This window comes from Carex rostrata, chromosome 4, assembly GCF_964058835.1.
Source record: "Carex rostrata chromosome 4, lpCarRost1.2, whole genome shotgun sequence".
NCBI lineage: Eukaryota > Viridiplantae > Streptophyta > Magnoliopsida > Poales > Cyperaceae > Carex > Carex rostrata.
In genome coordinates, this window is record NC_135921.1 from 4,978,456 (window position 1) to 5,034,785 (window position 56,330).

The 56,330-nt window shown below is 35.0% G+C and overlaps 3 protein-coding genes across 3 annotated transcripts; 1 reads left to right on the plus strand and 2 right to left on the minus strand.

Moving 5' to 3' along the window:
• Nucleotides 1–15,202: 15,202 nt before the first annotated feature.
• LOC144552809 (Cyclophilin-like peptidyl-prolyl cis-trans isomerase family protein) lies at nucleotides 15,203–19,541 on the minus strand. The gene is made up of 12 exons (XM_078300801.1): nucleotides 19,319–19,541; nucleotides 18,983–19,237; nucleotides 17,952–18,041; nucleotides 17,773–17,868; nucleotides 17,046–17,153; nucleotides 16,913–16,962; nucleotides 16,707–16,809; nucleotides 16,223–16,276; nucleotides 15,952–16,107; nucleotides 15,721–15,843; nucleotides 15,562–15,611; nucleotides 15,203–15,465 (listed from the first exon to the last, which is right to left on the minus strand). The coding sequence occupies exons 1-12, from the start codon at nucleotides 19,460–19,462 to the stop codon at nucleotides 15,354–15,356; spliced, it is 1,341 nt and encodes a 446-aa protein (XP_078156927.1). The 5' UTR covers nucleotides 19,463–19,541; the 3' UTR covers nucleotides 15,203–15,353.
• A 17,366-nt stretch (nucleotides 19,542–36,907) lies between these two features.
• Nucleotides 36,908–37,576, minus strand: LOC144552544 (uncharacterized). The gene has a single exon (XM_078300509.1). The coding sequence runs from the start codon at nucleotides 37,574–37,576 to the stop codon at nucleotides 36,908–36,910; it is 669 nt and encodes a 222-aa protein (XP_078156635.1).
• An 11,323-nt stretch (nucleotides 37,577–48,899) lies between these two features.
• On the plus strand, nucleotides 48,900–51,394 carry LOC144553307 (CTTNBP 2 amino-terminal-like protein). Its single transcript, XM_078301407.1, has 2 exons — nucleotides 48,900–49,539; nucleotides 50,928–51,394. Exons 1-2 carry the CDS (start codon nucleotides 49,183–49,185, stop codon nucleotides 51,117–51,119), a joined length of 549 nt encoding a protein of 182 aa, XP_078157533.1. The 5' UTR covers nucleotides 48,900–49,182; the 3' UTR covers nucleotides 51,120–51,394.
• Nucleotides 51,395–56,330: the final 4,936 nt, after the last annotated feature.

Genomic DNA, 56,330 nt, shown 5'->3' on the forward strand with positions numbered 1-56,330 from the left:
TGGAGACACTACTAGAGTGCTCCAAACACCTTCAGTTGGAGTGTTATACTAGGGTTGTAAATGCCTTATTATCTTGCCATATAGAGACACTACTAGAGTCCTCTAAACACCTTCAATTGGAGTGTTGTATTAGGGTTCTAAATTTCCAATTATCTTGCCATCTGGAGACACTACTAGAGTGCTCCAAACACCTTCAATTGCAGTGTTGTACTAGGGTTGTAAATGTCTTATTATCTTTCCATATAAAGACACTACAAGAGTGCTCCACACACCTTCAATTGGAGTGTTTTTATTAGGATTGTAAATGCCCTATTATCTTGCCATCTCGAGACACTATTAGAGTTCTCCATACACCTTCAAATGGAGTGTTGTACTAGGGTTGTAAATGCCTAATTATCTTTCCATATAGAGACACTACAAGAGTGCTCCAAACACCTTAAATTGGAGTGTTGTATTAGGGTTGTAAATGCCCTATTATATTGCCATCTGGAGACACTACTAGAGTGCTCCAACCACCTTCAATTGGAGTGTTGTTCTAGGGTCGTAAATGCCCAATTATCTTGTCATATAGAGACATTACAAGAGTCCTCCAAACACCTTCAATTAGAGTGTTGTATTAGGGTTGTAAATGCCCTATTATCATGCCATCTGGAGACACTACTAGAGTGCTCCATACACATTCTGTTTGAGTGTTATATTAGGGTTGTAAATGCCCTATTATCATGCCATATAGAGACACTACTAGAGTGCTCTAAACACCTTCAATTGGAGTGTTGTATTAGTCTTGTAAATGCACAATTATCTTGCCATCTGGAGACACTACTAGAGTGCTCCAAACACCTTCAATTATAGTGTTGTACTAGGGTTGTAAATGCCTGATTATCTTGCCATATAGAGACACTACAAGAGTGCTCCAAACACATTCAATTGGAGTATAGTATTAGGGTTGTAAATGCTCTATTATCTTGCCAAATGGACACACTACTAGAGTGCTCCAAACACATTTTGTTTGAGTGTTGTATTAGAGTTGTAAATGTCCTATTATCTTGCCATCTGGAGACACTACTAGAGTGCTCCATACACATTCTGTTTGAGTGTTGTATTAGAGTTGTAAATGTCCTATTATCTTGCCATCTGGAGACACTATTAGAGTTCTCCATACACCTTCAAATGGAGAATTGTACTAGGGTTGTAAATGCCCTGTTATCTTGCCATCTCGAGACACTATTAGAGTTCTCCATACACCTTCAAATGGAGTGTTGTACTAGGGTTGTAAATGCCTTATTATCTTTCCATGTAGAGACACTACAAGAGTGCTCCAAACACCTTAAATTGGAGTGTTGTATTAGGGTTGTAAATGCCCTATTATATTGCCATGTGGAGACACTACTAGAGTGCTCCAACCACCTTCAATTGGAGTGTTGTTCTAGGGTCGTAAATGCCCAATTATCTTGTCATATAGAGACATTACAAGAGTCCTCCAAACACATTCAATTGGAGTGTTGTATTACGGTTGTAACTGCCCTATTATCTTGCCATCAGGAGACACTACTAGAGTGCTCCATACACATTCTGTTTGAGTGTTGTATTAGGGTTGTAAATGCCCTATTATCATGCCATATAGAGACACTACTAGAGTGCTCTAAACACCTTCAATTGGAGTGTTGTATTAGGGTTGTAAATGCTCAATTATCTTGCCATCTGGAGACACTACTAGAGTGCTCCAAACACCTTCAATTATAGTGTTGTACTAGGTTTGTAAATGCCTGATTATCTTGCCATATAGAGACACTACAAGAGTGCTCCAAACACATTCAATTGGAGTGTAGTATTAGGGTTGTAAATGCTCTATTATCTTGCCGACTGGAGACACTACTATTAGAGTTGTAAATGCCCTATTATCTTGCCATCTGGAGACACTACTAGAGTGCTCCATACACATTCTGTTTGAGTGTTATATTAGGGTTGTAAATGCCCTATTATCATGCCATATAGAGACACTACTAGAGTGCTCTAAACACCTTCAATTGAAGTGTTCTATTAGTGTTGTAAATACCCAATTATCTTGCCATCTGGAGAAACTACTAGAGTGCTCCAAACACCTTCAATTATAGTGTTGTACTAGGGTTGTAAATGTCTGATTATCTAGCCATATAGAGACACTACAAGAGTGCTCCAAACACATTCAATTGGAGTGCAGTATTAGGGTTGTAAATACCCAACTATCTTGTCATCTGAAGATACTACTAGAGGGCTCCAAACACCTTCAATTGGAGTGTTTTTATTAGGGTTGTACATGTCCTATAATCTCGCAATCTGTAGACACTACTAGAATGCTCCAAACACCTTCAATTGGAGTGTTATACCAGAGTTGTAAACGCCCAATTATCTTGTCATATAGAGACATTACAAGAGTCCTCCAAACACCTTCAATTGGAGTGTTGTATTAGGGTTGTAAATGCCCTATTATCTTGCCATCTGGAGACACTACTAGAGTTCTCCATACACCTTCAAATGGAGTGTTGTACTAGGGTTCTAAATGCCTTATTATCTTCCCATATAGAGACACTACAAGAGTGCTCCAAACACATTCAATTGGAGTGTTGTATTAGGGTTTTAAATGCCCTATTATAGTGCCATCTGGAGACACTACTAGAGTGCCCCAACCACCTTCAATTGGAGTGTTGTTCTAGGGTCGTAAATGCCCAATTATCTTGTCATATAGAGACATTACAAGAGTCCTCCAAACACATTCAATTGGAGTGTTGTATTACGGTTGTAAATGCCCTATTATCTTGCCATCTGGAGACACTACTAGAGTGCTCCATACACATTCTGTTTGAGTGTTGTATTAGGGTTGTAAATGCCCTATTATGATGCCATATAGAGACACTCCTAGAGTGCTCTAAACACCTTCAATTGGAGTCTTGTATTAGGGTTGTAAATGCCCAATTATCTTGCCATCTGGAGACACTACTAGAGTGCTCCAAACACCTTCAATTATAGTGTTGTACTAGGGTTGTAAATGCCTGATTATCTTGCCATATAGAGACACTACAAGAGTGCTCCAAACACATTCAATTGGAGTGTAGTATTAGGGTTGTAAATGCTCTATTATCTTGCCAAATGGACACACTACTAGAGTGCTCCAAACACCTTCAATTCGAGTGTTGTATTAGAGTTGTAAATGCCCTATGATCTTGCAATTTGCAGACACTACTAGAGTGCTCCAAACACCTTCAATTGGAGCGTTTTTATTAGGGTTGTAAATCTCCTATAATCTGGCAATCTGTAGACACTAGTAGAGTGCTCCAAACACCTTCAATTGGAGTGTTATACCAGAGTTGTAAATGCCCAATTATCTTGCCACATAGAGACATTACAAGAGTCCTCCAAACACCTTCAATTGGAGTGTTGTATTAGGGTTGTAAATGCCCTATTATCTTGCCATCTGGAGACACTACTAGAGTTCTCCATACACCTTCAAATGGAGGGTTGTACTAGGGTTGTAAATGCCCTATTATCTTGCCATCTTGAGACACTATTAGAGTTCTCCATACACCTTCAAATGGAGTGTTGTACTAGGGTTGTAAATGCCTTATTATCTTTCCATATAGAGACACTACAAGAGTGCTCCAAACACCTTAAATTGGAGTGTTGTATTAGGGTTGTAAATGCCCTATTATATTGCCATCTGGAGACACTACTAGAGTGCTCCAACCACCTTCAATTGGAGTGTTGTTCTAGGGTCGTAAATGCCCAATTATCTTGTCATATAGAGACATTACAAGAGTCCTCCAAACACATTCAACTGGAGTGTTGTATTACGGTTGTAAATGCCATATTATGTTGCCTTCTAGAGACACTACTAGAGTCCTCCATACACATTCTGTTTGAGTGTTGTCTTAGGGTTGTAAATGCCCTATTATCATGCCATATATAGACACTACTAGAGTGCTCTAAACACCTTCAATTGGAGTCTTGTATTAGGGTTGTAAATGCTCAATTATCTTGCCATCTGGAGACACTACTAGAGTGCTCCAAACACCTTCAATTATAGTGTTTTACTAGGGTTGTAAATGCCTGATTACCTTGCCATATAGAGACACTACAAGAGTGCTCCAAACACATTCAATTGGAGTGTAGTATTAGGGTTGTAAATGCTCTATTATCTTGCCAAATGGAGACACTACTAGAGTGCTCCAAACACCTTCAATTAGAGTGTTGTATTAGAGTTGTAAATGCCCTATGATCTTGCAATTTGGAGACACTACTAGAGTGCTGCAAACACCTTAAATTGGAGTGCAGTATTAGGGTTGTAAATCTCCAGTTATCTTGCCATCTGAAGATACTACTAGAGTTCTCCAAACACCTTCAATTGGAGCGTTTTTATTGGGGTTGTAAATGCCCTATATTCTGGCAATCTGTAGACACTAGTAGAGTGCTCCAAACACCTTCAATTGAAGTGTTATACCAGAGTAGTAAATGCCCAATTATTTTGCCATATAGAGACATTACAAGAGTCCTCCAAACACCTTCAATTGGAGTGTTGTATTAGGGTTGTAAATGTCCTATTATCTTGCCATCTGGAGACACTACTAGAGTTCTCCATACACCTTCAAATGGAGGGTTGTACTAGGGTTGTAAATGCCTTATTATCTTGCCATAGAGAGACACTACAAGAGTGCTCCAAACACATTCAATTGGAGTGTAGTATTAGGGTTGTAAATGCCCTATTATCTTGCCAACTGGAGACACTACTAGAGTGCTCCAAACACCTTCAATTCGAGTGTTGTATTAGAGTTATAAATGCCCGATTATCTTGCAATTTGGAGACACTACTAGAGTGCTGCAAACACCTTAAATTGAAGTGCAGTACTAGGGTTGTAAAACCCAATTTTCTTACCATCTGAAGATACTACTAGAGTGCTCCAAACACCTTCAATTCGAGTGTTTTTTTAGGGTTGTAAATGCTCTATAATCTTGCAATCTGTAGACACTACTAGAGTGCTCCAAACACCTTCAATAGGAGTGTTATACTAGAGTTGTAAATGCCTAATTATCTTGCCATATAGAGATATTACAAGAGTCCTCCAAACATCTTCAATTGAAGTGTTGTATTAGAGTTGTAAATGCCCTGTTATCTTGCAATATGTAGACACTACTAGAGTGATCCAAGCACCTTCAATAGGAGTGTTATACTAGAGTTGTAAATGCCCAATTATATTGCCATATAGAGACATTACAAGAGTCCTCCAAACACCTTCAATTGATGTATTGTGTTAGGGTTGTAAATGCCCTATTATCTTGCCATCTGGAGACACTACTAGAGTTCTCCATACACCTTCAAAAGTAGTGTTGTACTAGGGTTGTAAATACCTTATTATCTTGCCATATAGAGACACTACAAGAATGCTCCAAACACATTCAATTGGGGTGTTGTATTAGGGTTATAAATGCCCTATTATATTGCCATCTGGAGACACTATTAGAGTGCTCCAAACACCTCGATTATCTTGCCATATAGAGACACTACAAGAGTGCTCCAAACACATTCAATTGGAGTGTAGTATTAGGGTTGTAAATGCCCTATTATCTTGCCAACTGGAGACACTACTAGAGTGCTCCAAACACCTTCAATTAGAGTGTTGTATTAGAGTTGTAAATGCCCTAATATCTTGCAATTTGGAGACACTACTAGAGTGCTGCAAACACCTTAAATTGGAGCGCAGTATTAGGGTTGTAAATACCCAATTATCTTACCATCTGGAGATACTACTAGAGTGCTCCAAACACCTTCAATTAGAGTGTTTTTATTGGGGTTGTAAATGCCCTATAATGTTGCAATCTGTAGACACTAGTAGAGTGCTCCAAACACTTTCAATTGGAGTGTTATACCAGAGTTGTAATTGCCAAATTATCTTGCCATATAGAGACATTACAAGAGTCCTCCAAACACCTTCAATTGGAGTGCTGTATTAGGGTTGTAAATGCCCTATTATCTTGCCATCTAGAGACTCTACTAGAGTTCTCCATACACCTTCAAATGGAGTGTTGTACTAGGGTTGTAAATGCCTTATTATCTTGCCATATTGACACTACAAGAGTGCTTCAAACACATTCAATTTGAGTGTAGTATTAGGGTTATAAATGCCCTATTATCTTGCCAACTGGAGACACTACTAGAGTGCTCCAAACACCTTCAATTCGAGTGTTGTATTAGAGTTGTAAATGCCCTATTATCTTGCCATCTAGAGACACTACTAGAGTGCTCCATACACATTCTGTTTGAGTGTTGTACTAGGGTTGTAAATGCCTGATTATCTTGCCATATAGAGACACTACAAGATTGCTCCAAACAGCTTCAATTGGAGTGTTGTATTAGGGTTGTAAATGCCCAATTATCTTGTCATCTGGAGACACTACTAGAGTGCTCCAAACACCTTCAATTCGAGTGTTGTATTAGAGTTATAAATGCCCTATTATCTTGCAATTTGGAGACACTATTAGAGTGCTGCAAACACCATAAATTGAAGTGCAGTATTAGGGTTGTAAATACCCAATTATCTTGCCATCTGAAGATACTACTATAGTGCTCCAAACACCTTCAATTCGAGTGTTTTTATTAGGGTTGTAAATGCTCTATAATCTTGCAATCTGTAGACACTACTAGAGTGCTCCATACACCTTCAAATGGAGTATTGTACTAGGGTTGTAAATGCTTTGTTATCTTGCCATATAGAAACACTACAAGAGTGCTCCAAACACATTCAATTGGAGTGTGGTATTAGGGTTGTAAATGCCCTATTATCTTGCCAACTGGAGACACTACTAGAGTGCGCCAAACACCTTCAATTCGAGTGTTGTATTAGAGTTATAAATGCCCTATTATCTTGCAATTTGGTGAAACTACTAGAGTGCTGCAAACACCTTAAATTGAAGTGCAGTATTAGGGTTGTAAATACCCAATTATCTTGCCATCTGAAGATACTACTATAGTGCTCCAAACACCTTCAATTCGAGTGTTTTTATTAGGGTTGTAAATGCTCTATAATCTTGCAATCTGTAGACACTACTAGAGTGCTCCATACACCTTCAAATGGAGTATTGTACTAGGGTTGTAAATGCCTTGTTATCTTGCCATATAGAAACACTACAAGAGTGCTCCAAACACATTAAATTGGAGTGTAGTATTAGGGTTGTAAATGCCCTATTATCTTGCCAACTGGAGACACTACTATAGTGCGCCAAACACCTTCAATTCGAGTGTTGTATTAGAGTTATAAATGCCCTATTATCTTGCAATTTGGTGACACTACTCGAGTGCTGCAAACACCTTAAATTGAAGTGCAGTATTAGGGTTGTAAATACCCAATTATCTTGCCATCTGAAGATACTACTAGAGTGCTCCAAACACCTTCAATTCGAGTGTTTTTATTAGGGTTCTAAATGCTCTATAATCTTGCAATCTGTAGACACTACTAGAGTGCTCCAAACACCTTCAATACGAGTGTTATACTAGAGTTGTAAATGCCCAATTATCTTGCCATATGTAGACACTACTAGAGTGATCCAAACACCTTCAATAGGAGTGTTATACTAGAGTGGTAAATGCCCAATTATATTGCCATATAGAGACATTACAAGAGTCCTCCAAACACCTTCAATTGATGTGTTCTCTTAGGGTTGTAAATGCCCTATTATCTTGCCATCTGGAGACACTACTAGAGTTCTCCATACACCTTCAAATTGAGTAAATACCTTATTATACAAGAGTGCTCCAAACACATTCAATTGGGGTGTTGTATTAGGGTTGTAAATGCCCTATTATATTGCCATCTGGAGACACTATTAGAGTGCTCCAAACACCTTCAATTATAGTGATGTACTAGGGTTGGAAATGCCCGATTATCTTGCCATATAGAGACACTACAAGGGTGCTCCAAACACATTCAATTGGAGTGTAGTATTAGGGTTGTAAATGCCCTATTATCTTGCCAACTGGAGACACTACTAGAGTGCTCCAAACAACTTCAATTAGAGTTGTAAATGCCCTATTATCTTGCAATTTGGAGACCCTACTAGAGTGCTGCAAACACCTTAAATTGGAGCGCAGTATTAGGGTTGTAAATACCCAATTATCTTGCCATCTGAAGATACTACTAGAGTGCTCCAAACACCTTCAATTGGAGTCTTTTTATTGGGGTTGTAAATGCCCTATAATGTTGCAATCTGTAGACACTAGTAGAGTGCTCCAAACACTTTCAATTGGAGTGTTATACCAGAGTTGTAATTGCCCAATTATCTTGCCATATAGAGACATTACAAGAGTCCTCCAAACACCTTCAATTGGAGTGTTGTATTAGGGTTGTAAATGCCCAATTATCTTGTCGTCTGGAGACACCACTAGAGTGCTCCAAACACCTTCAATTATAGTGTTGTACTAGGGTTGTAAATGCCTGATTTTCTTGCCAACAGGACACACTACTAGAGTGCTCCAAACAGCTCTAATTGGTGTGTTATACTAGAGTTGTAAATGCCCAATTATCTTGCCATATAGAGACATTACTAGAGTGCTCCAAACACCTTCAATTGGAGTGTTGTATTAGGGTTGTAAATGCCTTATTATCTTGCCATCTGGAGACACTACTAGAGTTCTCCGTACACATTCAAGTGGAGTGTTGTATTAGGGTTTTAAATGCCCTATTATATTGCAACCACTAGAGTGCTCCAAACACCTTTAATTATAGTGTTGTACTAGGGTTGTAAATGCCTGATTTTCTTGCCAACAGGACACACTACTAGAGTGCTCCAAACAGCTCTAATTGGTGTGTTATACTAGAGTTGTAAATGCCCAATTATCTTGCCATATAGAGACATTACTAGAGTGCTCGAAACACCTTCAATTGGAGTGTTGTATTAGGGTTGTAAATGCCTTATTATCTTGCCATATGGAGACACTACTAGAGTTCTCCGTACACATTCAAGTGGAGTGTTGTATTAGGGTTTTAAATGCCCTATTATATTGCAATCTGTAAACACTACTAGAGTGCTCCAAACACCTTAAATTGGAGTGCAGTATTAGGGTTGTACATACCCAATTATCTTGCCATCTGAAGATACTACTAGAGTGCTGCAAACACCTTCAATTGGAGTGTTTTTATTAGGGTTTTAAATGCCCTATAATCTTGCAATCTGTAGACTCTGCTAGAGTGCTCCAAACACCTTCAATTGGAGTGTTATACTAGAGTTGTAAATGCCCAATTATCTTGCCATATAGAGACATTACAAGAGTCCTCCAAACACCTTCAATTGGAGTGTTGTATTAGGGTTGTAAATGCCCTACTATCTTGCCATCTGGGGACACTACTAGAGTTCTCCATACACCTTCAAATGGAATGTTGTACTAGTGTTGTAAATTCCTTATTATCTTGCCATATAGAGACACTACAAGAGTGCTCCAAACACCTTCAATTGGAGTGTTGTATTAGGGTTTTAAATGCCCTATTATATTGCAATCTGTAGACACTACTAGAGTGCTCCAACCACCTTCAATTGGAGTGTTGTTCTAGGGTCGTAAATGCCCAATTATCTTGTCATATAGAGACATTATAAGAGTCCTCCAAATACCTTCGATTGGAGTGTTGTATTAGGGGTCTAAATGCCCTATTAATTTGCCCTCTGGAGACACTACTAGAGTGCTCCATACACATTCTTTTTGAGTGTTGTGTTAGGGTTGTAAATGCCCTATTATCATGCCATATAGAGACACTACTAGAGTGCTCTAAACACCTTCAATTGGAGTGTTGTATTAGGGTTGTATATGCCCAATTATCTTGCCATCTGGAGACACTACTAGAGTGCTCCAAACACCTTGAATTATAGTGTTGTACTGGGGTTGTAAATGCCAGATTATCTTGCCATATAGAGACACTACTAGAGTGCTCCGAACACCTTAATTGGAGTGCAGTATTAGGGTTGTAAATACCCAATTATCTTGCCATATGGAAACATTATTAGAGTACTTCAATCAACTTCAATTGGAGTGTTGTATTAAGGTTGTAAATACCCTATTATTTTGCCATGTCGAGACACTACTAGAGTGCTACAAACACCTTCAATTGGAGGGTTGTATTGGGGTTGTAAATGCCCTATTATATTCCCATATAGAGACACTACAAGAGTGCTCCAAACACTTTCAATTGTAGTGTTGTATTGGGGTTATAAATATAGACACTACTAGAGTACTCCAAACACCTTCAATTGGAGTGTTGTATTAGCATTGTAAATGCCCTGTTATCTTGCCATCTGGGGACACTTTTTCACTGCTCCAAACACCACCAACTGGAGTGTTGTATTAAGGTTGTAAATGCCCTATTATCATGTCATATATATACTTTACTAGGGTTCCCCATACACCTTCAATTGGAGTGTTGTATTAGGGTTGTAAATGCCCTATTATCTTGCTATAGAGGCAGTACAGGAGTTCTCCAAAAACCTTCAATTTGAGTGTTGTATTAGGGTTCTAAAATGCCCTATTATCTTGCCAGATAGAGACACTACTAGACTGCTCCAAACAACATCAATCGAAGTGTTGTATTCGGGTTGTAAATTGCCTATTATTTTGCCATCTGGAGACACTACTATAGTGCTCCAAACACCTTTAATTGGAGGGTTGTAAATGCCCTATTATCTTGCCGTATAGAGACACTACTAGAGTTCTCCAAACACCTTTAATTGGAGGGTTGTATTGGGTTTGTAAATGCCCTATTATATTCCCATATAGAGACACTACAAGAGTGCTCCAAACACTTTCAATTAAAGTGTTGTCTTGGGGTTGTAAATATCTAATTATTTTTGCCATCTTAAGACACTACTAGAGTACTCCAAACACCTTCAATTGGAGTGTTGTATTAGGATTGTAAATGCCTTATTATCTTGTCATATAGAGACACTACCAGGGTGCTCCAAACACCTTCAATTGGAGTGTTGTATGAGGGTTTTAAATGACCTATTATCTTGCAATCTAGAGAGACTGCTAGAGTTGTTACGTCAAGGAAGTTTTCAACAATAAAAATTAGAATGTTTAAAACATGATCGAAAACTTTAATGACGAACTAAGAGTATAAAATTAAAACAACTATAACATTAGTCTGAAATTTCAAAACAGCCAAACTTAATCGAATCTTGAAATTTATATCCTATATAAATTGGGAACAAAATACAATCTCATATGCATAATTATAGGTATAACTTCTTCCTTTATTAATTTCAAACAAGTGGAGGGTCTATTTAGCAAATTTTCAAAACTACACAAGCTCTCTCTCTCTCTCTCTTTCTGTGTTTCCTCCCCTGTGCTCCGATCCCCTCTCTGTGTGTGTCCGCCAAAACAAAGAGAAAGAGGGATCTCTCTTCTCCCTCAAAAAAAATCCACCAAAAGATTTGAGAAACTTAAGAAAGAAGTGGGAAATTTGATTATATCTCTCTCTAGTGACCATCTAGCTCTCCAATTGGTAATTTTCCTTCTCTCCTCATCCCTCAAAATCTGGAATTTTTCTCCATTATTTAGGGTTTTGCCCAAATCTGAAATTTTTGTTTAAGTTTTGAGTAATCCATCTCCATAAAACTTCTATGTTATTAATTTGGTAATTTCTTTCTCAATTTCATCTTAAACTTGATTTTCTATCTAGGGTTTGGTTCAAATCCGAAAATTAGAGAAGAGTTGTGATTAATCTAGTCTAATCCAACAAATAGAGGTGTTAATCGGTAAGTTTCTCTCTCTTTTAAAATCTGGAATTTATTTTGGTTTTGACTAATTTAGGGTTTGTGTAGTTGGAGAAATTGATTAGTTACTTCTTAAATGGTTTACATGTTCAACCATCCAAATTGGTATGAGAATCAATTGATAACCATCAAATAATAAAGGTGAATAAAGTGTTGATGAATAAACTTGATTTGCCATTAAATTCGTGACTGCACAGTGGACAGATTTTGAGGCCGGTTAATGATCGAATTTGAAAGGGCAATTCTAGATCATTCTTGACAAATGATGAGTCTATTTGATGTGTCTTGGAGTCTAGTTTCTGGTGATTCTAGTTTTAAGTTGTTTGGAGTTCCCTATAAAAAGTTATTGCAGTTTTAGTAACCAAGGGTCAGAATTAAGGGCTGTTGTTTAGAATTCTGTTTTTTTTTTGTGTACGAATTTTTAAGAGTTTACTTTAAGGAAAGTATAAAGAAACTAATATAACTCAAGTAAGCATATTGATCATCGAACAAAGATTAAATCAATTATATATGTTGATATAGGTGTAGGCTTGGTTGAGCAAGATTTTGCGGGACCTTTCGAGACGTTTGAACCATAAGTGCGAGATACGCTCTTCGTAATCAGGTACGGGATTCTTGGACTTGTTTGATGTTTTATTTTCATAAATTAAATTATTTTTCAATTGTCATGTTGTATGTTTGATTGCTGCATAATTGGAATTGTGTGAATTATGTGCATAACCCAAACTATTTAAAATTGAATTGTTATGATATGGTTGATTTGCATATTTGTATGGTTGTCATTTTGATTGTTCTCTTATGATTTGATTATGGATGGATAAAATTCACCATAAATTGATGATTATGGAATTATATGTGAATGAATTTGCAAAGTCTGGCTAGCTGACTTTGATCCCAAGAACCTATTGGCGCATTAGGTGAATGGCCCTCATGGTTTCCCAGTACCGGTTGGGACGAGGGGTGGGTGACTATATATATGTTGATTGTGATTGTGGATGACTAATATGTAACGTCTGTGGCTCGAGGACATTATCCTACGCGATAATGTATTTGAATGGTCAATTGTATTTTATGACATTCTGAATTATTTCAAGTGAATTTTTCATTATATGACTTTGAATCAGACTTTAGTAAATGGTTAAGCCAAAGCACTACAGATGGGTGTCAGATAAAGGGTCAATCTCGGTGGAACATCTGTAGGTGTTAGTAACCCTACAGATGAGGGTCAGATAAAGGGTCCAACTCGGTTGAACATCTGTAGGTGCTACCAGCCATAATAAGACGAGTTAAGCCTAATATGTGCTTGTTCGAACTTCATCTTGGAAATTCCGTAAGTTGTGTTTCATTTGATTCTTGTTGTCAAGCATATGCATTCATTTATGTGATAGAACTGTTAATGTAATGTTGTATGAATTTCATTTTTGCACATGGAATCTGAGTGCAAGTCCAATAACCTAATTGTGGCAAATTCGCACTGAGAAATTATTTTTCAACCCACCCTTTGGTAACTAAGTGCGGCTGATTCTGGAAAGGCACGCGAGTAGTAGGCCTTCGGTATATGTCACCATATTACCTTAGTAGTTGTTTTGTTATTTGACTAGAGAAGTATATATATTGTTTTGTTGTATAGTTCTCTATGTCATACCTTATGGTTGGTATCCATACGAGATACATTTTTGTATGTTCTACTTTTACCAGATATTTTGTACCTGGACTGTTATATATATACTTGTTTTATGTCTTTTATTGTGATGTTGTGAGTTATATTTTAATTGCCTTGTAAGCATACATGAAGTTGTATGTTTACGGCGGGGCTCTGTCACTACTCATGGCTGCGGGGTGTGACAAGAGTGCTCCAAACACTATCAATTAGAGTGTTGTATTAAGGTTGTAAATACCTTATTATCTTGCCATCTGGGGACACTTCTAGACTGCTCCAAACACCTTCAATTGGAGTATTGTATTAGGGTTTTAAATGCTCTATTATCATGCCATATAGAGACTCTACTAGAGTGCTCCAAACACCTTCAATTGGAGTGTTGTATTAGGGTTGTAAATGTCCTATTATCTTGCCATCTGGAGACACTGTTAGAGGGCTCCAAATACCTTCAATTGGAGGGTTGTATTAGGGTTGTAAATGCTTTATTATCTTGTCATCTGGAGACACTACTAGAGTGCTCCAAACAACTTCAATTGGAGTGTTGTATTAGGGTTGTAAATGCCCTCTTATCTTGTCATCTGGAGACACTACAAGAGTTCTCCAAACACCTTCAATTGGAATGTTGTATTAGGGTTGTAAATGCCCTATTATCTTGTCATCTTGAGACACTACTAGAGTGCCCCAAACACATTCAATTGAAGTGTTGTATTAGGGTTGTAAATACCCTATTATCTTGCCATATAGAGACACTACTAGAGTACCCCAAACACATTCAATTGGAGTGTTGTATTAGGGTTGTAAATGCCTTATTATCTTGTCATATAGAGACACTACTAGAGTGCTCCAAACACCTTCAATTGGAATGTTGTATTATGGTTGAAAATGCCCTATTATCTTGCCATCTGGGGACACTACTAGAGTGCTCTAAACACCTTCAATTAGAATGTTGTATTAGGGTTGAAAATGCCCTATTATATTGTCATTTAGAGACTATACTAGAGTACTCCAAACATTTTCAATTGGAGTATTGTATTTGGGTTGTAAACGACTTATTAGTATGCTAACCCAGAACAGCACTAGCCTTATTACCTATTACATATATTTTTAAAAGAAAATTATAATAAAACAAGAAAAAACGATAGAATGAAATCGTCTTCTGCGATATTTCCTGGTCCCTAAACACCTTGCTTCTTGTTTCTTCATTCATTCCGGTCCTCCTCTCATCCAATCTTTTGCTCTGTGTTGCTTGAGCTCTCCACTGAAGCTTCAATAGTTAGAGGATTCATTCATTCCGGTCCTTCTCGCCTTTCGGCCCATTTGTCCCTTCCTCTTTCTTTGCTACCTCTCTCTTTGCTCCTAGCCCAAAAGGCCCAGCGGCCTGAGAAAACTCTTCTTTTTTTCCCTTCCACTTGCTTATCTGCATCATACCTCTCATCAACGGCTATCCCCAAATTGAGAACTGTCGTTGCTGAAACTCACCCAATTAACAAGTTCTCATGATTTTTTTCATCTTGGAGGCAAAAGGAAACGAAATGTGGTTGATCTATAGAGCACTATACTCGCCTATGTAACTCACCCAATAAAGCTTGATGTCCTTGTCTAATATTTATTACTATAAATTTAGCAGTAAGTTATGCTAGAAAAGTAACAGAGGCAAGATCATTTAATATGCAAAAATTCATTTCACAACAACATCAGGCTATTTTCAATGCAGCATCAGAGAACTAACAACACGGAATGACCAAATTACAACAAACAGAGAATGTAAATTGTACATTGAGACACAGCATGAGACTCTATGATAGCTTGTTTTATATTTACAAGACTCTTAATTTGAATTGTGATATGTTTCGTTTACAAAAGGCTTTTGATTAAAAAAAATGAAATCAAGGATAACCAAAATCCTGAATCAACTCTCCTGTGGAAGGACAAGGCGGTCTAGTCCTTGAACTATCTTTGCAGATTTAATAACATCTCCTGTTTTGATCTGTGAAAGCACTTCTCTTCCACCGGTAGTATACCTGTTTTAGCAGTAATTTGTTCACTGATAGGTTGTACTTCTCAACTTCGATTATTAATAAATAAGACAAATTTGTTCAAGAGTGTTTGTAGTGTACCCAAAGACTGAAAATTGGCCTTCATCAAATGATAGACCTCCTAAACCAGCCTGTACAACATTTTAAGAAAACACAATAATAACAGTATATAAAACAGAAGGCAAATAAAAGTAATAGTTCAGATAAAATATTAAGATCCAAAGTAACAAGTTTACTAACATTTCTCTTGTCATAGAGATAGAAAAAGAATTGGGAATTAGAGGAGTATTCATCAGAGTCGAGGCTATGCGCCATAGCAACCGCTCCATACACCGACAAGGGTAAGACTGGCAATTCTCCGTCCTAGCAAGAGATAACAAGATGAAAATAAAACAAAAAAATTAACAAGCACATGAGATTGCTATTGAACTCAACATCTAAACCTCTTTTGGTAAAAATTATAATAACTACCTGAACACTAAGCGTTGTTTTATACAGCGGTTCAAACTGCCCCGAAGGCATTAGCTCCAAAGGTAAACTATTCCCGTATTTATCTATTTCATTATCTGCTAACACTGCTTGGCTTGTGCATTTCAGTCTCACCCCATCATATGCTCCGTCCATCACCTTAAAATGACAACTCTCTAACTCAGCAATCCATGTTATTTGAACAATACAAAAAAATATAATAAGAGAAGTAATGGAATAACTAGGAGTAGTCTGATTCCGATAGGTACCTTACCAATTTGGCAACGTTGCCGGCAGTCAGTGGTGCTGAGTACCCATCAATTACAACCTACATTGATTACAAAAAAAGTTTACACTACAAAATTAAGGGGGAATTTCATGTAGACTCTTCCGAAACTTCGAAATAATATCATATATACCCTTCTAAGTTTCAAAAACTCACAAATTTACCCATTTTATTGCCTTTATATTAAAACTCATTTCAAACTTAAAAAGCACTATTTCACCCTTTATTTAAAAAAATATGTAGCCTGTTTAAGAAAAATTCAATCTTCTAATTGGTCGGTTATCAAGGACAAATGAGTCATTGTTCTACTTCTGATGCTAGAGAAATGAACCATCTGCCCTCGGAAACCGACTAATTGGAAGACTAACTTTTTTTTCTTAAACATGCAACGTATATTTATTTTTAATAAAGAGTAAAATGGGTACTCTAAAATTCTAAAAGAAATAAGAAACCAAACAAATATATAATATACCTGAATTTTAGCAACAGATTGGGGCTCACCGCCGGCAGTAGGGAAAAATGTGGAGCCGTCACCTCTCTCTATTGTGAATTCAACAGTTGCTCTCCCAGTCAACCTATATTCATTATAACCATGTAAAAATATAACACAAGCACATGCACCAAGTATTATTCATCCATACAAAAATTTGGGTTGGCCCGGTCTCAGCATACAATCACCTTGGGTAATTCAAGTACTGCTGGGGTAAGAGGAAAGACAAGCCCGGAGCCTGTTAACAAATTTAATTTTTAAATATCAGAATATAACAAGATTTGTATAGTTATGTATTCAGATGCAATAGATCAATCTTACCTGAAGCAACTCCAATTCAGCAACTGTGTCTAGGGAGGAGGCTAGACTGACAGACACCTTATCAGGGTCTTGTTCTTTTATGTTCTTTATAAGATCTTGCAACCCACCCTTTAAAAATATTTTTAAATAAAAGATAATATTAAAATTGCATGAATAAACAAAGTGTGCAAAAAGAGCCTCTGTATTGTCCAATGGTTCTAAGGCCTCTTGAATTTTTAGTATTTACAAAAAAGCGCCCTCAATGTGCATTGTAAAATAAATTCAAAAGGTGGTATTGATACCTAATATTAGTTTGCCTTTTATAATTGCTTATATGATATGCTGATTAGGTATGCAACCAAAAAAACAGCAATAAGTTTTGACAATATTGCAAGCCAGTGAAACTCCAACTACCTTCACAACACTTAGTTATGTGACTGTGTCATTTATAATTCTCACATCATTCGAATAAAACAGTGGCAATTTATTAAAATATTTGGTACTTCTTCCTATAGTTTAATTTCTTATTAAAAATGTGTGCAAGTGTTTGTTAATTTAAGTATGTTAAAGATGGTCATATACCTTTCCATCAATTAGAGAAGCATATATTTTTATAATTCTCACATCATTCGAATAAAATAGTGGCAATTTATTAAAATATTTGGTACTTCTTCCTATGATTTAATTTCTTAGTAAAAATGTGTGCAAGTGTTTGTAAATTTAAGTATGTTAAAGGATGGTCATATACCTTTCCATCAATTAGAGAAGCATAAAGCAAAGAACCCTTTTCTCTTACTTCTTCAGGCATGCTTGCCAATATTGCATCTTTTCCCTCTGTTGCAATCTAAGAAAAATGACGATTAAATATACATATATTGAGATAAATGCATTCAGTTGAAAAAAGGTATAATGATAGTGTACTTATACCTTGAGAGCCTTGTTCACATCAGATTGCATAGAATTAAAAGGCTTTCTCTGAGGAATTCTCAATAAGTACGAGATATCCTCTAATGTTTCCTACAATGAAATGTTAATCAGCAGGTGCAACTTTCACTTGCATTAAGAAATTGCAAAATTCCTGGTGTATCCAGCATTTGAGGAAAAAAGAAAGGAGACAAAAAAGTAATAATATTAATAGTAAAGGACATCATAATGAGAGATCTCAATGTCAATCAAACAAGAGTGAGGCTATGGTACTTTGCAAAGTGCGGATCGGTCCATGCTATGAATCTGTATCTTTGTTTTCAAAGTCCAAACAGTCGATCCGAGCTGCTCAACATGATCTCTAATTCCCCATATGAAAATGTACTTGGAGACCAAAATTTATATTTTTCAAAAAAAATTACTACCTTTTTATACAAGTAGAAAATCACCTGTCTAAAAATTCTAGGCCATCATACAGTATTTTCTACCTACCTAAAAAAATAGTACAAAATTCTAAAATAATATAAAATTTGGTCTACTAGTACATTTCATAAGAAGTTAATGTTGAACGGTTCACATCGACTATTTGGATTTTAAAAATGATGATATGGATCCATAGCACAAACCAATCCACACTTTGCGAAGTATTGTAGCCTCACTTATCTAACAATATGATTAACTTCACTCTTAACAAAATATGATAAGGTCAGTCATGAAGTCATTGCAAGTACTTACTTGAAACCTCATCAATGTAATACTTCTAATTTATGGAAGATGATGAATTAAATCTAACACAAACAATATACCATTGTAGCTATGTCCGTGGAAATATGTTAAATTTTTGCCATATGTTATTATTAATCCCTTTCTTAAAAACTGCATGAAGCATTCTCTGAATTTAAGCAACAATGCACTGATGCTCATAATTAATATAAAAAATGGGCCTTTTATGCAATTCACAGAATCTATGGGCTTTTCACAAAATCTCCCATTGAATAATCAATCAGAATTTTCCAGTAATTGAAATCACTAACCTGAATAGCTTTCATGTTTGGATTTGCTGGAATAGCCTTCCTCAGTGCATACTCTCCGGTCCTTGGTATTTTGGTATTAGGCGAGTATAGAACCGCTTTCGCTGGACCTACAACTGGAATTGGGGATGGAATTGGAATAGGCAGTGCTATCTGAGAAACAATCAGCATTGCAGCAATTGTACTCTGAAGCCTATTCATTAATTCATCACGCAAAAACTTCTCTGATAAGAACCAGTGCTTCCCACCAATAACATCCTATTAATACAAAAACAAAATTTAAAATTCGTAAATGAAATGTAAAGAGGTAACAGTAGAGCCGCATTGCGTAATGCGTACCTCATTCGGAGGAGAAGGAGAGGCAGTAGCTCTAACGAGAGGAAAACGAGAATTGCGCATCAATGGCCATGATCGCCTTCTTGCTCGGGAAGGAAGAGCAGGAACGAAAGGGAGAGATAGAATTGCTCCTAATTGGAACGCCATTGATTCCAGTTTTTTTTTCCTCGTCACAAAACCTCTCTGACGTGCGCTTTGTAAAATCGAGCTCCTTTGTCTATCCACATGCTCCACTTGTAAGTGTACGGAAAATCATCGGATTATACAGCTAAACAAATCCGTTGATTTTAGATCGAACGGTTCAAAACGACTGTGATGAAATACGTCGTATTCTGCCCGATTTCATAGCGGGGAAGCAGAATATCAGATACGCGTAGAATTCGGCTGATCTAAAATGAATGGATGAGATCTGTGAAGGACTATCTGTTAACTTTTCTTACAACTGGAGAGGAACCTGAGTCTTTGGTTCTGGGCCTGGCTTATTGAATTGAAATCCGGCCCATATTGAGGCCCAGAGACTGCACATTTTTAATTGAGGTTCAAGAGGTATATTCTTTCATAGTCCCATTCCCATATCCTCTGGTCCTGATTAACCGATTATTTTATAACAGCATTAAAAAATATAGTTAAATAGTAAATACATTATAGGAAATTTTTTATTTATAGAAATTATAAAATTCGAACATACAGAAATAAAAGGAGTGTTTTGTTTCTATCAAATATAGTAAGATTGAATTCATTAAGTCCGATTATTGATTTTTTTTTCTTGAACTGCGGTAGAGGAAAAAAGAAAAATTTATGGATCATGATTCATGAACATCAATTCCGATCCATAAAAAGGTTGATTTTCTGCGACACAAAACCCTCTGTAACCATTGATTTTCTACGAATACAGAAGGTTTTGTGCCACAGAAAATTAATCCCTTCATGGATCGGAAACTGTTCACGATCCATTCACTAACTAGTTGATTTTCTGCGGCACCAAACTCTCTGTATATGTAGATACAGAGGGTTTGTGCCACAAAAAATCAACTGCTTTATGGATCGGACTCCATAATTTATTTATTTTTTTGGCAAATTTTCTGTGCAGTTTTTTTTTTAAAAATCAATAGATCGAACTCAATGAATCTGCTTAATATATTTGATAGAAACAAGACATTATTAATTTTGTACTCTCAAACTTATAACTTCTATGGATAAAAAATTTCATACATTATACATATCATGGACATCGATTTAGTAAAATAGCACAGAGGGAATGGTTCATCGGGTAAGATATTAATTTAAAAAATATATTGACGTTCTGATATAATTGATGTCATATATCCTTTTTGCACATTTAAAGAAATTGATGTCATATATTTCTTTTTCTTTTTTTTTAATAAAGATCGGAAGACAAACCGTCCAACAATCTAATTTTCATTTTAATGCTATTTTTAAAAAAAGATCGACCTTATTAGTTCTAAAATGAACTGGATGGATCCATTATCTGGTATACAAACGTTTGATGACATATACATATTTCATTAGAGCAACCTCACGTTCGTCTGTGCTTGTACCGAAATTTTTATTTCTAACATTTGTTCAAAAAAATAAATTAAAAAGCTCTCTTTTCTGAACAATTTCATTTCTACGCCTATTCAATTTTTTTTTTTTAAGCTATTAAAATCAAACAAAATCAGAAATAATTTAATGTGGCCACAATTTCCAAAGCACAATTTCAAAGTTTTAAAATATCCAAATCAGAAAAAAAAAAAATTGCGGTGCACAATTTCCAAAGCAAAATTTTTTTAAGTTTTAAAAGGCTTGAAAAAAAAATTGAACAAGGCTACACAATGCGACGGCCATTTTTATTAATATCCCTAAAAAAAATCAAAATTTTAAAAATGCTCCTGTTCTCCAATTTTTTTTTAAAATGCCCTGACCGCCTGGGTCCAGGGCGGCCCATAGCACAAGTCAGACGCCAGCCCCCAGGGCGCCTCATGTGTTTTTTTTTTTTTTTTTTTAGAGAAATCTTAGCATTTTGATTTGAATAATTTTGTGAAAAAAGTTTAGGGTTTATGTATATGTGTATGTGTATGTCAAAAAATAAAATATTATGTGTATGGCTACCGGAAGCATTTCGGCCGAGGTGCTTCCGGGGTTATATTTTAGTGTGTATCAAACAACAAATCTAAATCGTTAGATGTTCAATCTATTATAAAATATGTTTGGAGACCAAATTTTACATTTTTTGGAATTTTTTTACTATTTATTAAGATGGTTTGAAAATCGCTATTTTTATTAAAATTCTGCACCATTAAAAAATTCAACATAATGCGCGCCAATGTAATACAGCAGTCCCATAGTAAAAATGCTACAGTCAGAAATATATTACAATAAACAAAAAAGTTCACACAAGCAAAATAGCAAGTTTATCTGCCCCTACCACGACGTCTCAATAAACCTAACAAACGACTAGTTGTACTGGTATGAGCTGCAGGTGCGGCATTACTTGTAGAGGCTTGGCAACTAGATGATTGGCTCGGAGAAGGAGGGGGGTTGTGTTCTACCAGTTGCTTCAGCAACAACTCTAGCATTTTCTCTTTCGTTGTGCGCGTTTATGGCATCTGAAAATAAGAATACAATTCAGTTAGTAATATAATAAAATCATAAATGAATTTCGTACAATGCTACATACCTGCCGTGCGCCTGTCAGAAACAGAACGGCGAGCCCGATTTCCCGACGGTCGCCTACCACCCATCTCGTCCATGGTCATTACAATACGCTTGTGTCTCCTCCTCCCCTTTCTTATCCATCCTTCTGAAGGGAGTATTATATCACCGACATATGCAGGCCACTCGTGCTGATCGGGATAAGAATGGAAAGATCCACCCCAAGTGGAAGCAAGGTAATCGGTACGGTACATGTCAGCAACATAGTGATCCTCGCAGTAGTTCCTCACTCGGCATACCGCCATCACGTGACTGCAGGGTATGTGACTTAGTTGGGGTCCCTGGCATGTACAGGTTATCGCCCTGGCATCTCCGAATTTAACCACGTACTTGCAAGCCCTCTTGACAAACGCCATAGTCCCATCTGGTTTACGGCTAGTAAGAACGTACTCATTTGGATTTTTCACTTCGAATTCTGTTCCATCATTACCCATCGGGATAACGGTCATAGTTGCACCTTTGTCCCTGTGTCGTCTTAGTTTCTCCTCCACCCTTGTTGAAAATGACTGGTTCATCCTTATTAATTATGCGGCCTTAGCACGCCGTTCCTGAAACCAGGCATTTAACTTGTAGAATGTGTCCTCTACAATTGCAGCCACAGGCAACATCCGGCTCTGCTTGAATACTGCATTCAGCGACTCGGACCCGTTGGTTGTCATAATTCCCCAACGCCAACCTCCATCACGGGATTGATATATTTTCTCGTATGCTGGATCTTCGTTGACATCTCTTGTTGAACTGTTTAAGAATTTAGTTGTTGGGTTTATGATTTAAAAATATGCATATTTATTTTTTGAAAATTATTTTTGTGATAGTTCATAAAAAACATGTATATATGAATATAAAAGATTTGAAGTAAAACTAATTATTTTGAAGTATATCAATATTTGTTTAAAAATGATATATATATTTTTTTTATTGTAAGTAAATTGCATGTATATCTCATTTTTTTTAATTTTAAAATTTAGGTCTACAAATATTTTAAAATTAATTTTGTTTTTTGTAAAGTTCATTTGTTTACAAAAAAAAATGCATGTACATGCAAAATTAATTTTGTAAACAAATTGCATATACACCCAAAAAATAAACCCAGAATTGTAAATGCTTTTTTTTTTAAGTTTATTTATTTTCAACAAAATTAATTTTTGTAAAAAAACAAATGCATATGGCGACCCCATAGGTGACATCTCAGACCATCCAGAGCTGCAGAGGATGATACCGGAGTTGTTAGGGTGTGATCCGAAGACTCTACAGAAGAAATATAAGAAGAAGAAGGGGGAGGAGGAGGAGTTTTGTTATTCCGGGTACTGCATTTCTCTAAAGGCACTCCGGTCTCACTTCTTCCAGAATCAGATAAATGTTGATACTGATGACATTGAGGCGGTCAGGAGGTACTATTACACTCTTTAAATTAACTTAGTAGTTGCTCAACAGTCTCAATTATTTACATCGATTATTTTATATTGCAAGTATATGATAAGCTGAAATTGTATCTATTGAAACCTAGGGTTTGTTATGTAAATTAAGCCAGGTTTTGATTAGATTAGGTTTAATTAGGTTAGAAATGTCCAAAAGTTCAAGTTACTCCCCTAGTCATGTTTGTTCTATAGGTAATCAAGTGTTTGGAGCTTAACGAAGCAAAACGGGTGAGTTAGCACGAACATTGGAGCTTCTGCCAACAGTTATTGCGGCCCGCAATAAAGTTATTGCGGCCCGCAACCAAACAAGTCAGAGCCCCTTTTATTACAGCATAGTTATTGCGACCCCCAACCAAACAAGTCAGAGCCCCTTTTATTCCAGCATAGTTATTGTGGCCCGCAATAACCTCTACAGTGTTTCTGCGCGAAGTTATCAACTGCCTCCACTCATTGCGGTCCGCAATAAATGTATTGCGGCCCGCAATAAGGCAGTTCAGAGCCCGAATTTGCTATTTTTGGAGATCTATTTTTAGGTTTTAGAGGGGGCTATAAAAAGGGAACTTGTAGAACAGATTAGGGACGTTTTTTAGGCAGAATTTCTAGGGTTCCAACAAGGAAGAGCAAGGAAAAGCTAGAAGAGAGAAGAAGGAAGAAGAGATCACCATTGATCAACCGGTTTTATTATTTTCTTTCCTTTGGAACTCTTTTATTCTTTTGATTTGTGCTTTAGCCATGACTGGCTAAAGGCTTTTCTAGGGTCGATTAGGGTTGTACTTGAAACTTTTGTTATGATTTAGTTGGTTTTATTTTATATATTCTTGTTCTTTGTTATGATCTATTCTTTATTTTAATTGATTGTGAGGACTTAATCGAAATCACATGAAACCCTAGGATTTGGTATTTGCAATTGAGAAATTGAATATTAGGTCCAGACCATAAGGAATAGGGTATTTGATAGGCTAAGTACCGAGAGGTGACGCTTGTCTTATACGGGCTTCACCTAATAGTTTAGAAAATTGTGCCAAGTACCGAGAAGTGAAAGATAGTTTTCTAGATCAATTGGGACAACAAGAACTTAATGACTTTAGATTAGAGTAGCCAAGTACCGAGAGGTGACGTTTATTCTAATTGAAAGATGGTATTAATATAGAGATATCACTTTGTACCTACAACACCCAACTGTGCCTTCATAAACATAAGAACATAAATTTATAAACCAATTAGTCATAACACTAGTGGATAGGAACCCTAAGAAACCCTAATTTCTCATTCTTGTTAAAAACCTAATTTTGCTTTAAAGACTTTAGTTTAATCACAATCAAACCAACCCTTTAAACAAACAAAAACCTTCTTATTTTCTTTTTACTAAATTAAATTGTTATGTTAGGTTTAATATTCCAACTTGTCCCTGTGGAGACGATCCCTAAGTACTACTCGACAAGGTTGTACACTTGCAACCAAATTGAGCGTAAATTAGGATTTATTACTTGTATTGTAATAATTCACATCAGTATACTAGAGCATATGTGCTGGATTTGTGCGGTGCTGTCATGTTCGAGGATTCCAGCGGTGACGCGGTTCCGATGATGTATCTCTCCCTGCTGAGGGACCTAGAGAAAGAATTGAGATGGAACTGGGGTGGAGCTGTCCTCGCCCACTTATACAGAGGCCTCTGTCATCCTTGTCTGGTAAGTATGTATTAATATACGTTGTTATTGAAGGTTGGATAAGAAGCACCCAGTTTTAATTTTAAGTTAAATTTTCAGGTCAAGAATAAACAGCTTTTTGGACCACTTCTTCTGCTTCAGCATTGGTCGTGGTCACATCTGCCCATAAACCGGCCAGTCATACCATTGCCGCATCCCGATTGGGGAGGCCCTGAGCCAGCCAGATGCCCCGCATACGCTGCCATATGGGGCAGTCATCACGATCATGAAGAGAGGGGCAGGGGGATTTCTTATGTCCGGGGTGATAAGCTGAAATTGTATCTATTGAAACCTAGGGTTTGTTATGTAAATTAAGCCAAGTTTTGTTGGAATTAAATTTAATTAGGTTAGAAATGTTTAAAATTTCAAGTTACTGCTCTAGTTGTGTTTATTTTGTAGGTAATCAAGTGCTTGGAGCTTAACGGAGCAAGACGAGTGATCTGGAGCAAGGCAGCACGAAGATGGAGTAGATTTCACATTTATTGCGGACCGCAATAACCTTATTGTGGCCCGCAATAACTTCTCCAGATTTTTCTGCACAGTCTGTTAACTGCCTCCACTCATTGCGGCCCGCAATAAGTCAGTTCAGAGCCCGAATTTGCTATTTTTAGGGAGTTATTCTTAGTTTTTATGAGGGGTATAAAAGGGGGACTTGTAGAATAGATAAGGGGACGTTTTTAGACAGAATTTCTGGGTTTCCAACAAGGAAAAGCAAGGAAGAGAGAAGAAGGGAGGAGAGAGCAAAAATCGATCAACCGATTTTATTATTTTCTTTCCTTTGGAATTCTTTTATTCTTTTGATTTGTGCTTTAGCCATGATTGGCTAAAGGCTTTTCTAGGGTCGATTAGGGTTGTACTTGAAACTTTTGTTATGATTTAGTTGGTTTTATTTTATATATTCTTGTTCTTTGTTATGATCTATTCTTTATTTTAATTGATTGTGAGGACTTAATCGAAATCACATGAAACCCTAGGATTTGGTATTTGCAATTGAGAAATTGAATATTAGGTCCAGACCATAAGGAATAGGGTATTTGATAGGCTAAGTACCGAGAGGTGACGCTTGTCTTATACGGGCTTTACCTAATAGTTTAGATAATTGTGCCAAGTACCGAGAGGTGAAAGATAGTTTTCTAGATTTATTGGGACAGTAAGAACTTAATGACTTTGGATTAGAGTAGCCAAGTACCGAGAGGTGACGTTTATTCTAATTTAAAGATGGTATTAATATAGAGATATCCCTTTGTACCTACAACATCCAACTGTGCCTTCATAATTAAAAGAACAAATTTAATAAATCAATTAGTCATAACACTAGTGGATAGGAACCCTAAGAAACCCTAATTTCTCATTCTTGTTAAAAGCCTAATTTTGCTTTAAAGACTTTAGTTTAATCACAATCAAACCAACCCTTTAAACAAACAAAAACCTTCTTATTTTCTTTTTACTAAATTAAATTGTTAGGTTAGGTTTAATATTCCAACTTGTCCCTGTGGAGACGATCCCTAAGTACTACTCGACAAGGTTGTACACTTGCAACCGAATTGAGTGTAAATTAGGATTTATTACTTGTGTAGTAAAAATCACATCACGGGGTCAGCTCCAAATGCTCCGAGAGGGGAATATCGATTGGTTTCCGTATCGTGCATGGTATCAGCGTAGATGGCTGAGCCCGCTGACATTAGAGCAGACACATCTATGGTATTATCGGGGACCGGTCGTCTGTTTCTGGATAGTGGAGTACCACTACCCCGACCGGGTATCCCGACAGTTTGGCTTGGATGTTTTCATCCCGGAGCACCCGTTGATGGGCAAGGATGCTACCGACAAGTTCCACAAGTAAGTACCATCTACTTAATTTCATTATCACTTTAATATATCCACTGTTTCTCTACTTTCTAATTAATTGCACTTGCAGAACGGCGCACACTAAGTCTAAAGTCGACTGGAGCCAGCATTTCGTCATGGAGTACAACTGGGCTCGACATCCGGAGCAGCACTGCACCAATCGTGGAGACAGGTGGTTTTGAAGGCCGCCTCGTTGGCATGCTGCGCGATGCTGGGGAGAACATCAATTGGCGGGAGATAAAGTCTGCACCGTGAAATCCAGATTATCAACGAGTCCCTGTCTACGGCGATGAGATGCCGCAAGCTCCTGCAGGTAATTACAAGTTAATATTAAAAGTACGACACACACAATATTCTTATTTTCGTTGAATTGTTCGTTCTAACTCAGTTAACTTCCAATTATGCAGGTGATGACTCAGGTTGGGCGTTCCACGACTGGGTGTTGAATACCCAAGGATGGGATGCTTTTAAAAATAAATACGGAGTTGCAGTAGGGCTTGGCACGGTCAGTCGCCAATTATACCATTATTTGTTGCAGAGTTCTTTGTATGTAGCAAAACTAACATTATTTTAATCTAGGATGGAGCACCTCGTTGGAATGCCGATCCCATATTTAGCATAAATGAGCTGGACCCGGCAGATACAGATGCAGAGGCGTATGGCTCCCACAGACCACGATATGGAGTGGAGATGGAGCATGACTTTGAGGCTGGTGGGAGTTCATCTCAGACTGCAGATGACTTTGTCTCTGCATTATTTGGCGCACCGCCTCCTTCCACGTATCCTGCAAGCTGGGAGCAAGATCCATGGGAGCTGCGTACACAGCCCGCCAATGTAGAGTCAGCTGCTGGATTTAATCCATGGGCAGCCAGGACAGGTACGCAGCACATGTATACGGGGGACGAGGATGAGGATATGGGAGACGATGAGGAGGATTTAGGAGAGGATGCATTACGAGATGTGAGTCCGCAGAGGCGCGTGCAGCCGCACAGGCATGGCAAGGGCGTAGCGGCTCCTAGGTTGTCTCTATCCGGAAGGAGACGAAGATGATGATTGTAGAGTTTTTGTTTATTGTGATATATTTCTGACTGTACTATTTTGACTATGGGACTGCTGTATTATGTTGACATTACGTTTTTTTATTTTATGTTCATGTTGGTATTATGTTGTTTGCACTTTACATTTCTTTATTATAACACAGTTTAACAATACCATTAAAGTTCAACAATATAATTAAAAGCTTAACAGTATACTTCAAGTAATTACATTCAAACTAAGAAATTATATTCAAGTAATTACAATTCCTTCACTATTTGCGACCCACACTCCCAACAGACCGCCTGTGACAGGGGCGGTTTGCTAGGGTCCTGACCGCCTGGGCCACGGGCGGTCCACTAAGGATGCTTATTTATTCGTTTTTTCTCTCTCTCTTCTCACTCCAACATCAGTCTACCTCCCACCTCAAAGGCAGAAAGAAGGGAGAAAGCGCTCAAGGCGATTTCGGGCGATTTTCTGGGCGGCTACAGCTACAGGTAATTTAAATATTTTTTTAATTATTTTGTAAATATTTTTTGTAATTATTTTTTAAATATTTCTTTTAATTATTTTTAAAATATTTATGTCAATTATTTTTTAAATATTTTCTAATTATTTTCTAATTAGTGGTTGATTACTGTACAGTTAGTATTTAATTACGCACATAATTAGCCTTCCTAATCAATTGTTGTCACTTGAAACCCTAGTTATAATGGCACCCAAAGTTGGAAAAAATAGAGGAAGAACTGAAACCGAACGCGAAGCAAAAAAGCACTCATTAATAATTTTTGGACGGCTGAAGCCTACGCGATGAGGAATTTGGAAAGATTGTTTTCACCCAAAAATAATGAAGAATTTCTGAGCACTCTTGATCCATCAATTAGAAAAATGCTGATGGAAGGCTGGGTGGACAGGGTCCCTCCACCTGGATGGGGACAGTGCTGCTTATGTGAGCTGAAGGGAGATATGGTGGATATGTTCTTCTGTTATAAATGTGGCAAAGCTGTTCATCCCAATTGCATGGACCCGCATGCAGATCCGCTGAATGACGCTCGTCTCACTACGTGGGAGTGTCCTGCGTGCGTCCGTCGGGCTGAGGAAAAAAAGGGAGCAAGCTCCTCATCTCGTAAGGCTTAGACCCCAATTGTATGTTGTTGTAGTATTTGAACTGGTTGTTGCTGTATGAATTTTATGTTACCTTATTCTATGGACTCGACGGTACTGTATTATTTAGTAATGTATTTGTATTTTATGAATTTTAAATTCCTGGTATTTAGGTTGAACATGGGCTGCATTATTTTCAGAGAAGTCAATTGCATGAAAATCCTTTAACCGACGGTCCAGATTAGTCAAATTACCCATTAAGATGTGCGGTCCAGATTAATCCGTTTTTTTTCACAAAATTCTTCAAATCAAAATACTAAGATCTATATAAAAAAAAAAAAAAAAAACACCATGGGGCGCCCTGGGGGCTGGCGCCTCACTTGCCTTATGGGGCGCCCCAGGGCCTGGCGCCTCACTGGGTATTTTGGGCCGCCCTGGGCCCAGGCGGTCAGGGCATTTTTTTTTTAAAATTGTGAGCAGGGTTATTTTTAAAATTTTGATTTGTTTTAGGGATATTAATAAAAATGGCCGCAATGCCAGTGCGGACTTCAATCTAAGACTGCATCAACATAGTACGAACTCCAGTACTTGAGGCCGTGGTAGAAGTCGAATTCTTTGAAAAAGAGATTTTTTTTATTTTTTTTTAAATACTAGAAATAAAAATTTCGGGTGCTTGTATGGTAGTTCTCAAGGAAGTAATATTTTTTTCTTGACATTATTTATTTGAAGTTTGAAATAATTTCTTGAACTAGTCAAAAAGAAGCTCCAAAAAAAAAAATTTACAGCATGTCATGGGATAGGATATGTTGGTGTGCATCTTAAATATTATCAAATTTCAAATATTTTAATATATATTTTTTGAATTTTATTACAACTCATGCAAGTACGAACATGCACCCAACAAATCATCTGATCAAAAACTTTGGAATGTAACATATATTACATGTCATTCAAATTTTATAAACATCATACAAATGTGATATAAATTTCAAGGTGTTCAAATTTATTTGAACTTATTTATAACTAAGGTTACTTCTCAGAAATTATTTAGAAAGGAGATATATCTATTTAAAAGCATTATATATGTAAAACTGAGATATTTTTTTTGAAATAAGTCTTGTACTCCATCAAATTCTGAAAACAAATGACTATATTTTCAAAATCCTAATGACATGATATGACAAGTCATTGAAAAAATTTCACATAAAAAAAAATAGTTTTTTTCTACCTTAAGAGCGTCAAATACATATTTTAAATAAAGAGAAAATAGTAAAAATACATATTTTAAGCCATTCTAGTAGGGTTGAAAACGAAGCGGATAGTGATAAAACTATATATCCACATCTTTTTCTTTTTACTTTTTAGATACGGATACGAAGCAGATATCAGACATATTAGACGGGCACGGATACGGATCCAGATCAAATCGGATATTTATTAAAATAATATAAAAAGTATTAAAGTTCATAATATTTATCTAATTATAATGGTGAATAACATAAATTTTTCATAATATGTATTAAAATATATTATATATATCTACTAGTCGGATACGGATCATTGAAACATAAAACCATATCAGTATCTTTATCCACACTGATATTCAGATATCGGATATCCACATCTAAATTTTCAAATACGGATTGGATATTATCCATACCGTTTTCACCCCTACATTCTGGTCATGATAAATAAAAAGAACTGAAAGACGAGGGTTCAAATGCATCATAATTTTTGTGCTCCAATATACTTCACATCTTTTATCTCTGTTTTCAAAGTCTGAATAGTCAATCCGAACCGCTCAACATAATCTTCATAATAAAATATTCTTTGAGACCAAATTTTACATTTTTTTTTGAATTTTTTACTATATTTTTAAATAGATACAAAATCACTGTTTTAAGGAGATTTTGGACCATACGATAAAGTGTTATTGTACTCACGTAAAAAGACAATAAAAAAATTATAAAATATATAAAATTTGATCTTTAATAATATTTTATTATGAACATTACGTTGAGCGGTTCGAGTTAACTGCTCAGACTTTAAAAAACGAATATAAAAAATATGGAGAGCACAAAGTTACGGTCCATTTGAACCCTGCTCAAACTGAAATTGCACAAGTGGAAGTGCTTGTGCTTTGCAATGTATCGGCACGTGAATAACACGTGTCGTCAGACTTGATACAGCAAAGATAGCTGGCGAGTCAACGAGTCAAAACGGTCCGATTAATTAATTCTCATTTTCTCAGGCGATCAGAAATTCAGAACAGGAAGGATCCTTTACTATAATAAATTAATACTAATAAATAGACATATCCAACTGACACGTGTCAGTGGGCTTAATTCTTGTTCTTTGCGCTGGATTAATCACTGACGGGCACGTGGTGGTTGCCGGTTGGTAATGGAGGGTCCTTTTGACACGGTGGCACGGTTTTCTGTCTCTTTATTATTAGCCTCTTAATTCTTATCTTTGAGTATGAAATTCGGATTTATTTGAAAATTTACGAAGCAATTCAGGTCAATTTAGAATGGACAATTTGAATTCAAAAATTTACGAAGCAGCTTCGAGATTCATGCCAATTCAAAGAATCAGCCTTTTTATTTAATAATAAAATATAATATTCAAGATCGTGAATTCGAAATTCAGTTAATTTTTTATGAACTTTAATATTTAAAAAGATTAAAAAAAAAAACAAAGAAAATTATGCAATTAATAACATTAAAGTATTTTGGAAATGTAGGTTATTGTTTAGTTTGCTTTAAAGTATTATAATATTTAGGTGTTATAACCTTTATTCACGGAAATAAATTAAAAATAATTTCCAAACCCTCCCCGTACTGACGGTATCGTCCAATCCGACTCCAATTTTATCGAAGTTTTGCGCTATCAATTACCGTATGGAATTTATATTTTGACTTACTTATTTTTTTCTATTTTGAGCAAAGTTGAGGGTCCATCCAATTGTTTTAATATTCACTAAAGATTTTTCATTTGAATTTCAAACCTGCAACTTTTCACTTGGAGTGCATTGTATTTGTCACTAGATCAAAGACTAGTTCTTAATTTTTGATTTACCAATTAAAATTTGTTGGATAACTAACTTATAATTATATAAAAAGAATAAAGCATTTTTATTAGATTGTTTCAGTATGCCTTTGCTTATATGGTGTCAATAAAAAGAATTTTTTCATAATGTGAGTATGATCCTATAAATCTTAACATATTATGCACTTAATACATGCATGATAGCGTGCAAGGCATTGGTTAATGAGTCTATATCATAATTCATAAGTCATAACAGAATTTAAATTAATTTGGTCCGAAATAAAATGCAAGAGGTCTCTTTAATACGCGTGTAGATTCTGATCGGATTGTCTGAATCTAAACAGAAATATTATGTTACCTTAGTTGATATGAATTCTTGGTTAATTACGGAGAAACTTTTTTGTATATATTGATCTATTGTTCTTATATAAATGTTGTTTCATTTATTATTTTTAATATAATTAAATATCTCTGATGGCCAAATTACCCGCCCTAACGTTGATATTTGAACGCAAATAGACAACAAAATGTAAATAAATAAATATCAAATATATTTTTAATATTAGGACAACAGGTAACCATATCCAGGATAACCACTGTCAAGTGTCAACATCGCTTTTTATATCTGGCTATAACAAAAAAATACAGGGGGGATATCATGTATACCCCTCAAAAATTTTGAAATTAAGTATTACTAGTTTCAAATTAATAATATGATATTGACTCTTCTAATTTCAAAAACTCACAAATTTATTCAATTATAGTATTTTTATTAATTTTAAATTTATAAACTTCTCACTTTATCCTTTACAAAAATTAAAATATTAAATAGATAATTTATAAATTCAATTCTTTTTTAATAAAAATGGTATATACCATCGATTTCATAGTGAAATCACAACAGCTTCTGACTTAGTACTAAAAAAGAATATCAAAATCAAACACCAAGTATTACATCTGTTCTTAGTTCTTACAACCATAACAACAAAATATTAACAAAACATAAAATGACTACCACTGACAAGTATATGACAGAATTTTGGATATAAGACCCTACAAAAGCCCTAATTAACGTCGTGATATTATGAGTTATACATGGATATATACGTTATTTTTATATATTTGAGGGGCATATGTGAAATTCCCCCAAACTTTATGGTAGCAGAAAAATATAAGGTCATGTCATTCTCTTGAAGATATGATAGACAAAACACAAGACAATTTGTCTACTCCAAATTAAGGGGAGTTGTTAAGAAGACTCCACCAAATTACTACAAATACTAAGATGTGGATATGGACGGTTGGATGTGATATATGCAATGTCAAGCTCAATAGCCGATTATATTATAGATTTTATAATTTTACAGAAGAACAAAAGGCATTACTTGTTATTTATTGCTTATTTTATATTTTCCTCTCTTTTTTTGGTCAAAGTACAGATAAAATTGTGAACGTGTTTTTCATTATTTTAAATGGCATGGGTATTACATTCGGACATTTTTTTTAGTCGTCCGTCGAATAACAAGAAATGAAAACAATTAAGGTTTGATTATTAATCAAATTTTCAACTGTTTCAAAATGGATATACATTATATTTAAATAAAAATGAACACATTTATAGTTTTTAGTTTTTTAGTTTAAATAATAATTTAATATATTTTCTAAATATAATGAGTGTGGCTACGCTACTTATATAACTATATCGGATTTGGCTACGATGCTATGGCTCAATATTTGAATTTTCAAAATTCTAACGGTTGATCCGAATCGTTCATCTTGTTCTCCATATTCATATGTGTTTGGAGACCAAATTTTACATTTTTTGGAAATTTTTTACTATTTTTTTAGATTTATTGAAAATCGTTATTTTTCAGACAAATCTGGACCATAAAAAACAGCGATATTCAATAAATCTAAAAAAAATAGTAAAATTTTTTCAAAAAATGTAAAATTTGGTCTCCAAACACATATTAATATTAAGAACAAAATGAACGGTTCGGATCGACCGTTAGAATTTTAAAAACTCGAATATTGAACCGTAGCACCGTAGCCCTCTATGCAACCCATAGCACCGTAGTCAAATCCAACTATATCATGTCATATGCTTACATGTCATGAGTCTGTGTCCCCCGGTATCTGAAGTACAATCTAACCAAACAGATGGCCTAGATTAATCTAAGTTGATTCAAATTATACCCGGTGCCTATTGAAGGAATAGGGGCCCTGCTTTAAGATTCGTGCCAGGTAAAAAGAACTGTCCAGATTTGACACTTGCACCTCAGGTACCTGGGGTGATACAGATTCACATGTCATATATATGTTTTCAAAGTCCAAATGACAAATCCAAACTATTCAACATAATATATGTATTAAAATGTACTTGAAGACCAAATTTTACATTTTGAGGAGATATTTTTACTATTTTTTTAGAAGTTTTTTTAAGAAAATAATGCATTAAGATACACACAAAAACCTTTATTTTTTGACCAATTGATTACTTGATTTGATACAGAATAAAATTTTAAATTTTAAAATTTCATATGTATAGAAAGTTCCAAAAAAAATAAGTTTGAGTGGTTTAAATTTATCGTTCGGATTTTGAAAACAAATAGATGATTTATAAACATATATCATAATATGCTTGTATAAGTAACGTAGTCGAACTCAAATATATGATAGAAAAAATGAACGGCGTGATAATCAGCGTTGCATCTCAGATGAAAAATATCTTGCCGACTCGTTTAACGGACAACATTTGTTTTCTATCTCTATTTAGTAAAAGCTAACTAAATCTAAAAATACTAGTATTGTGTCTATGCGTTGCAACGGAAACATATTATAAGATTGAATAAAATATAAAAAGATATTTTTGTTTGACATTCACACAAAATTAAGAAAAAATATATTTAAATAAAAATAAAATATATTGAGAAAAAAAAAATATTCAAATAATAAATAACAATAAAAGAAACAATAAAAAATGACAAAAATCAAATATAATATAACAAATTCTTGAAGCATCATTGCAATTTAATATCTAATAAGACATGTTATTAAACGATTTAGAGGAGAAATAACATGTAAATAAACAAAATTGGAAAATATATGATTAAATGATTCAAGTAAGGATTTTCTCTGCATATATATTCATATCGAAAGATATGATTATTTTCATCAGCACAAGATCTATTATTCATCTATTTACAAAGATACAGTAACCCTGGACAAAATTCAAAAAGATATGATAGTTTTCATTTTCATTGTCGAAATTATGAAGGAAGAGGAGAAATGAAATGGAGGAAAAAGAGAAATAAAGAAATAATTTAATTGCAGGAATTGGATAATAGTTTTAAGGAGAAATAAGGAAACGGATTGCTAGGGATTCATTCAGCTTTAAGACAAACTATATATCAATTCTTGGGGCGAGTTTGTTTTAACTAAATTTATACTTCTACACATAAAATAAATGTATTTAATCAAAATAAGACATATTATGTGATTGAAGAGTTGATATTCAATTTGAAATTTCATCTTTCAATTTCAATCGTTGACGGATTAGAAGAACTACATACATAACATAAAAATATAGATAAAGATACATGTACTCCAAACTAATAAACAACTTAACTAAGACAGATGTGACTTGACTTGTTGACAACGACATCATGCCGTGATGCTTAACATAATAAATTGATAATTACAATTTTTATAAAAGAGTCAATATCACATGTTGTATAAAAAACTATAATTTGAAATTAATTGCTATTTTCAAATTGATAATATGATATGGACTCTTCTATAGTTTTTTTAATTATATTATTATATAATATATTAGATGATAATTAAAAAAAAATAGAACTAGGGTGTTCTTAAGCTGAACTTACCATGCTTTTGGTGAGCTTAACTCCAAAACATATCAAATTAATGACAAATTAAAATGTCTAATACTGATCTACTTCACTATTATTACATGTACATGTAAAATTTATAAATTTTCAAATTGATTTAGTATAAAATCTAACAACCAAGAAAAATAAGATTTCTAAATTAATTTTAATTTATTCACTTTTTATTATGTTTTGACTACTTTATTTCATAATAAACTAAATTCAAAAGTTTATAAATTCCATATATAAACGCTTTATTCGTAAAGTATATCGATATAATAATGTAAGAGTATGTTTGGTTGGATTGAGAATAGGCTATTCTTAATAACAAGCTATTCGGTATTTGGTTGCGCTAGAATAGCAGGAATAAGAAATCAAACTTATTTGTCTTATTATAACATGTTGGTATAAATTTACATAATATTTAGATATTTATAAATTAATTAAAATAAATCAAATTGAAATAGATTTACCCAGATCGTGTACGAAACACTTTCCTTAAGCGTATTCCGTCTCATCATGTAAGATGGAACCGCAACCAAGATAATCCGGGGTTGTTTTTTTTTAAGGTCGGGAATCAGTGTTCCCGACTATTCATTGATATAAGAAAATTATTTACAAAAGTTCAGAAGTTCAAAAAATCAAAAAAGAAATAAAATATTTACATTGTGTTGAATTACACCCCCAAATCCCAGTGTCCCCCCCCCCCCCCCCCCCCGTCATTTATTTTCATAAGTTTGTATGCCATTTTGTAATCTCTATCGCCGTTATACCGATTAAGTCCGGTATGGACTTGCTTTTCCCCGTGAACAGCCTCCTGTTGCGTTCTCGTCATAAGGCCCAGCATCCTGACACCCAAACGGTGTCCCAGATCCTAATAGCCGGCTTGTCAAGGCCTTTCCTTATCATGTACCAGAGGTCTTGGACCCTGGTAGGATTAGTTGGCGGAAATGTAATGTTGAATCTGAATAGCAGCATTCGCCAGAACCCCATTGCGTAAGGACATTGAAAAAACAGATGCTTCGAACTCTCCAAATCCGCATTCATGCAAAGGTGACATCCCGATGGCACCTGACAGCCCCGTGACCACAATCTTCGCTGTGTCAGAAGTCTACCTCGCAGCAATAGCCAAATAAAAATTCTTACCTTGTGCGACACTTTGAGTTTCCAGATGATAGTGCTCAGAGGGCAGCGTATTCCTCTATCATGCAGCACAGCATACGCGGATGATGTCGTGAAGTTCCCATGTGTTGTGAATTTCCAATGTATGATTGGAAAAAACTCATCTGGTATAGTGGCTACTCTATAGAAAGGTAGTAAATGACAGATTGATCGAGCAAACTCCGAGTAGTTGATATTAGGAAGTAGCTGTTGCGTATTCGTGATGCCATATAGAATTGACATTGTCTGTGCCCATAACCCATTAGAATCTCTATCCAGTTTCCATAGCCACTTGGTCAGCAGTGCCTCATTTTGTGTCTCGAGCGATAGTATTCCCATTCCCCCATTCTTTTTGAGGGCACATATCGTATCCCAACCGACCAAGCAATTGATCCCATGACATGTATTATTACCCCTCTATAAGAAATTCCTTCTCGCCTTGTCAATATGTTTTAGCACCCCTTTTGGAATTTTTATTGCCTGCATGTAATGGAGCGGTAAAGCAGTCAAAATCGATTTAACGAGCGTTACCCTACCACCATATGAGAGCATAGCCGAACTCCAACTTTCCATTCTATTTCTGATCGAGTTCACCAGCGGTTGGAAATCCATCTTCGTTAGCCTTTTTACCGAAAGGGGTAATCCCAAGTACGTGATCGGGAGTTGCGCGCGCGTGCAGCGAATAATAGACTCGACGGTATCAATCAGATGGTTTGGGATCGCTATGGGCACAAAGCTGCTCTTGTGTCCATTTATCTTGAGTCCCGTCAATTTTCCATACATGTAAAGCACCCGAACTAGTATCCTCAGCGTGGTGGGATGGGCCTCGGCGAAGATGATAGTGTCATCGGCATATTGTATTGGCCTCGGCGGTATCATCATCGACACATGCATAAGTGGTATTGATTTTTTAATAAACCAATTTAGTGAATCTGTTACTAAAATGAATAGCATTGGTGACAACGGGTCACCCTGCCGTAGCCCCCGCCTATGTTTGAAGAAAGCCGTGATTGAGCCATTTACCTTTAATGCGGAAGAAGAAGAGCTGAGCACATTGATGACCGCTGAGAGCCATCTCGGTGGGAAACCCCGTTCAATTAACAAGTTGATTAAAAAGCACCAATCAATTGTATCGAATGCCTTTGCGAAATCTACCTTGTATAAAATTGAAGGAATTTTTATCTTGTGGCAGTAATTGAGGTATTCTCTGGCTACGAGGAAAGATTCCATGATTGAGCGTCCCCGTATGAATGTCGTTTGTGTGTTGCTGATCAGGCTCGGGAGGTGTGGCTGCAATCTATTGGCGAGTATCTTGGTTATGACTTTAGCCGTCGTGTTGATTACACTGATAGACCTGAAATCGACTACATCTAGCGCCCCTTCTTTTTTCGGAATTAAAGTTATTACCGCTCTATTTATGGCTCCTATTTTCTTACCACTGTAGAATGCCTTGATCATTTGAATCACATCTGAACCCACCACCTCCCAATAATTCTGGAAAAATTCTATCGGTAACCCATCCGGGCCGCTCGCCTTTCCTTTGGGTAATCCAAACACCGCATCTTTGATCTCCTCATCTGAGATGTTATTATCCATAATAGATAGAGTATCTGTTAACTTGGGACCTATCCTGTCCGTCAGGTCGAAAGGCATATTTGGACGGTCAAGGGTACCAAGAAGATCCCTATAGTGTATATATAGCACCTGTCTGAGTTGTTGTTGATCCCTAACAGTGTTGTTTCCACACCGTATTGCCGAGATTGTATTTTGGTTTTTCCTACCATTTGCCACTGCATGGAAGTACTTGGTATTGTTATCCCCCAATTTAAGCCACGTGTTTCCAGAGCGTTGTTTCCATTTTTCTTCTTTATCTTTTGATAGTTTAAAAATCTTTTCTCTCAATCTGATTCTCAACATAAATTCCAAAGAATTTAGATGCCTTGATTCTTCAGCCCTATCCAATTGTTGGATAACCCACATTGATCTTTTCAAGTATACATCTTTATTTGCATAAATACGTTGAGACCAGCAAGTCAAATCCCTCTTGGTTCGGCTAATTTTTGTTATTATATTTTTAACCGGATCCGACCTTGTTTGTGATTCCCCCCATGCATTTTTAATAACCTCAAGTGCCTCCGGGTGTTTGAACCAATAAGTTTCGAATTTAAAAATTCTTTTTGAGGTATTAAGATGGGGTCTTACATCGAGAAGCAGGGGTATGTGATCCGATGCCGTAGCCGGGGCGTCGTTCAGATTGATGGTAGCGCCGAAAGAGTTCCATTGTGGGGAAATAAATGGAAGCAACTGACGATAACTTCGCAATATCCAGCATGTATTAGAATTTAATTAATTGGAATAAGATACAAATGGAGAATTAATCAAAGGACATTCTGTGGAAGTAAATCAAAGAAAAGGTTTTTCTCCTCTTCATTTATTTCTCAGATACAAACGAACAGAGGAGAGAGATATATTAAGGATTATATCAAAATGAGAAAGGGTTAAGAGTATTTATTTTTATTTCTCTTTCGCCCATATCAAACAGAGGGAAACATATGTAATTATATAGATCCAGTCAAGAAATTTAATGTTGATTAATGATAATTACAAAATGAAAATAAACGCATCATAAAGATGCTATGAAGAGATGTAACAGTAAAAACCATTAACACAATAATGGTGATAATTAGCAAAATAACTCACCATTAAAGAAATACTTATTCAATTTAACCCTTTAATTTTCATATATCACAAATGAATATTTTAATCAAATATAAAATATTGAGTTGGAATTTTGAGTTTTCAAATAAAGTTCCAACAGAACAAACTATTATCACAAAATGTTGGAACAAGTTATTATAATAAGACAAATGTCAATTTCACTGTTCTTATTATTCTAAGATTGCAATCAAATATACCCTAAATTCGTTGTTTGAAATCAATATATTAATTTTTTTAGGTTTAAGCTCATCACTCTTGGTGAGACTAAGAACACCCCTAGTTCTAGTCATTAACAATTTTAACTTGACTATAAAAAATTGTCATTTTCTAAAAATAATATTTTTTTAACAATTAGGCCCTGTTCGGTGGACTCAAAGGAATAGAAATAGAAATAGGCTGTGAAAATTTTGAACTGAATTTTACTATTTATGTAAAAAAATAAAAATTCAATTAGACTAAATTTTTATGAGTGATGCTTCTATGGACATAAGGACCTATTTGTAAAATAAACATATTTTTATTTTCAAAGTTCAAACAGTCGATCCGAACCGTTCATCTTGTTCTCCATATTAATATGTGCAGACTAAATTTTACATTTTTTCTGAATTTTTTTACTATTTATTAAGATGGGTACAAAAAATATCAAATTCAGACCATTGAATTTTGTACCCATCTTAATAAATAGTAAAAAAAATTCAGAAAAATGTAAAATTTGGTTTCCAAGCACATATTAATACGGAGAACAAGATGAACGGTTCAGATCAACTGTTTGAATTTTGAAAATAAAAATATGTTCATTTTATAAATAGGTCCTTATGTCCATAGAAGCTTTTGCCAATTTTTATTTCCCACGTAAAATATAAAAGTTGGAGCTGCTCTCAACAGAGCCTTAATATCTGACTTTTCTGCAAATATGTCTTACTAACGTTTTATGTATTTTTTTATTAAACTGGGCTCCCTACGATCTGATTGACTGATACTGCGGCAATTTCGCTTCAGTCTGTCGTTGAAAATCCACCTGAAAAATAAAAAAAAATACTAGCGTAACTTTGCACTTGCTCGAAAAACCCACTTCAAATTACCCTCCTGTCTCCCAAAAATTTACAGAACTACCACGGAATGCATTAAATGTCGGTACGCTTAACTGGTACTACCTGTACCACAGTCCACAGAAGCAGGATGAGGTCAATTTCCAAGTAAGACACGCTTGGGACTTCTCTCGCGTCTTGTCTCCGTAAAATTAGTTAACTTGCGTAACATTTGCGGGTACAATGTACTGTTTGTTGGATGTTGATTGGCGAGCGTGTATTAGGTGTACCGGGTTTTATGGGAATTTGTTCTGGGTTTGGCACGAGGGATGCCTCATCTACCTTTTATTGTATTATTAAATTTCAAATAAATGAATACATAAATAAATCTAAGTTTAACATTTTTTAGTGGGAATTAAATCCTTTAAGACTCAGATTCCCTTACATGACGTCATCCCTTTACAGAAAATATTGGCTCACCAGAAATATTTACTGGGTTTTACTCAAAGCTGATGTGGCTGGATTTCATTGGCAGAGTTTTTGTTGTCCTACCTCTTTCTAGCAAACATTATTTTCACATAAATTATTCGATTAAGATGTAATATTAGAATTCTAGTGTAGTGTGCATAGAGAACGCATCTTTTTATTTACATAAATAGAGATGGATAGCTATATGTATGTGGTAAGATGTACTTTTCAGTATATTTGCTTTAATCATTTCAGTATTATTTAGCTTTCATGTTTCTATAAATATCCATGTTATTTTATAATTGAGCTAACATAAATTTTTTATGATACATTGAGGAGTGTAGGACACACTATTGGTTAGACTCTATACTTGTTTCGATAGATAAGTTTTGTTTTATTATCACATCTTAAACAATTTTGGCAAATAAAGTGGTTAAGTGGATTAATCTCAATTAAATAAACACATATATATTTTTTTAAACATTTATATTTTACAGAAAATTGAGAATTTTGGCAAATAAAATTGAGATCCATCCTTCCAAATTAATCATCAATACAATAATTTTATTAGAATTTCCACGCCAGTGATTTGGTTTTTTAAATCCTCTACATATCAATCAATCATCTTAGGTAGAAAGTCGTAGATAGGATAAGTGAGAGAAGACCTTTGCTTGCCAGGAAGCTCAAGCTTAATTAAAAATATATTAAAACAATATAAATCCTATCATTTCCAAGAACGACAAAAGCATTTGGAGAATAGAGACAAAGACAATTGTTATATCAAATTTGATAATGTCAAATCTTGATAATCACAACATTTGAAAACGATTATCATGTTGTCATTATCTGCTTCTCTGGAATATTCATTTTATGATGATACATCAAATCGGAACCAGCATGGCGATTAATAAACCAATCAATAAAAATAGATTAAGTTGAGCTCGATTTCCATTGAAAATTTCCAAACCAACAAGAGAAACTTTTGTTTTTCTATTGCTGATTTTTAAAATCTACAGTAAAATAAATTATACTTTTTTCATCTCTGAAGATATTTATGGCGAGCCTATGATCAAGTGGCAAGAGCAATACTCTCTGTGTAGGAGGATATATATTTGAAACCCAAATGTATTAATCCCCTGTAGATATTAAATAGTTGTGTGACTTGATCTCCAATAATTATTTAAAAGAAAACTCACCAGTATAATTTCAAAATATGATTTTGTACAGATATATTATTTGATTTGTGAAATATTCTAAGAGAATGTCATATTTTTTAAATTATTTTCCAACACAAATTTGACGAATAATATTCATAAATATATAAAGTTTTCGACAGACAAGGATACTTTACAGCATTGTTGAAAATATGTTATCATCCTAAAAAGTACTAAGTTCAATTTCACGACTTCATCTTGATCCATGAAGCAATAAACTAATCGGTTAATAATTGATAACCTGTATTTGAATAAGAAATTGCTGCTCTTCAAGGGCCAAATTAAAGGGGGGATTTTTCATCTTGTTTATTGGTGGTTCTTGTATTAACGTAGAAACACATCTTATTCAAACTGAAATAGAGATGTTTGTGGGAGAGGAGGCAGGGAAGATAATAGAAAATTTAGTTAGGAGAAATGAAATTTAAAATGCATAATTATTAATTTATAATTAAAGAGATTTAAATCTAACATCTCTTAAGCACAAAATACAATATTAACTATTGGACTACGAACATATATCTAAATATTCTATGAGGGAGCTGAACTATATAAAAACTTAAAAAAAATGAAAACTCAATAAAATTTTAACCAACGTGATTAAAACTTTCAAAGTCATGGGGATGGTTTAGCAACCCCTGGACTAAATATATATGCACTCCTGAGAGGAGGGGTTCCGATATGTATCGGACCGAAATGTCCAATGTTCGATCTATATTGTTCATTATGTTGAGGGTTGCACAGACAATTTAATTTTATGGAACAACCAAAATTAGTGAAAATTTAAATCTTTTCGTACTAATTTCTACACAAATATGACGATTAAATTAGTTATCGAACAAATTTCGTCCTGATGTCCATTTTAAAATCTCCAAATCTAGTAAAGGTAGGATCAAATATGAATGGGTCAAAATCTCCTAAAGTAACTCAAAACTTGAGTTTAAATATAAATCTACTGATTAGAATATAGACCAATCCGATCTGAAGTAGAATTTACGAGATCCCTTTAATATTTGTGCAGATTTTAATCGACGGATTGAATCAAAACTCAAACTTGAGGGCGTGTTCGGATTTTACTGTTCACGTGGGAAAAAAAATATTCACTCAGACTGAATTTTTTTTTCCACGTGAACAGTAAAATTTAGTTCAAAAATTTTGCAATCTCATTCCTATTCCTATTTCCGTCCGTTTGCCGAACACGTTCTGAGACTCCCAACTCAAATTTGAGTTAGTTGGGATTCGAATTCGATACGATACGATGTGGGTTTTCTTTTAAACTGTACACAGTACACCTAAATCTGTTTAGCAATAAGTCGGATAGAACAAAAAGAAAACATAGATGTGATTATGGTGCATTATGGGAGGGGAATATAAAACCATCCATGTGTTTGCTTATAAAATGGGTTGTTAAATTTTATCTTATTAACAAGAGAAGATGACAAAATGAGGCTGGAGGTGGTTTAGTGAAATGGGCTGTGCCCCTCCAACTCATCCACTCATGACCAAAACAGTAACCACGGTCTACTTTCTCAATGGTAGCACGGTAATTACAGCCCGATATCATGGCGTATTTTTAAACTTTTTCGTAAAATTCTTTTTCCTATCCATAGCGCTGTCCCTACTCTGCACCTATTGACTTGGGAACTGTGCCCCAATACCGTCTCATCGTAAGAAAAAAGTAGAGCATTACATTGGGGTGGACGCGGTGTATACTTCAACAATTGGACCTTGTTTAGTTCAGACAGCTTTTGTATGGTTATATTGTATGAATAGGTGTATTGGTATCGTGTCGGATATAATACGGAATATGATACGGTAATTTTCAACATGATACAGGTGAGAGATGAATTGTCATATTTTTTAATATATAATAAATAGTTGATCTCGATCATTATGGAAAATTATCAACTGCTATCAGTCATTAGCGTAGTTAAAATTTAAATCAGAAATGAACAAGAACATTAACAATTTAAATTTTGTTAAAATATTTAAATATAAATTTGAAAACTACAAATTCATCTAAAACAATACAAGTCCTAATATATAATAATTTTGTCACATAAAAATAATAAACAAAATAATACTAAATTTTGATCTCGATCATTTTTTTTACATTATCTGATATTAAGATAGATGTATTTTGGTGGTGTTTCATTTTCATGTGTAGTTTGTTAATGGAGTTGAATGTGTTATATATTTATTAGAATGGTTGGATACTAACTTTAAAAAAGAACCATGCTAAATGAGGTTCTTCAAGTAGAAATAAACCTTAAAAAGAATCCAAAATTTTGTATTTATCATAGCAAGAGATTGTAAGTAGTTGTTTTGAAATTTTGTAGGTGCTACGTACATTAATTAGTTAAGCACTGATGCAATGAGTTCACATTATCTGCATTAGTTTGAAAGAGCATCTTTTGAATTATAATTCAAGAGCCCTTTAATATTAGTGTAGATCTAGTCTGCACGGATTTTAAAGCGGATCGAACAATCCAAATGCATTGACTCAAAAGATTCTTTTTTTAGTTAATGCAGAGGATATGAATTTGTGACGCAATCCAACTTTTTTTAATGGATAAAACCGAAGAGCTTTTTAATTTATTAAAATCCGCAACAACACGAAATGGAAAATACTTTCTCTCCCTCTCTTGAAAAGTTTGATAGGAGGTTTTTCTAAGAAATTAAATTAAAAATACACACACAACGTAATCTAAAACTGTAGCACCCTATATATACGGCCTATTCACTATCAAGTATCAACACAAATACCCTATGTGCAAATAATATCCCAAGTACGTAACCTACCTCATTGCTCATATCAACAGGGCCGGTCCTGAAGATTTTGAGATCCGGAGCGGAAGAAAATTTGGAACTCTTTATATATACAAAATTTTTATGAGATCAGCCAATACACTTCAATAAGTACTTCAACACTATATGCTTTAAGTCATTTTTGTATTTTTAAAATCCAAATAGTCGATCCGAACCATTCAATATGATATCCATATTAAAACGTGCTTGGAGACCAAATTTTACATTTTTTTTGGATCTTTTTTACTTTTTTTAAGATAGGTAGAAAATTCATTAATTTAGAAGATTCTGAACCATAAAAAAATTCTACTTACCTTAAAAAATAATAAAAAATTAAAAAAAATGTAAAATTAGGTCTCCAAGCACGTTTTAATATGGATATTAGGTTGAATGGTTTGAATCGACTATTTGGACTTTTAAAATGCAAAAACTACTTATAAACATATGTTGCTGAGTACTTATGGAAGCAATTAGGGGTGTTCATCGGTTCGGTTCGGTTTCAATTGAACCGAACTAGGCAAACCAAAGTTATAATTTGGTTTTAAAAATAGAACCGAACTGAATCGAACTGAACTAAAATTTTATTTCGGTTTCTTCAGTTTCTTGTGGTCAAATCGAAAGATATTAATTTTTTTTTATTTAAAACAATTGATTTATAATAAACCGAAGTATATTAAGAAATAAACCAGGGTATTAAGAAATAAACCAAAGTATTTAAAGCAATTGATTAAGAAATAAATGAGGTATTAAGAAATAAACTGGGGGTAGTCTGGACCAAATTCATAATATATAAAAATTTGACCAGTTCGATTTTTTCAATTTTGAAAATTTTCAAACCAAACCAAACCGAAGTTATAATTCGGTTTTAAAAAACAAACTGAACCAAACCATTCAACCGAATAAATCAAACTGTTTAGTCCAAACTAATTTGATTTGGTTCAAAACCGACTAAACCGGCCCCAATAAACACCCCTAGAAGCAATTAGCCGGTCATATTTTTTTATTGATATGCCAATAAATCATATTTATTTATAGAAAAATTTGAATCATTTATATATACAAAATTTGAGCTCTAATAATAGTTTATTTATTTTTAATATATACAATTTTTTTTTATATATATACAAACTAATTTTTTTTTTTTGAGGCTCCTAGAATTTTGGGGCCCGGGGCGGTCGCCCTGGCTGCACAGCCCCAGGGCCGGGCCTACATATCAATTACTGTTGCACATGCCTACGGGCTTTTCCCTCGGAAAAAATTTTTTACTGTTACATACTCTTTTCTATTAAAAAAAATCAACACATCTATTTAATATATTTAAACCACAAATAATTTTCCACTATAATCTCTCTCGCCAACACGAATTCGTATCCTCTCAGATATTGCAGAGGATTACCCTCGTTTTACGGTTTGAGATTAAATCTCAACGTGGGTGTTCGGCAATCCCTCCTTAAGCCTCCTTAGACTTCTTTTAGACTCCTTAGAAACTTAATTTGTCTGAACAATCTTTCCTTAGTGAGAATCAACTTTTGCTCCTTTTTATCCAAATTCCTAAGCTTAAGCCCCTCTTGTTCCAATTCTTAAGGCACTATTTTTCTTAGATTAAGCTTCCTTAGTATTTTTTTGTCTACTTATCACTTTTTTCTTAATCCGATTCTACTAAACAAGTGCTCCTTATCTCCACTTAAAATTTAATCCCTCATGTCGTGCCGAACACCCTGGTTTGGGATTCAGATCATCATAGGGAGCAATATTTTTGAGCTTTGAGATTTGTGCCAAGTTAAAACCAACGGTCCAGATCTACTAATTGTAAAAGATTCCCTTATCAGGTATTGGAGAGGATGTGAATTCAGCCAACACCACTCCTCTCTCTCTCTCTCTTGAAATCTTGGCAGAGACTCTCGAGTTGATTTATTGAAGTAAAAAACACAACATCTTACAACCTTAGGCACTCTCACATCTCTCTTTCTTTTGAAATCTTAATAGAAGCTATCAAGTTGATTTATTGAACAATAAATTACAGTACTCTACAATCTTATGTAAGAGACTAGAGAGTGTCTTTTGTATTATAATTAGGGGTGTTCAATGGTTCGGTTTATTTAGTTTTCAACCGAACCGGAGAATTTCGGTTTAAATGGTTCGGTTGTTCGGTTTAAATGGTCCGGTTTGGTTGATTTTATGAAGTAATTCGATTTAAATGATTCGGTTCTGTTTAGATTTCTCAAAACCGAATAAATCGAATCGACCGGTTATATAATAATTCAAGAATGATTTTGGTTCTTTTATTTATTTTGGACTTAAAAATTAAGAATAAATATTGATCCAAAACTTTGGATATTTTAGAACATCAATATATTTGTATAAAATTGAACTATGTGTGTAATGGTATCTTAATTTTCATTTCTATGAAATTATGAATGTATTGGCTTATGTATTGAGTTTTGATTTTTTGAGATTGAATTCCTCTATTCAGTTCAACCTAACAAACCAAAGTTTAGTTTGGTTTAATCGGTTTGGTTTTAGTTCGGTTAGACATTTTAATCGGTTCAATTTTAGTTCAGTTTGGCAAATTTAGTTCGATTTAGACCGAACCGACCTGTTGAACACCCCTAATTATAATACTAAATTGTTGTAGTTCACTGTTCACAGATTATCAGATATAAAAAAAATGATTTATATTCACTTTGATTTCTTATAAAAAGTTTGTAGTTTAGTATAAGAAACTATCATTTAATTTGTCATTACTTCAAATTTTGAAGTTGATCTGAACCGTCTGATGAGAATTCATGCGAATATTGAAAAGATCTTTGAGTTTTAATCTTGACCAGATTTGATCCGAATTTTGATTGGACGGTTTGGATCCATAATTAAAATTTGAGTTACCTTGTAGGATCCGGACCCGAATTATCTTGGAATTTTTTTTAGAAATCATAATTAAAGAAAAATATTATTATGAAATCAACATGATTGTTTTTTTTTTAAATTATAAAAACTGAAATGTTATTTTGGTCTGAATTTTTTTTTTGGATGGTCTGAGGTATTTTTACAATTTTTTAACCTATTTTTTTTTAAATCTGTAAAAACAGCTCGGATCGAAATACCAATTCGATCCGAAAAAAAAAAATTGAACCGAAATAGTATCTGGGTTCTTATAAGTTTTGTAAAAACCAAAGCAATCAAGTTGGATTGATAAAATCTATTTTTTATTTATGGTTTCTAAAAAATTCACCTCGTTGAATGAATTTTGTAAATCGACTTTGTGATTGGAAATTTAGAACAGGCGAGAGGCGTATTTCCTGCAACGTAGAACAAACCTATCCACAAATTTTGTATTCTCTGTCAGTGGGGTCTACTCAACACTCCCTTCAAAGTTTGAAAGCAAGTATGCAAAATAGTAGAAAACAGTAGTCCGGTCAGAGGGTAAGTCCAGTCACTCTCTCTCTTTCTCTCTTTAAAAGGCAAAAGAAAAAAATTTCTTCGCCTCACTCCATATTCTTTTGTCGCCCCTTCCTCTCCACGCCATTTTTTTTTCCAGTAGAGAGAAATCGAACGAAACCATCTCCAGCGAATCCAAAGAACCCATTGAAGGAGGAGAGAGAGATACAATATTACAATGCTATCCTCTCTTTAGAAGTACTGGTGCCAGGGATACTCACTACACAGTACACATTTATCTGATAAGCGATTATAAATTGGCTGAGGTGTTGCTGAAATGAGAGAGGCGAGGGTTCTGATCAGTCCAGCCATGGCGCCTCTCAAGGGAGGAGGTGGCAGCGGTGGGGGAGGATCTTCTGTGGGCAAGGAGAGTGGATCCATGGCTGGAGAGGATAGGTGGCGCGATCCTGACAGTAGCTCCTCTGTCAGTGCTGTATCGTTTGGGTTTGTTGCCACCGCCATTTTAGTCTCCATGTTCCTCTTCATGGCGCTTTTCGAACACTTTCTCAGGCCGCGTTCTGTTGGCGGTGACTCTACCGGGGGGGACCGGACTGGGAGGAGGAGGATGAGGCTGTGGGGGAGGAGCGAAAGCGCAGATCTCGAGGCGAACAAGCTCTGTTTCTCGTCACCCGAGGTGAGATGATACCTTTTCTTCTTCTTTTGGTTTTTACCTTTGGGATGGGATAAAGCTGTCTTACCTTTTACTCCTTTTGTCTGGGCTTTTGACTTGTCAACTTTGCGGTCTAGACCCTGTTCTTTTACTGCTAATTACAGTTCTGCTTTTCTTCCTTGATGGGGAAATCAAATTTTCGTAGGGTTTATATAGTCAACTTCTTACAGATTAATGTTTGCTAAATAGAAAAGGTTGAGAAAAATAAAAGAAAGGGAAAACATGAATTTGATAGATTAAAGGATGAAATTGGTGAATTGCTTGTTGTGATGTCCAATAAAATTTGGCAAGGTAAATTTGGAAAATCTTTATTTTGATATTATTTGAAATTATGAAATGTAGCCCTTGCTTGACAAAAGTGATAACTGCAAAATGATAATTTCAGAGACGTCATAAATAGATGTTGTATGTCTATTTGTCTTATGATGGAAACATAATTTGATTATTCCTGGGCATAACCTTGGAAACATCAATTTTTGACGTCGAAATATAGAATAAAGGATCAACCTGTAGCTCTTTTGTATGAGACATTATGTTAAAAATGTTCACTTCATTAATACTTCAAATTTCAAATCTTGAAATTAGAAATACAAGCATGAACCATTGAACTTGTTTTATGTCGAATAGAGTATTTATTTGTCAGAAATTAACTCTGATGATCTGTTGATTTTTCAACTTGTTGACCTTGTACTAAAGGGACTCTGATGATCCAGTATTTTTATTTGACATTGTAAAAATATTAATATAATATAATGTGTTGCTATCATTATCACTATCTAAGGCACAGTTATCTTTGTGTTGTAGCTCATAGTGATAAGACAGAAAATGTGCACATGAAGAATCACTGTATTCTAAACTGTAATGATTCAATTACGAACCAAAAACTAACTGCTTACGAAAATTTTCAAATTTTTTTTAGTATAGACCAGAGTGATTATTTATTACTTTTGTTTTGAATAAGGGGGCAAAATTGCTACTATTGTTTTTCATTAATAAATAAAATAAAGAAAGTCTACAACCTCAGCGGAAAATAATATCTAAAATACCCCAAATTGCCTTGTTCGCATCACTGGCACCATGATGCTATGACTGACAACCTGAATAGCCAGTAGACTTTGTAGACTACTCATAATTATCATAACCTGCAGAGAACTGTTGATCGACAATACTCGATAAGATGTGGCCACTGACCCATATGTTACCTACCCCCTTTGACCCGCTGCACCGAGTGTGGCTATGAGCCCGGCCAACTTAATTGCTCTACCATTGGATTTCACTAAATAGAAGGTTGAGTATCACCAAGTCTAATGCTTGTTGGATTATTATATTTCTTCATTTGTGCAAAATTGCAGATGTCAGTGTATGCAAAAGGTGTATCAGTACTGATGCCAGGACAGAATGTACCCACATTTATTGCGCACCCGGTCCCGTCTCCAGCAGCACCATGTCCATGCCAACCTGAGAAGGTCTCATGGCCATCTCATCGCCCGTTTCCTTACCCTTCCCCGACTTCATCTAGCAACGCCGGTGCAAACCCTAGCTAGTGTAGTTTACTTAGCTGCCAAAATATGTTCGACTTTATTTCTTTCCGTAATCACATGCATGTCAATTATTCTCTCGGCATTATCGGGCAAAGAGTAAATGATTGATTGGAGGGGTTGGCTGGTGGTATTTTGTACAGATTCGATCTTTTCTTTTTTCTTTCTCTATGGATGTAAGGTGGATTATGCCACCCCTCTGTGACGATTTGTAGCCGGAGTGTGGTGGCCAGTTTAGTCTAATGGATTTTTTTCTTTTATAATTTCACTGACTTATTGGTTGTTTAGCGCTCATTTGGTCTGTTCTTTGAGAGTTCTTTATGAGTCCGGATCCTCTGGAGTAACTCAAATTCTGAGTATGGATCTGGACCGTCCAATCAGAATCTGGTCCAATATGCCCTGAGGTGGGATGCACGAGGCTGCTTTAATATCTGTGCCAAAGCAGATTGGCGGTCCGGATCTAAACTCAAAATTTGAGGTACCAGAGTGATATGAATTCGTTCTTTGCTGTCTTTTGATTGGGTTACAAGTTACAACACAATTTACTTCTAGATAATAATTCTCTGTTCAATGCTCAAATATAGTATCTGGTTTATTATAGTATGATGACCTCTGAAATAAAGCATCTCGTATATAATTGGAACAGTATGGAATTTTTCGATTCTACAGTGGTCTGCAGTGGCAAATTTAGCAACAAAATTCAATCGGACTGGATATTGAAGTATTAAACAACCAAATTTGTGGGAATTATGATTTTCCTTACTAAATGATTAGCTTGATTTTCTTTAATAGGCTCAATTAATTAATTAACTCTCTGCTCTGTCGTTTAATTATCAACTTTAGAGGTGCTACTTTTACCCGATTACCCGGATCCGATCCGGAACCGATCCGGATCCGACCCGGAACCGACCCGGATCCGATTAATTTGGATAGGGTATGGTTTAAAAAATATAACCGATTAAATTATGGGTATGGGTACAAAATTAATAATTTAATATCCGACCCGGATCCGAACCGGAACTGATACTGTAATGGGTAGGATATGGGTATCATTTAATTATTCGACCCATAACCGGATCCGACCCGATACCCGTATAAATACCCGATAAAATATATATTAATAACTCTGCATCAAGTTTTTGTGTTAGATAATATATTTCAGCTGAGTTATAATTTGATAAAACTTAACCAAATTTATGCTACTGTTTTACACTACCCTTTAATTACATCCTTAACTAGCCCTTTAATTACGCCCTTTAATTTTTGTTCTATATTATAAACATGTGACACATGACACATGATTGTCAAATTTATTCTTCCATAACCAGCTTATTTTATACCTTTTTTCTTTTATTACATTCAATTCATAGATTTTTTTGAATTATAGAAAAGGAAATCATCATCTCTAATATTTTACTTTCTAAAAATTATATCTCCTCCATCCTCCTGAATTCAAAAGCTATTAACAAAAAACTGAATTCAATATTTTTTGTTACACCATGAGTACTCCAAACAACCAACAACCAACTAATAATTTAGAGTTATTATTTTTATTTTGCTTTATAGCATGATATATTTTATTATTTATAAACATGATTAATAGTATAATTTTTATTTTGCTGTAGTTTTTAATTTATATTGTAATGATTTATTATATGAGATGTTTAAGAAATTATAATTATATTTAAATATAAATAATTTCTCGAATACTTTGAAGTTGTGACCTATACCCGCTCTGGATCCGGAACCGCTCCGTATCCGAACCGGACCCGATAATCCACAAACAAGTTACGGGTATCTATCTACCCGGAACCGAAAGACTGGACCCGAAATATCTACGGGTAGATAGGTATCCGGATCCGGACCCGACCCGATTTGAAACAAATAAGTATATGGATCGAAATTTGGACCCGAACACTTTTAGGGTCCGGGTCCAAATATAATAGTACCCGGACCCGACCCGACCCGATAGCACCTCTAATCAACTTATTATCACAGAACAATGAGGTCATGTCAGTGAGAAAAATATGACAGTTTGATTACCGTCATATAGCCCTCTGTTTTGCCTCTTAAATTACCAATATACCATGATCTTTTACATTCTCCTTGGGGGTATAATGGTCCGTCCAATCTGTCATTTCTTGTGGGAGGTATGATAGGAATTCGTATCCTCTGAGATATCTCAAACTTTGCGTGTCTTTATGGAAAATCCCAACCGTTTAAATACGTTCTGCACGAATCTCAAATCACACATAACACTGATCCCCTACACCACCTCCGAATAGGCACCGGACACATCGGTCACGCAAAATTTGAGATATCTCAGAGGATACGCACTCGGTATGATAGTCCGTCCAATCTGTTGATCGTTCCCTGCTCCACTTTGAAATTGTTTATCAAATGTACCTCTTCCATCTTCTAGATTGAAATTATTTACCAGGGGAATCTAATGTGCACAGTAGTACATGAAGCTCTTGTGGAACTCTATTAACCTTCTTTAAATGTCAGCTTTCATATCTTTTCATAATGTAGTGTAATAAATGTTGTAATTATTTATTTATTATTTGATTTTCATAATTGCTAGATGTTCTTTTTCTGATTTTGTATTAAATATATATCTTTTCCGAATGAGATATAATAATCTAAAAGCTCATAATGTCAAGATTATTAATGATATAATTTGCACTTTTTATATAATCAATCGACGTTATTTTCTTTAGTGATTTTCGTAAAAACAAAGATAATATATTAATTGTCAACAAATTTTCTTAAAGTAGATTGTTAATAACACTTGTGCAGTTAGGTAAAATAAATTGAAATATAAAATATTGATAGATTTTCAATAATATAGATAGTATTTCATCTTGTAATATCTTCAAATTTTTTTAGAAAATATGATGAAATACAAATAATAAATATGGTAGAATATTAATTTATTTTATAAATCTTAAAAATTTAATACAATTATGTATGAAAGAGAGGCAGCTCTAAAATAGAATAATTTACTTTACAAACAGAATTTGGAAAATATCCAATAAAATCTATGAGAGAGAAATACTTTATAGAAACTCATTAACAACGGCCATTTTTTATTAATAACCCAAAAAAAAAAAAAATTTACAAAAATAACCTCAAAATCTGATTTTTTTCAAATATAACCAAACCGCCAGGGTTGCTGGCGGTCCACTATTTTTTTTTTTTTTTTTAGAGATCTGATTTTTTCTTAATATTTTCATTTGTGAAGTTTTAGTTTTTTTTGTTTAGGGTATTTGTCAAAAAATTAAGGACTTGGCCTTTATTAAAATTTTAAATTTCAAGTTCCGACAGCTTGTTGGTCTTTTTTTTTTTCGGTTTTTATAATATATGTATAATATATACATATATACATACATACATACATACATACATACATATATACATACATACATATACACATACACATACATATATACATATACAGTTTTTTTATGATGTATTTATTATGATTGCAGTTTTTTTATGATGTATTTTGGACTGTAGCTCTTTATTATGATTGCAGTTTTATTTTATATTTCATGTTGGTTTTTATGTTTTTTCTGCTTTACATCGAAATGGTCTTCTGAAATTACAACGTATCTTTCACGACGTCGGAATAATAAGTTCACAAATACAATTAAAGTTCAACGATACAACTGAAGTTCACAAATATTCATAACTTAGTTCACCTAAGCAAAATAATAACTTCATCTTTCACGACGTCGGAATAGACCCAATAGACGAGAAGATTTTCTGGTGTCAGCTGCAGGAGCAGCAGTACTTGTAGACCCTTGGCTACTAGATGATTGGGTCGCAAGAGGTGGTTGTGTTCTACCAGTTGCTTCAGTAAACTTCAGTAAACTCACGGGAGTTATGGTACCCTGGGTTGTCATAACAGGGACTGTGGTACCCCTGGTTGTCATGAGGGGAGTGGTGGTACCCCTGGTTGTCATGAGGGGAGTGGTGGTACCCCTGGCTGTCATAAGCCGAATTGTCATAACCTGAAGGTCCAGCAGGGGGAGCCCTAGAAGGTCCAGCCCCAGCCGCACTAAAAGGTCTAGCCCCGGCCTGGGGAACCCTCCTGGAATATAAGTCTATCATCGCGACCCCCCTAGACTCAAATTGTTGGTACACAGCCTTCCACAACTCCTCATCTGTTATAGGAAAACTCACAAAGTAAGGTTTACCCGCCCCTGCCCGTTGTGTGTCAATTCGGGTAGCCAATTCTAAGTCATACCGGTTGGGGTTTACACCAGTCTTTTCGTATGCTAGTTGCTTAAGTTCAATAAATGTGGTTCTTTCATTAACCTGCAAGCCGAATGAGGCATCTTTCGAGTAATACACGCCCTCTACACCCTTAGTTAGCTTACCGCCCACGTACAGTGCAACCAACATTTTTTCCTTAACAAACTACATTTTAAAAAAAAATTCATAAGAATTACAGTATAATAGATTCATTATTTTTTGCAATTTAAAAGTTAATTATAATATTAATTAAAGACTAATTTATAGTATTTACATACTGTGGGTATAATAATTATTAATTAAAAATTAAACAGAAAATAATTAAATAAAAAATAAAATACCTGTAGCAATCGCCTCTAAATCGCCTAAAATCGCTTCAAAATCGCCAAAATCGCTCTCTCTTTCTTCTCTGTGGTTTAACAAATGAGACTGTGTGCTGGAGAGAGAGAGAAAGCGTGCTTATAAGACAGCTAGCGGACCGCCAGGGATACTGGCGGTCTGGTCCCTAGTGGACCGCCCAAGCTGTTAGAACTTGAAATTTAAAATTTTAATAAAGGCCAAGTCCTTAATTTTTTGACAAATACCCCAAATACCCTAAACAAAAAAAAACTAAAACTTCACAAATGAAAATATTAAGAAAAAATCAGATCTCTAAAAAAAAAAAAAAAAAAAAAAAAAAAAAATAGTGGACCGCCAGGGATCGTGGCGGTCCGCTATAGAAGTGGACCGCCAGCAACCCTGGCGGTTTGGTTATATTTGAAAAAAATCAGATTTTGAGGTTATTTTTGTAAAAAACTTTTTTTTTTGGGTTATTAATAAAAATGGCCGCATTAACAAAGAGTAATTTATATATTTAAATACTTAGATATTATTTTGTTAACAAATAATTAATAGCGTTGATTAATACCATGCCTTTTTAGAGCTTGTCCGAAGGCATTTTAGACTGTGTGATTAAAT

What these genes read in the sequence shown, in the direction of transcription:
- LOC144552544 (XM_078300509.1), bottom strand. Translation starts at nt 37,576, where the DNA reads ATGGGAATACTATCGCTCGAGACACAAAATGAGGCACTGCTGACCAAG.
- LOC144553307 (XM_078301407.1), top strand. Translation starts at nt 49,183, where the DNA reads ATGAGAGAGGCGAGGGTTCTGATCAGTCCAGCCATGGCGCCTCTCAAG. An exon ending in TCTGTTTCTCGTCACCCGAG is followed by an intron (nt 49,540 to 50,927) that starts GTGAGATGATAC and finishes GCAAAATTGCAG; the next exon opens with ATGTCAGTGTATGCAAAAGG.
- LOC144552809 (XM_078300801.1), bottom strand. Translation starts at nt 19,462, where the DNA reads ATGGCGTTCCAATTAGGAGCAATTCTATCTCTCCCTTTCGTTCCTGCT. An exon ending in CAGTACTTGAATTACCCAAG is followed by an intron (nt 16,810 to 16,912) that starts GTGATTGTATGC and finishes TAATGAATATAG; the next exon opens with GTTGACTGGGAGAGCAACTG. An exon ending in GGCCAATTTTCAGTCTTTGG is followed by an intron (nt 15,466 to 15,561) that starts GTACACTACAAA and finishes CTGCTAAAACAG; the next exon opens with GTATACTACCGGTGGAAGAG.